The sequence below is a fragment of the Phoenix dactylifera genome, unplaced genomic scaffold (assembly GCF_009389715.1).
Source record: "Phoenix dactylifera cultivar Barhee BC4 unplaced genomic scaffold, palm_55x_up_171113_PBpolish2nd_filt_p 001710F, whole genome shotgun sequence".
In the NCBI taxonomy this organism is placed as follows: Eukaryota; Viridiplantae; Streptophyta; class Magnoliopsida; order Arecales; family Arecaceae; genus Phoenix; species Phoenix dactylifera.
Window position 1 is genome coordinate 1 of NW_024069009.1, and position 71,746 is coordinate 71,746.

A 71,746-nucleotide genomic window follows, 5' to 3' on the forward strand; every position below is an offset into this window, starting at 1 on the left:
CGACCATAGGGTCTTAAGCCCCCTGGATCTCAAAAAGGGCTACAAATTAACAGAGCCTCCCCAGATCCTCTCAACTCCGGCAAGAGTCGCCGGGTCCATGGGAAGCCCGGGCCCCTTTTACCAGTCAAAAATGACTCCGGAGGTCGACGAGGAAGGGAAGCGACCTACTCCACCATGCGAAGCATGACCCCGAGAATGCAAGAGGTACACCCAACTAGACGCCCTCCTTGTCAAATTTTATCTACATATTGCCAAGCGGGATCTCGTCCAATGTTGGAGTCTTATTTTGCCCCAAAGCCGGGCTTCTTCGCTGGGTCGGCTTAAGACCGACCTCCCAACCTCATTATGCCTGCTCTGTTCGTCAAGTCTCCGTAATCCGTACTAAGGCTTTATAAAGTAGGGCCCAACTCGGCTCTTCTAAGTAAACTCCGACGTCCAGCTGGAAAAGTGGTCCCGGCCACGAATGTACCAGCCAAGCACAGGTACCAAGGCGACCTTTGGGAATCCCAGCCTTGTTCACCGAAATCTCGGCAGGGTCCGAGGACGATAACTATGAAAACCTTCGGCAATAACTTGTTTATTAGCCCGCGCTCCCTATGAGAGGTTCGGAGTTGAGTTCGGAAACCCGACTAAACTCTCCGAATAGCGGCACGAATAGACCTATTCCGGTCCCACTTGAAGGGCTAAGGCCCGACCTCGGTGCCTTAAGATTTTCCTAAAGGCCAAACGTGGCAACTCCCACGACTCTAAGATCCGAGTTATAGGACTTAGAGAAATTTTCTAGAAACCTAAGCTCGGAGCTCCGTTTGGTCGAGACGACTGGAATCCGAGAAGGCTAAGATATAGCCAGGAAAAAGGGCAGCTTTGTTAAGCAGCCCAAAGATTAAAATACGAAGTTAGAGGTCGTCAAGGCGGTTAGCCAAGGTTCTAGCCTCATCCACGACAACAGAGGGAAAGATGAACACAGAATGACAAACATTTCTTCATTAACAAAGGGCCGGAAGGCCAATTACAAAATTGGAAGTCGGCCACTCAAGGGCCGACCCCGGATACAATGAAAAAGAAAAGAAAAATATGCTTAAGTCCTAAGCGGCGGGGGCCACATCCGGGGGGTCATCCGGCACATTGATGACCTCATGATCTTCCTCCGGAACAGGCTCGGGGCCGGGAGCAGGAGCTTCGGGCGCCGCCTCCGGGACAGCATCGATCTCGGCCGCCGGAGCCGCCTCCATGACACCGTCTGCCTCGGCCACCCCCGTCGAAGGCTCGGCGGGGTCCTGCTCGTATATTCCCGCCTCGGACGTCAGGATTGCAGGAAGGGCTTGCACGTCGGACCCCCAGCCCCGGTCCTCCCTCGGACGGACCGTCGAGAAGTCGTACTGAGGGCAGTACCGGCGCACCTGGTCCCGGAAGTTCTCGAAGCCTCGAAGGAAACCGTCGACCGTCTCCTCCTCCAACATGTCGCGGAACTCTTGCGACTCTTTGAAGAGTTCCACAGCATGCTCGGCTCGTTCGAGGGCCCTCCTCTCCCGGGCCTCAAGTTGCCCGAGTCGGAGGCGTAAGACCCCCTCCTCATACTCGAGGGCCGCGACCCTGGCCTGGACCTCCCCTAAGCGCGCCTCCGTGCCGCGCATGGTTGCCCTGGTCAGGGCATGAGCCGCCTTCTCCTCCTCGAGCGCCCCCACCATGGCAAGGCGCTCAGCCTCGGTGGCTGTCCACCGAGCCTCGGCCGCGGCCAACGCCGCCTCCAGCTCGGCGACTCTTTTCTTGGCCGGCTCCAGTTGCTGGCCGAGCTGTTGAACTTCTTCCCGATACCCATGGGCGATGAACGCCATGGTGTCGAGCTCGAGAATATGCTGAAAAGGAAGAAACGAGGGTATTGTGAGTTGAAAAGCACATATGTACGCTAAAAACTCGGGAAAATTAAGAAGAAAGCTTACCCGGGCAGTGTTGCAGTAAGCACTGCCGACGACCTCCTCCAGCGAAATACCCCGGAACACGGTCCGGTCCGCTGGAAGCACCGCACGCCGCAACATGGAGCGTGCGACCTCGGCATCTTGAAAGGCCGAGCGCCCCTCGGGAATAGGAGAGTCCGGCTCGGCCGACTCTTCTCGGAAAGCCCGAGAAGAGCTCGGCACGATCGAACCCGAGGTCCCGGAGCCGCTCGCCTCGGTGCCTCGGGTAAGCCCGGGTCCTGGCTGCTGCGGCCGGACCACGGACGGCTCCCCCCGCTGGGAAAGGGGGGTAGGGCAAGGAGGGGCCGACGGGCCCGCATCACCAACAACCCGCTCCCGCCTCGAGTCGGCTGCAGGGGCCCCCGCCTCGGGGCCACTCGTCCCGGCCGACGAAGAAGCGCCGTCCGTCCTCGCCCTCTTCCGAGGCTGGGGCACTGCGCCCCCGACCTCGGCCTCTCGCCTCCTCAGGCGAGAGAAAAGTGATGTGTTGCTGGTCGGCATGCGTGGAATATCTGAAATCAAAAATTTTGTTAAGAGTCAGACCAGTGACCGTAAAGACGGAGAACAAGAAATAAATAAATAGAATAATGCAACCGCCCTTACCCTCGGGGCGCGCCGAGCTCAGACCCACGCTCGCCAGGGCGTCCTCCCGCAGGAGCTCGGTCAGGTCGTTGCCCCTCCCGAGGGCTCGCAAAGAGTCCAGGGTCCTCAGCTCCCTCCCCGTGGGCTCGGAGAGTTTGTTGAGGGCCTTCAGCCGAGGGTGTCCCCACCTTGGCTCGAACCCCCAAGGCGCCGCAGACGCCAGAAAGAAAAACTTCCTCTTCCACTCGTGAATCGAGGAAGGGGCGCCCCGGAAGAGTGACATACCGCCCCGAAAGGCGAAATATAACCACCCTACGTCCGCCGGATTTTTCTTTAACAGAAAACACCGGCGAAAAAGGCCTACCGAAATCGGGATTCCGTGCCCGAGGCACAGGGATAAAAACCCAATTATGGTCCTCCATGAGTTCGGAGCCAACTGCGCCGGGACGAGTTGGTACTCGGCCAGCAAGTTGCTCACGAACTCATGGGCGGGAAAACGCAGGCCCGCCCAAAGTGTCTCGCGGTAAACCGCGATCCGACCTGGGGGCGGCTGCGTCACCCTGTCTTCCGGCCCTGCGGTTTCAAGGCGAAACCCGGGCTGGAAGAAGAAACGGGAGCGGATTAACTCCAGCTCCTCTTCCGACAGACTCGACCCAACCTCTTCGGGACCGGAACCCATTCTCACGGAAGAGTGGAGCAAAAGTTAAGAGTAGAAAATGGAGGTTGACGAGGAGGAGAAAAGAGGAAACCCTAGTGAAAACGGGAAGAAAACCTACTGGACATTGCCGGAAATCGCTCCGGGCACCACCAGCAAGACTCAACTGAGGGAGAAAGCAGGGGGGAAAGACGACGAAAATAAGAGGCAGCCAAACAAGACCTTTAGGGCAGACTCGTGGGGTTTATATAGACCCCCCTGACGGCCCAGATCGACGGGGTCGGTTCCCATCCCCTCGGGTTGCGCCACGTGTCGACCTCGGAAGCCGAGGCACCGTATTCACTCCGGTTTAATAAATCGGATACGAAATCGAAGCGTTGTCCCATCGGATCTCGGGGCCTCATCATGGGCCCACAGAATCAAATCGTCCTGAGGAACGAGCGGACGTAACCCCCGCTCCCCTCGTTTAATAAGATCTGGGACACGTGGAGCCCCGATGAGGCCTCCACTTCTTCGGAATTATGATCCAGTAACATGAAATCGAAAGCGTCCGACCTCGGGTCGCGCCGCGTGTCCGTTTCAAACCCCGTAACGGCACACTCATTAATGAGCCAGAAACATCGATTACGGAATCGAGACACCGCCTCGACGAGCTCGAGGTCCCCCATTATTAATCCGCCGTAAAATGATCCTGGCAATTCAAGAAGCATGATGATACGAGCTCCATCATTAGCTCACCGAATAAAGCAGCCTCGAGACGCCAAAGGGCGCATATCTCACCATAAAAGCTCCGGAAAGCACAAGGGGGCGGGCGAGCCCTTCCCCCCAACCTTAGTGACAGACTTTACTTCCCACGTCCGAGCTCCACAAGCCGCTCGAACTCGGAAGTCGGGGGGTAGTGTTGGGGGGAATAAAGTTTCCCCCCAAATGACATAAACACCCCTAAGAAGCCGTACAACCTCCGACCCCGGACAGCCGAAGTCAGCGTCCGACCTCGGAACGCTCGGCCACAAGACGACCGACCCCGAAACCTCCGACCTAAGAGAAACCCCGATGTCCGAGGACCGTACTCTAACACCCCTCCGGCATTTATTGCGCATGGCCGCTGTAATCTTCCGGCTTACTCCATAATAAATGCGGATCTCCGGCTTACTCCACCAATAATGCGGATCTCCGGCTTACTCCACCAATAATGCGGATCTCCGGCTTACTCCATAATAAATGCGCATGGCTCCTGACATCTACGGATCCCCGGCTCTCCACGGCAAATCGACCCAGCAGGGTCTAGTCGACTATGATAAGTCTCTGATCTCGGCCATACCGCCGACATCAGTGCAATGATTCGCCTGACCGAGCGCCGACCTGAACAACATGCCAAGCCGTACTACGGTCTCGCCCTGTTACATCACAGGTAAACCGACCCCCGCATATAAAAGGGAGCCTTGGCCTCCCAAGAGGGGATCGGAACATTCATACACCCAAAAATCACTGTTTATCTCCTTCTCCCCACTATTTGCCCCCTCCCTGACTTGAGCGTCGGAGGGCCGGCGCCGGAGAACCCGGCCACCGGTTCGTGTGCAGGCACCCGGACGGAGGACGCCGCCAGCCAACGGATCGCCGCCCCGCTGCGAGGACCTGCTGTTCCTTCTCTCCGACCGCCCCGGACGGAGGACGCCGCCCGCCGACAGACCGCCGCCCCGCCGTGAGAACAAACAGTCGTTTCCTCTCCTCGACCGAAGATTGCCCCCGGGTCCAATTTCCAGCAACACACTGTATTTCGGGGAGTCTAGTTTTCCTTCTCAAGAATGGCATGTGATACATGCCTGATCAATGCTGACAAGACAAATTGATCAAATAAAGCTTGCCATTTAATCACAGGCAGGATGTTAAAAACTTACAATATGGTTGATCCAAAAAGCGCACAAAAAATTTTCTGTGTCAAATTAACTTTTTCTATAGTCAGCAAAAATTCAGCCATGATTGCTGATTATATTCTAACAAATGCGATACCGGAGTAAATCTCATAATTGAGAAGCGCGGACGAGATTAACTGACGATATACATGGTTTGTTATCTTATCAACCAATGTATATCCCTAAACTACCAGGTGACATGCTTCGATCCTCATATATATATTGTGTTCCTAAGGGTCCTCCAGTTAAGTTCTCTTTTGATTCTCTCACATTACTTCTCTGTCTCTTAGGCCTCTTGTTCTCTAAAAATCATGTCTGATTTAGATACTGAAGAATTCTCCATTGGAGATACTCTGATGGATGGGCTTTCTTATTTTCGTTGTTTCATGTCAGAGTCAATATCGGAGCATCGTCCAAAGTTGTTCCTCCGTTGCTCGACGCTGACTCGTAAGTGCTCGACATCGAAATTACCGCTGATCGAGCACAATGACCATCGGAACATCGCAATGAAGGTGTGCAGCAGTCCTATCCGATCTCTCCAATCCAAATGGCAGATGAGCCGAAATCTCCAGTGACTCCTACATACTTGGCAATTGGGTCGGGCTGGTTCCTAGTGGTAGCAGTATGTAAAATAAATTATAGAAGAGAAGAGAGATGAAACTCAAATAATATCTTCTAACTAATCTTTTTAGCTGAGATTTTGAGTCATTATAAATGATATCAGAGTGAACTCGATGTATGACTCATATATGACTATATGACACTCCACCACAAGCCTTTTTAAGGCTAACGAGAGTCTAATTATGATATTTATGATTGGATTTGATCATATTTGGATCTATAACATTGTAAGAATACCAAGGCTTAAAAGAGAAAGTATTCAAGGACCCGAATGTATGTTAATTCCTATATTGGTTGTCCTCTAGCTAGGTAGATCTTGGATATTTATACAGGAACTAAAAGAATCCAAACAATATCTCCTATCTAGTCTTTTTGGACGAGATCCTAAATCATTACAACTACAGTAACGATGTAGGATCAATCAAGCATCTGGCTTCATTCCATTTCATTGCATGGCATCTGTCAATAAAACCCGCGTGCAAGGGCCATAGGTAAGCTCAGATCATTTGCAGGCGCAGGTGCGTTGGCCTTGTGTGCTAACTTAGGAGAAGGGCTGTCAATGGGCTTTAAGACCTGACCCGATAAAACTAAGACCAGGCTTGGCTGGAATTAAGGCCCGGCCAATATTTAGCCCAGGCTTCTCTTGGAAATGTAAATTAAGTGTGTCTGTTCTGAGCCTAGACCAGCCCAAACTCATATTCTTAATAGAATGGGCTCGGGTTTGATATACCTGGGCAAGATCCATTCCAGGTTGGGCATGGGCCTAATGTCTGAACCCAGGCTTGGTTCTAGCCTAGGCCTGACCTGGTCCAAAACACCCTATTTAAAAGTTGATCAACTCTTGGAGAATATTTTCCAACACCGACTACCAACAAATACAAGGAGTGCACATACAGCAAGAGAGATTTTGGAGGATATCACAAAAGAGAAAAATCTGATATCTCACCAAGAAATTTTGATGATATGCCAAATACCAAAGAGTGAAAAGGAAAATTGCATATAACTGAAGACCTACCCGGAAATCACTCGCCTACCTACTTCTGAAAGTTATTTCCTCTTTCAAAATAGAAATGGAGTCGCCACCTAAAAAAAACGGAAAATGAAAAGAATTATATAATGAAAGTGGCTATCTTTGTGGGAATCCCACCCCCAATTTCTTGATGTAGTGAAGAAAGCTCCCGAGACACCTCTAGACCTATCTCAGCACGTTGTTCACATTGCTTTGTCAAGGAGGCCAAGCCCTCCCTCTAATCTGGATCCAAAACGTGTGCTTATTGTCTTTCCCCGTCTTTTAGGGGCCGTCGAGAGTAGTGCCCTTTCCACGGTTACTACTTTACCTACCCCACTGACCGTCGGCTATTTTAAGTTATTGAAGGAAAGGATGATGCCAAAGCGCTGGCAAAAGATGCTGCCTTCCCCGAGATATAATCTCATTTGCCTTTGCTTTATCTGTCTTTGGTTTCATCGCTTGTTGTTTCGTCTGGTTCAATAATACCGCTTATCCAATTCCATGCAGGACCAGAAATTTGTTTTTCTGGAATTTCATTAATGGTATTCTTATGATGATTAATTCTTTCTTTATGCAAATTTAAAGGGAGAAATCTATTGTAGCTTGGAATCATGCATAATCTCGTCTATTATAGTATATAAGATATTGGATATCACAACTACCATATATTGCATGCATAATTTTGGTATGATATCATAACTGCTACATATTGCATGCATAATTTTGCTATGATATCTTAGATCAATCTCCAAACATTATGAGATCTGATTGTCATATTCGAAATTAAAATTTGTACCAAATCATAAGATTTTGCTATTATTATTATACTATATCTGATTCCTAGTATATTTTCCGTAATAATGAAATTTTATTATTGTATTCTACTATATTTGGAAGCTCAATTTTATTTTTTTTTTTTTGCTTAAAGAAAAGGGGAAAGGGGGGGGGGGGGGAAGGGACAAGCTCACCCCCGCATAGTAGCCTCCACTGGGCCCCCACCCTGCCTGGAGACCCGTGAGCTCGGCTTGGTTATCCCTCTGGGCTCCGGCACGAATACCACGTGTGAGTACGTCACACCTGGCACCACCGAGGCTACCAGCCGAGCGATACGCCCTTCCAGACCCGTGTCCAAGCAAAGAGCATCTGGCCTCCGCAATTTAATCGACACCCGTGCGTTTCGAACTCGGAACCACTTGGCTGGAAGTAGGGCCACGCTCTCACTAGGCTACCACCTCAGTGATTTGGAAGCTCAATTTGTATATAAAGCACATCAGTCACATGGACAAAGCAATTCAAATCTTTGTTTTCAATACAAATTTTTCAGAATCCATAGCCAACCGGATGGTACGGCTCCAAGTACATGAGAAGGATGCATCTGGTTTTGACCATAAGAATGCGTGCGAAGAGACCGTGTCAGTCCCTATCCAAAGCCGTGTTTGTACCGCGTCTACTGTTGCATGAAAACTACGGCAAATCTTTCCCTCAAAAATAAATAGATTAAGAAATAAATGAAATAAGAGAACAAGGAAACATACTGAAAAGTTTGGGGAAAAATGGGGTGACTCCACTAGTTCAGAGGAGTATGAAGTAAAGAAAATAAAAATGGCTAGTTACACCGACCATTTCGAATATGGTGGGAGTGAATTAGCTATTGAAACCGACCACTAGAATCGTGACGGATTGGGCTTTTGCCCAATTCTTTCCTCGAAAAAGAAGAGACTGTGACAATTCTTGAGTGTGAACAAGAAGATGGTAGAGTTTTTTTTTAAAAAAAAACAGAGATAATGTACTGGACTCACGTAATTTGCACAATTTATATAATTTTTCAAACTATTTTTCTTTTTGTATAATTACATGTAATTATATATACCATAATGCGGACTGATACATCACTTGAGGTAAGAATATCATGTCCTAGTATAAAATCAACGAAGAAATAATTTTAAACATATATGGAGTATAAATGAAAGAATTGGGGCCCCAACCATGTCACGGGATCAATGATCAATGTGGAAGAATCACTGCATGAAAATGAGCATGAATCTCAATATAATCTATAATAATGCGTTCTGAAATTAAATACATCTATTAAGCTTCCCTCCAGCCTCGAATGGTGGGTTCTGAAATTAAATAGTTGGACCAACCAACAAAGGATACCAGGGATTATAACAAATAAATGGGAAAAAGTAACTGGACTCCCAGGGCTGGGTGCAATGATTTATCTATCCTATATCTGTCAAAGTCCATTCATTTTGGCCAAAATGGATTGTTTTGGACTCAACTTCAAATCTCGGATACAATGCCCTTGAAAAATTTATCTCTATAAGCTTCACAAGTACGTCTTTTCTTTGCTATTCTTACTATATGAGGCATAATCTAAGATTATCAAATTTTACAAAAGAAAATTTTATAGATGTCTAGCACCAAAAATCATTTTTATTTCTCTTTGGATTCGTCCTAAAGTTACAAACATCAAATCGTAGGAGCAAGAGTTAGCCTCCTTAGAAGTCAAGTGGAGTGTCCAAATCGTCCAAATCGACAGTTGTCGCTTAGGAAGAAGGCGTCCAAAGCCCGTTTTATTATAATGTCGTGTGCGCGCGAGCCCACCAACCCAAACCCCTCCCACCCGATCCGGAATACGGGGAGAGGTTCTCCACCAACCCCTCTATTCGGAGCTTCTCTCTCTCTCTCTCTCTCTGCTCCACGAGCGGTGGAATCGAGCCCATCAGGCGGCGGAGTTTGGAGCTTTCGCGTCATCCTACGTTCCATCTGTTATCGAGGGCTTCCGTCTGGCCTCAGGTGGTTCGATTCCTTACAAACGGATTTCTTCCCGTGTTTTTTCGAACCTTTCAATCCAAAGAACAAAGAAGACATCTCTTCAAGTCCTGCTAAGGTTCTTCTTTGATCCCTTATAAACTTTTATAAACCTCTAATGATTCCATTCCATTCTGTTCTTGATTATAGAACCTTGAACTGAGTTGTGTTTGTGAGGTTTAGCATCAAATATTGATGAGAACCATTTAGGATGGAGGTGGGGGGATGGGGGGGAGGATAAAATTGGATAAATGTTGTGATAAAAATATGGGATGTCAGTCATTGAGAATGTTTGATTGAGAATGGATCCCTTGGTGTCGAGTTTATTCTTATCAAGTATGAGTCTTTTTGCGGTTGCAACCATATTTTATGCAGTTGAATTTGGAGCGATTCACCTAAATAATCATATTGTAGTTTGCTTGATATTTTGCTTGCGTATTGCTTTTGCTTTTCAATAATCACAGCTGATCCTTCCAATGGCAAGCTTCAAGTTTGAGGAGAAACAGCAATGATGACACTATATGTTGCATGAAATGGTTGTGAGATTCTTAAATTTATTAACATGTTTGAATCAAGTTGTTGCAGTTACATGGTGACATGTGGAATCTTCCTCAGTCTGTGTACTGTCAAGTCAATGGGACTTTCTTCTTGTCAAAAAATTTTGGCTTTGCTTTAATCCCTAAGATATGAAGAGGCGTCCAGATGATATTATTTATCTTGTTAAATAAGCTCAATTTATTTACAATATGTGCATTTCATGGATTTTCTTGGACTGGGACAACTGGTAATCAAGTCAATTGCTACACCGTGTTCTACTTCGTGTTTCTTATATATTTCGAGGTGGTTGAAGGAATTCTCAACAAGATGGGGATTTTGTGGTATGAGAGGCCTAAATTTAGTTAAAAGGGTCTGTAGTCACTGTAAACACCAAATGAATTAGCATTCATTGTCATTTAAAAGCAGCAACGGTGGACCCATGTACTTTTTCTTAATTGGGGGCAACACATGCTTAGGGTCAATTCAACATTTTGTTAGGAATCTTCTACGACATGATTTTTTACAGCAATGTAAGGCATGTATTTCAATTAGGCTATTTCATTTATTATTATTGCTCCTGAGGCTGATGTACTTTCCTACATCAAACCTTGCTTCCATGTTCCATACAGATGTTTCAGGGATGGGGTGGTGGTGGGATTGCTGCACCCTGATAAGCAAGTTTAAATTCTGTAATTCATAAGATAGATTTCTATGCTCTCCCACTGGTCCTCGAAGTATTCTTGCATGCTTTTCTCTTTTCTATGCTCATGTTAGCTGCGATTTAGGCATCGGTATGCTGGTGGTTAATGTCATGATGAGTGCCAGTTGTAAAATGTATCGCAACTTGGTGAATCATCAATATAAACCTATAAGGTTGATCCTTATAGGAGCAATAAAGCTTGTTCATTAAGGTTAGGTAGTTCTATGATACACCATTTAAGATACACGCCTACATTTAGATATGCACAAGAAAGAGAGCTTTGAGAATTGCAAGCACAAAAAAGACTTATTTTACAAATAAAAGGCAACTAGGAGAAATATGACAAATAATATAAAGAAATGAACTTTCCCTCTGAGAGACAAATCTTACAGAACTGTCAAATATTCTCTCTTAGGATGTTGTTTTAAGGAGATTTTTTGAAATTGTTGACATTGAATTTTAGGAGAAGCTGCAATGCTTCTATAATGAGATCTCCATGGAAATCGTGCATCTGATTTATATTAGGTAATGCTATAAAAGGACTGCTAAGGTTTTTGTAAATGTCTCCCATAAGCATGGTAGCATACTAACTGGATGAGCAAACACAAATTTAGACTGCAAAATGTTCGTAGTTCTCTAAAAAAAAATAGCAATTGTGTCTTTTATCAGAATTTATGACTGATTGGTAGTGCATTATAAAAGATGTTATAGGCAAGAAAAAATCTTCAGCTTTGAAAAATGTTAGTTATCAACAAATAATACAGAACAGAAGTATATTATGTAGTTTGATTTAACAACCTGATTGCAGAATCATTTGCTATGATCATACTTTTATTGCTACAAACAGTTCTCTCAGTCTTTTACCATAATCACATTTCCTTGTGATAACAAGATCATTTCACTTATGATCATTTTAATTACTTCTCTTGGTTTTGTCATTTAATGAAGTCTAACTTTTCGCAGATGTATTGGTAAATAATTTTTAACAATATGGCCCTGTTTGCTTCCCGGACAGACCTGAATAAAATTCAGTTTTATTAAGCAGAACAACTTTTGTGCAGCCGAATAAGCCCCAACAATAAGAGGAGTACTTTTGGTATTTCAAGAAGATTGAAAAACACATTTTTGGTACTTACTCATCTTTAACCAGATTACAACCATGTGCAATGTGTCAGGGCTAGTTACCTGGTTAACAAGGATACCTTTTTTGTTTTAATTAAGTTATTCAAATATTCCAATTAAAATTATTTGGAACCAAACAAAGCCTAAAGGACTAGTTACCTAAGAGATATCCCTGCTAACATGCCTGTGTTGTCTTTAATTAATTGACAAGCACTAGTACTACTATTGACCATCTTCTGTAGGAGTCAAGGACTTAACACTGTTTCTTCTTCTTTTTTTTTCCTTTTCTGTCAGAAATAACAACTTAGTTATCTTTGAAATCTTCGTATGAATTATTTTTTAGGCATTCAAATAGCCTATTTTTCATAACTGAACTCTTTATTTTGCCCTCTACTTTATTTTTGTAGTTTGCAAACTGTTAATCAGATTATGTGAAGTAATTTTCCTCTCAATTGTGAAAGGAAATGCCCTTTTACTATGATAATGAGGATTAGTCTATCATATTCTTTTAATGCAACAGAGTGCTACCATTACTCCAGCTCATTTAAAATTATTTTTTAAAAATCACTTGTATTTCATCTTCTTTTCTATGTCTTTACTGATGTTTTCTGAATTTGTATTGATCAATTGTTCTCTTAAATGTTTGTCCTTGTGCTGCATCTGTTAGCGCTTAACTGTTTTATCTGTTTTAACAGGTTTTAGCTGTTTTATCTCCTCTCAGAAATATGGAAGCAATGTATCATTTGATAGGAAATGTTGCTTCGATATAGGGTTCCCTAACATGAGTTAAACTGTGGATTCATTAAAATTCAAAAATACATAAGAAAAGGTGAGGGGGTAAAATATATCTATACACTGTCACTCCTCACATGATTTTATAATGCCACAGATGGCAGAAATCGCCAAGGATTTGACTGCTGGAACCATTGGAGGTGCAGCACAGCTGATTGTTGGGCATCCCTTTGATACCATCAAAGTTAAACTTCAGAGCCAGCCTGCCCCACTTCCTGGTCAACTCCCAAAGTATTCTGGTGCAATGGATGCAGTTAAGCAAACAATCGCCGGTGAAGGCCCAAGGGGTTTATACAAAGGGATGGGAGCTCCACTTGCCACTGTTGCAGCGTTCAATGCTCTTCTCTTTACAGTGAGGGGACAAATGGAGGCATTGTTAAGGTCAGAACCCGGTGCCCCACTCACAGTAAACCAGCAGGTTGTATGTGGTGCTGGTGCTGGAGTTGCAGTTTCATTCCTAGCATGCCCAACAGAACTGATCAAGTGCAGGTCAGTGATAGTGCGCTTAGTTACAATTTGAAAGCAGTTTATGGTGAAATGATTGAATTTTTATGATTAACGTGGAGGTAGAGGAACATTTTACTTAAATATTTTCTATCCATGGTTAGTTTACACAAAAAATATCAATGCCTTTTTGGCTGCAACCTAATTTTGATTGTCAGGCGCTAGAAAGCAACTCATCAAGTAGGGCAAGCTAGTGGATCATCATAAAAACATTCCAAGAGATAAAAGATAAGAAGACAAAAAGAAAGAATTGGCTAAAGCAACTTATCATAATGGCCATATTTCTGTTCTTCGCTCTTTAATAGTACTAGTTTGCTTATTTCTTGAGTGAATTGAAGTCCTTGTATCAACAAAATGAACTTTTCAGGCAATTTATTGTAACAAATGACACTAGATATTCTTACTTGTAACCTTATTAGCAGAGATGAACGATAAGAAAATAGTATTTAACTTGCTCAAATGCTGAAATAAATTCCTCTGGTTCTTTCTTAACTAAATATCCACTATTTTTTCTTGTAATGATTATGGCATACCAGACGAATACTCTTCTAGTTAGTCTTCTTCATGTATCTTCCTAACATAGGTTTCTAATGACCTTCCGGAGCTGGGTAGGGTCTTGGGGAGCAACTGAGCAAAGCATATAGACTAAACATATTAGGCATGCAAATGCTTTGCCTGCATATTTTAACACGTTCACTTAATGAGATTATTTTGATAGAAGACTTGTTGAGAGTTTGCATGTAATTCTTGAACAAGGACCATGACTTATATATGCTGATATGAAATCTTTCCTTTTGTCACAAATTGTAAAACAGGCTACAAGCCCAAAGTGCCTTAGCAGAGTCTGCTGCCTCTTCTGGTGCAGTAAAATATGGAGGTCCTATGCATGTGGCAAAGCATGTTCTCAAATCAGAAGGTGGCCTCAGAGGCCTTTACAAAGGTCTTGTTCCGACATTGGCACGCGAAGTCCCTGGAAATGCTGCAATGTTTGGGGTCTACGAAGCCTTCAAGCAGTACTTTGCTGGAGGAAAAGACACTTCAGGTCTTGGAAGAGGTTCGCTGATTGTTGCTGGAGGCTTGGCTGGAGCATCCTTCTGGCTGTCGGTCTATCCAACCGATGTTGTAAAAAGTGTGATTCAGGTCGATGACTATAAGAATCCCAAGTTCTCTGGCTCCATCGATGCATGTAGGAAGATATTGGCATCAGAAGGAATCAAGGGCCTCTACAAGGGTTTCGGACCAGCCATGGCTCGCAGTGTTCCGGCCAATGCAGCCTGCTTCTTGGCTTATGAGGTGACTAGGTCAAGTCTAGGATAACTTGAATGCCCTTCTTTGATTCATTTCCCCTCTAGTTGGGTTAAATTTTCGATTTACTTGGGCAAGGTGATTCCAGTGAATATTCTGGTTATTCTTGCTGAATGCATCTGCTCCATTTCTGACCACCAAGTATGAAATATTTGATGGTCAGAAACATTGATAGATCCTTAATATACTGTTTGTTTTGCAATTCTTTTATTGGAAGCTCGAAATGATTGTTCTCATTCTATTGTCCTTTCGCTCTTTTGTGAATTAGGGTATCATATTAACTCCACTCTGGAATTTTGGATGCTTAAAATGTTCCACTGAAATCTACCAACATGTTTAGAATCACTTGAGCCTTTCCCGAGTAATCTTTTTAAGGCCTTTTCGGCCTAAGGGATTGCAGGTCTGTATCCATATTTTGGCCGTGGAATCCTCTCTGGAGGAAGAAACGAAAACTAGAGGGATTTGGGAAGGCTGCGAGGTAGTGGTAGAAGCAAAGGGAGCTAGCTGATGAGTCAAAATTTGGCCTGACAGTTTCCAGCCTAGCTTCGAATCAAATGCTTTGCTGTTTGAGTTTCTGAGATGGGTTTCAATCCAAAAAACAGGATACCTCATTGCTACAACAGTACCTGGTGCTGGGCTAAAATTTTGAAGTAGAATCTGCAACGGTTATAACTGGATTAATTACCAATGCAGTGATTGCCTGAGCCACTCCTGCTTGATATCTGGTCAGTGACTGATTATTCTGCTTTTTTTTTTTTTTGGTTGGGGGGGGGGGGGGGGGGGGGGAGGATGAACTTCATCCGCGTAGCAGCCTCCATTGGACCTTCTTTCTATCAGAGAATGTTCGGTGCAGCTAGAAAATTTCTCATATCCTCCCCACCAGCACGGGCGAATCCGTGTGTGAGTACGTCCCCCAGCACCACCTCAGTATTAAAGGACTAGTAGCGCTTTCAACGGACAAACCAGATAGGAGATCTCCGCTTCTTTCAAAGCCGTGTTAAACCAAAATTTGAGCACTGCATATATGAGGCTCTAATCACTTTTTTTAAATTTTTTTTCTCCATTTTTTTCTCGGCACAACAGAGGCTCTCACCGCCGGTCAGCTCATCTGCCATTGCTGTAACTTCTCTCATGAAAAAAGTTCAAGTTCTGCTTGAAGGAGGAGACAAAGTGAGGTGCAAATCTAAATTGTAATTATCAAATCATATAAACAAGATAATATACGAAAGTTTCGACTTCATCAAATGAGTGCTGGGATTTTCACAACCATACTCCAACTGAATTTGCATTGGCTGACTGTTGTGAATGTTGTTATGTGTGTCAGAGTTGGTGATTTTTCTCTCCTAACCATCAGGAAAATTAAAAGCAGCTTAACTTTCACATTCATGTGCAAACTAAGCTTAACTTTCACGTTCACTTCGACTTTTTCGCTCTACTACCACAACCAAACACACCCTTGGATGAGGTGGAGATAGACAAGAGATAGCTGCATTATTGGTAAATGTATATGCACTTTTAGAAGGTGACAGGGCCCAGCTTGATGCCCAAAGTCCCCCAAAACAAAAGTCTAGACTATCAAGACTGGAGTGCAATCTCTACAAGATTATAACTTCAACCCCGCACCAAAATAATGATATGATGATGGCTGTCACCTACAGCCAGTAAAATAAAAATTGAAGAGCCTCACATGTCCAGAAAATTAGATAGATAACAAGAGGAAAATTGAAAGAAAACAAAAGTGGGACCCTTCCATCAAATCTTTCCCGCATCAATCAATTGATATCAGCAATCCACATTTTTTCAACGATGCTGCTTCGTCCATGATGACCTCCAACATGCAATCCTAATTCTCCAGATCCAGGCTTTTGCTAATCGCATTTGATGTTTCTGTAGATCCTTCTAACAAACATGTTGGAGCCAAGATACCCCACAGCACCTGAAAATGTCATCAGAGTTGCTTGTTAATAAAGCAGCATGAAAAGTAATTGGAAAGGTCAAATCTCACCACATATCCGAGTTATAAATCTCACCACATAGTATGCCTAAACCCAAACAGAACATCAGGGTGTAGCCAAAATAGAAACTGGTCTGGAAAAAGCCTGACATCTTGGTCTTAACATAATAGTAATACACGGAGTAGAGATATACATAAACAGCTGTGGAAGCAGCTGAGAAGAACGAAGTCCACTGCCAATGATAGTTCTCAGCATTCAGCAAGAAATATGTGCCCACTATTGTGACACATACGGTGACAATTATAAGGATCAGGAAAACCAGTAACATGAAACCATAGACATAGTACACCTGCCAACGAGGATCACCAAAAAGGAGGCTTAATCAGGCACCCTTGACAGATGCAGGTCAAGTAATGTAATCTAATATCATCATTTGATAGAAAGAGTAATATATTAAAAAAGCTGCCGTGCCATGAAAGCAAGTAAAAAAGAGAACAATTTTAGGAGTGTATTATCAGCAAATCCAGATAACTTCATATACGTAAATAAATTGAATAAAAAAATGAACGTACAGAAACCTTAGGACAAGGGTACAACTAAAATAACTTCAATTTCCTATCTGGTTTACCTTGTAATTCCAGAAGGATGTGAAGACAAAGTACATCTCGATGAATATGCTACCGAAAGGAAGCAGACCACCCATGAGTGAGACAACAGTGGGTGTGAGATACCATTTCTTTTCAGGGATGGGGCGAGGAATGGTCTTCACACGGCATGGATTGTTTGGAGAACCGCTCCAGTTTCTACCAACAACAGTGCCTAAAAGTGCCAGAGGAAATGAGATAAAAGCCCAAATTATGAACACCACCACCATCGTTCCAAAGGGAATAGCTGCTAGTGACCGGTAGAAGATAGCAATTGTGTTGAGTATGATGCCAATTCCAAAGCACATAAAAGGGAACAATGATGCTGTGAGAATCATTGACTTTATCCAGTTTTTACCTGTCAAAACATAAAAATATGAATTTAAGTGACAAGCAATAATGATTAAGAAGAGTCGACACTTAATTTCATGTCATCATTTGCACATCATTGTATAAGTCAAGTAAAAGAACAAGACAGACGTCAAGAAACTGCTGTGTGTTGCACTCAGAACTAGAGACAATGACAAATTTGCCAAGATCTATACCTCCACTCCGAGAGTAAAGTCCTCCACTCACATAGCCTGAAATGAATGAAGTAAGAGCATAGCAAACTATGAATGTCGTGACAATAGCTCCACGCCTGGTTCACATATACAAATGATCAGTAATTTGTGAAGCAACAATCATGAACCAAATAAAATGTATATTCAATACCAAAACAACCAAATAAAATGTATATTCAATACCAAAACAATTGCACTGCTGTTAGAAGAGAAATAGCAAAAGTAACTAAAGAATAGTACAAAATGTGAAGGTAAAAAGAAATTAATAAAGATCTTCCTGCAGGATGTTAGATATATGAGATGACTGAGCTAAGGGATCTGTCATACCACCTTGATTTTAAACAAAAAGCCATGTCTCGTCTATATGGAGTTGGCGTGGAGGATAAAGGTATGATCAATTAAAGTTCGAGAAAGTTTCAATGACCAGCAAGCAACAAACACGATCTGGACCATCTAAAGCGTACTAAGTTTCGGCCAACATATCTCTAGAAAAACTAGAGGCCTGCTATAAAACCTAGAAGGCAAGTCACAGGATAGAGATCTCCTTTCTCAATTATGAAATTTAAGCTTGTGTAGTCAGGGAGTATTTGTATATGCAGCCAAATGGACCACTTTTCAGAATAGTGGTTTTATCAGCTCCAAAATATCTCCATGTATCAGACAAATTATACATCAGCATTCAATGAAAGCGATACTTAACGCTATCATATGTAAGAATGGGTGTGCCCTATTGCGAGCTTTGCATCAATCAAAATATTATACATGGTATTCAAGGTTTTGGGGTGGTTTCCTATAAGGAACCAACCATTAACCATCTGTTGGTAATTTTTAACTCATTGCTAAACATGTGGAGATGAGATTTTTGAAATGCAAGAAAGAAAATGAAGTCAGTTGGCATTCCCTTTCTTCAGAGGCTATTGCATGCTTTTAGAATATAAAAAAATCATGTTTCCTCAATTAACTAATGAAACCCAATGTTCTTTTTACTCTGGCATCAAAAGCTAAATATATACCTACTAGCAATAGTTATAACATAATAAAATATCAGCATTATTAATAGTATTCATTTCCAGCATGCCCGAAACCCCCATCCAACCTTCCAATCAGCTTGGACCATCTCCATCTGCACAAGCTGAAATAAGACCCAACCACATATGGGACCCAAAATGCTAAGCCCACATGCTACTAAGTGGACCACCTTTCAACCTATATGATGACCTAGCTACATACAAGCAATGCAGTTCAATTGGGGGAGTACATCTGCACATGCAGCCACATACACAGCCATTTTAAAACACTAACAAAAACAATAATGAAGCAGACTAACAGCATGTTATGAAAAGATCAATAAAAGGTAAAAATACTAAAAAAATAATTGCCTCCTTCAAAGGCATGTAACGGTTGCCACTTAATTTTAAACAAGATATTTAAATGTCCGTTTATAACAGAAAAACAAACTCATCATTTGCTTATATGTTTAAAATAACACAAGATTCTTTTTATATGAGAAGATGTAGAATCATAAAAAATATTTGAGACTGTTATAACCTCATTGGTTACAACATAACAACTAATGAGCAAAAGAATGTTATATTTCCAGCAGCAATACTAGAACATACCCTATGTACAGCATTCCAACGATGGCCAACAAAATTACCAAGAGAACAAGCAATGCCAGCTGAGCACCAGTACCCACAACAGCTGAAAGAAGAACTAAATTGCGAGAGGGGCGGAAGACATCACCATGAACAAGCTTCCATCCAGATTCTTCACTCACATCTCTCTCCTGGTAAGGATGCAAGCAAATGAATTTACAGAAAATGGAAACTTCAATAAAGCCATCAAATAGATATATAGAAGAAGCACCAAGGGTACTAAAAGCAATTAAGTATCACCAGAGTCTCCAGATCATCATCGTCATGAGCATATTTTGCATAGTCTTTTCTAAGAGTTCGCATCAGAATCATTGATACAAGGCCGGTGAGGAAAATAACCATCATAAAAGAATTGAAAATGGAAAACCAGTGAATCTGCAAAATCAAAAACAAACATGAAATCCTAGTAAGTAGCAATCCTTTTACCGGTAGAGACCATGCTACAGTTGGATAACACAAAGCATCTCAAGCCAAGTTGAATATATGATATAAAAGAAATCAAAGAACAAATCAAAACCAAACAAGTTGCTAATTACTATCCGGAAAAAACAATGGATGGAGTTACTTGTCATACACAGTATGCAAGCAAGCCAGTTTAGCACAAAGCACATGATAAAGGCTGTTGTTGCCTGTTGGTCGCATAAAATAGGCCAAGAACTCAAGAGGAAACAATACCTGGTGCTCAAAGAAAGGATAGTCCAAGTAAACATCAAAACGGTGTGCAAATGCTACATTAGTCTGCATCCATTTGACTGAGTATGTCATGTCTAAAGTTTTCCCAACTTCCACAAGTTTAGGAGACTCTTGGGTAAGATTGACATGAATAATCTGCATCAAGAAGACAACATTACAAACATAAAAGCTTATGATAAAACAATATAATAGAAATCCATAAAGATTTGAAAGATTTCATACCCGCTCACCATTGTACTGTACAATAATATTCTTGTGAGTAAAAAGATAGAGCTTGTTTTCATTCTTTTTGTCAGTCTCCCCAACAAAGCCTGAATATATGGGATCATTGCTTAAGGCATGAGATCAAGAAATTTTACTTTAAAGAGGGGAAAAATGTGAGAGATATTTACCCCACAGAGGCAAATCATCTGAGCCATCATGTTGGTAGTGCAGACAGAACAGAAACAGGGTAAAGAGTCAGCATACAACCAAAAGGCTATGACGGACAACCATCAAGCATTGAAACGAAGACTCAGTTTAGTTACATATCAAAGAAAGAAAATGCATGTAAAAGTTAGAGATGTACCCATGAAGAATTCAAACCAATATGAGCTCTCTATTGCATCCTTGAACTGCTTTGCATTTGCAGCATCAAGTTCAAGTCTACAAATAGAGCCCTTGTCAACATTTCCTGGCAAAACAAAAAAAAATCTCAGACTAACATTAAAAAAGATTAAATTATGTTCTCCATTTCTTTAACGTGTCTCTAATATTCAAGTAAAAAAGGAATTTATAACAGCTAGAAGTGCATACGTTGAAACTTTATGTCAATCTGGCTGTCAATGAGTTCATTACCACCCAGAACCTCCCCAAGTCCTCCCCACTTATGGGCAGGGTTCCCTGATGGCTGGCAAAATGGAAGGCTGTAATAATTATATGTCTCTTGAGGATTATTATATGGCCCAACCTTGTTTACCCAGAGAGTTACAGGATCATCAGCTTGATACTGCATACAAAATCCATTTTTCAATTAAACCATGCAGGGAAAAAACGTAAGATGCCTATTCTATGAAAGAATATCAAGGAAAAATGAAAATAAAATCATATTTAAGTAATGGTAAAGCCCCACAGTATCATAATAATGGAGAAAAACACCTCAAGATAATAATCACACCACAAAACCTGCTGCAAGGACAATTTTGCCCATAATTTTGCCAAAATGCGTACTAATAGTATAATTAATTGGAAATTCAAGAATATCATTTAAAAATTAAAGTTAGAAGCTTAGCACTAGTGCAACTATAAGATTGCTCCATTGTGACTTGGAGGACAGGCTTGAACACCGAAACAGCCTTTCGGCATGCGGGGGGAAGGCTAGGTAATCTAACCCTCCCTAGACCCAGCAATGGCAGGAACATCGTGCATTTAGCTGCTTTTTTTATTTAAAAACTGAAATGGAGAAAAACTTTGGCAGAAGCCTATACAATTAAAGTTTTTTTTTTAAAAAAATACTGATAGTTCCCATCAAAGGAATCAAATTCATCTAGACGAGAGAGATGAAGCATAGAGGCATTCAGATGTATAATTCTGCTCTTTATAGAAGGACGATTTGAGGTCATTCATGAAGGTGAGGAAAGGTTTGCTGGAAATCAATGATCTACTAGAGAATACAACTGATATACACGAAAGTGATGTCTAATTGATGGTCATGAACCCATCTAAACTTATGGGGTACAGTAGGCTGCTATGTTGACATAAGAGCAACTCACTTATGTTCACTTTTTTCAACAAAAAAACTTAAAATATTTGTAACAAAAGCCAGCTACTAATATATATAAAGCTGTTACATGAACTAAAAATCACATTTTCCCCATGGAAACCTTTTCCAAAGCAAACAATACTGCATGATGATGATGAAGAAAGAAACTGCGAAGAATTAAAGCCATTATTGATGCCTGATAGGTCATAAGTATGCTAGCAATAAAATATCTATAAATTCAATGAAATCACAAGATCCTTCAAAAAATATCATTACTTTTACAATTCTAATACAAAAATGAAGTAAAAAGCCCCATGAACATAGTAAGACATGTAAAAGAAATGAAAAATTTTCCAAAGATTCTAAATATTTCAATAATCAAGTGATTCAATGATGACTATACACTTCCTTGATAAGCAAACCTCAACTACCAACCTTGAATCTTTCTCTCTCTTTCTTTTTAATTGTTGCGGCTCGAAGTCCATCTAAGCATTTGCTTTTAAAAGAGATCAGTTCCACTTCAAGCTGGAGCCACTTTAGCAATGGATTGGATATTTTTGACCTTGTGCAAGATTTCTTCCTTATGCCACAAAACAAAAAGGAACTTATGTGCCTTAAAACCTAGACAGTACACAAGGTGGGCAAGAAAACATGAGTTGGGGTATCATACAGTCTCCCCGGCCTGCTGTCCTTCTGTACCTCCTTCGCCTCTACTCATTCTCCTTCTCCTCCACCCTCATGTTCTCCTTCATCCTCTCTTTCACTTCCTCTTCCTCCCTCAGTTATTTCTCCTCCTCTCCTACTATTCCCTTTTTCCTAACTATCTATGAAGCATGCACCCAGATGTAGAGAAGGGTAGAACATGTCAGGAGAGGCTAATACAGCAGAATACCTTAAAAAAGACAAGATATAACCCTACCGGAATATGGCAAGAAATTAATATGTTTGTTGCTTTCATATATGTAGAAAAAGCAACCATGAAGCCTAATGCACTATCATGATAACATAGTCCATATCCATTCAATAACATCATCATCCTCAAGTTCTATGAGTTATTCATCATTCAAATCCATAGACCACAGTCCATGTTATAAACAACATCAACATCACAAATTCTCAAATTATCCATCCATCATAAATAGATTAACATTGATTATTAAGGAAAAGTCCTCCCTTTCATCCTAAATGATATTTGCAAGATATTCCAAGTATATATAAGAAACATTTGGAGCCTTTTCTTTGATCTTAAAAGTAGAATTCTTAAAATAAATATCTCACAAGTATCAATATCCATTACATGCAATTTGAAGTACTTGTGCATACTAGTCACCTATACTCTCTGCAAAACCATGGCTTTAGAACCTCAAACAAGGATGGAAATGAAGAGAAGAAATGTGGAATTCATTGTTAATTAACCGATTGATCTCAAATGCTGAGGCTGATAGGAAATAGGCCAAGAATATATATTAGGCTTAATGCACCCCCCCCCCCCCCCAACACACACACACACACACACACAAAAAAAAGAAGTGGCATGGACCACACAAGTGGAGGGATAACCAAATTAGCAGAGAAATGAGTCAAGATGATAGACAGGATCATAATAAAGATAATCAAGGATCAAGGATTTAAGTTTCGGTGCAATGGCAAGGCATCCCCCATCCTGAGTGTTGGGATAGGGCTGATTCCTAAGTGTTAGGATGAGACTGAAATGGTACAAGGATTGGGATGGGATAGTGCATCCATTATTTGGAGTGTTGGGACATTACGTGTTCCGTTCCACGAAAAAACTGAGATGAACCAGTCCTATGGATTTGAATCCTTGCCAGGGATGAACATAAATAAATAAACAGGAAGAGATTCGAACTAAATGACTTCCAACAACCTAAGCTTTGTTACCATGTCATCTAACTAATTAACATCAAAAACTTATGCTGATAAGGAATGGGTCGACAATGCATATCAGGTTCAACATCCATCACAAAAAAATCCTCTATTTCAAATAAGAGAAAAACAAAAGACACATAAACTCCTATAAGCAATGGACTCTAAATGAATCTCAATTTACCTACAATAATTCTTGGACTTTGATGAACAAATTCGAGCCAAAAAAAGGTCCAATCTTCTTAAGCAACTCAACATTAAAATCTCCAAATTTTTCTAAATAGATATGACTTTGAGTTCCTTATTTAGGTCATAAATTTACAAGTCCAAAAATTCGCATACCATCAACAAATCACCAAAAAAATCCGAAAATACAATAAAATATTGAAACATTTTGAATGGTCTGTCATAAACTCCAGTTTCAAAACTTTATATCGGTTATAGATGCAAACAAGTCAAATGAATTTCAGTTTCGGCGGTTTCAGTAGTTTCAAATATAGTTATGGTACTTAAAAAATGAAAACTAGATAAGGAAAAATAAACAATTTACTAAAATGGATGAGGCATTAGTTTGAAATATATAGCATTTATATTATTTAAGACTTTTAAATGTGCTACTCTGATACTTTTGTGCTAAAGCAACTATATATATATATATATATAGTCATGCATGTATAAGAAATATGCACACATTTATGTGCGGATAAGAAAATTAGTTTATAATCATGTTTCATATCATTTTAGAGTATGATTTGTCATCTTATTATTTGATGACAACTTAATATAAAAACTCAAATAACTATCAAATTATAGCTCTAAGATACCAAGCGGTCCAAGCCAAAACCGAAAAATTTTGGTTGCCATTTGGGAGTTTTGGCCTATCTTTAAGTCATGATGCAACTCCTACTTATGTTATCGTATGCATTCCCTACTTTGTCGCTCCTAATTTTACCACAGTTTCATCTCAACAATACTATTTCTGCAACATTCGCATTACTTGCTTTAGCACTTTGTTGCTAACCAATGCAACAAAGCATGTCTTAAGAACCTCTCAACAGTCCAAGTGAGGCTAACCATTTGTTGATTATGAGTATGCAATGGTCCAAAACTGCAATAGATGCTCCGCATAATAAAGTTGATGTTGTACATAGACCTATTCATCTAGAAGTAGCAATTTCAAATTTCCTTACATTGTCCACTACATGAAGCTTTCTCTGCACATATTGGCCTATGTTGAGAGAACTTCCATCACATAAGAAATTTTCAAAGTGGTGAATTTCATAATATCAACTTCACGTATCCATGGAAATAGATATTGTCGGAAACTAAGAATGCGAGGATGGTGACTCGTCATCATGTTTTGTAATCACAAAAAAAGGGATTTCATGATCTCCATCACAAAGTCCAAGAAATTATTACTAAAAACATGGGGGGAGCTATATCCTTGAACAGTGATCATCATAAGCAAAAAAATAATAATAATTTCTTGTATTAAAGATTATTGAGCTTTTGGCTTCTTTCTCCCACCAGCATTCTGAATTGTTGATATTCTCTTGGCATTAATAAATAAGTAAAGCTGCGTTAAGATACTTGAATTGTATGTTAGATAATTTACTGTCATCATTTCATTATTATTCTCTTGGAATATGTGGAAGAGTGAAATCATATGGACAAGAGTCGTGTAATTAGATCTTTGGGAAGGTTAGATTTACATATCACTTCCAGGTTTTTTTAGAATCATAAAGAAAGAATCTCACCGGGCGACTAAGGCCAGAGGAGAGGGAAAAGACAACCCTAATATTGGGAAAGTTGAAATTCTTAGCTATATCTTAGTATTCATGTTCCACCCTCTCTCTCCTTCTTTGTCCATGGACGTGCACATGCATTTGCATGCGCTTGGTTGCACAACTAAGATCGCACATTATCAAGGAGATGTTTTTATTTCAAACACAGCAGAATTCAATGAAATCAAACAATGAAGCAAGCATGAGGACAATGAGGCGAACCATATATTGCTATAAACATGAAGGGTGAGCAAGAGAAGATACAAACAATACAAAGTAGTCACTTCCTTCAAAGGAGGCCTATATTTTAACTAGATTTACAAACATACATGAGATTGCTCTCGGAAAATATTTCATTCCTATCTTACCAAACTCCCCACAAAACAAGTGTGGATATTCCAGGCTTTCCTTCTTTCCTTTTGTTATCTAACATATGCCATGCAGGTAATCAACCTACAACATCTATGCAAAAGGGGATTAAAACATGCATTTGAAAAAGGACTTCTGTTCAAAGGCATAATGAGAGCTTGCAAGACAATAACACATACAGGAAGATCTCTTTCCATGCATTCCAAATTATACATTTCCATTCACAAAATCTGTTCTCTTTGCAAATTGTTAACTATGAGAATTCACCATAATAATGATTCAGATAAAAGAAAATGGCACTTAAATATAGGGGTTCTGCATGAATTTAATCCAATAAATGCAAGGCCAATCTCATTGCAGAGCCCATAATAAGATTTCCCAGGACAGACCAGCAACCTCCTATTCCCTTACTCTGACAACCTCATTGATGTCAAGAAGAGAAGGAAGTCAGTTTACAACAAGGCCTCAGTACAAATCAAGGATGCCCCTCATCACGCACACCACTGTCTTCCCGAACAATAAGTTTGATTCCATCGACCTGAGTGCTTGCTGAATCCTTCTTCTATATCGATTCTTTCAAATTCTTCCTAAAGTCACTACCGTTGTTTCTTCAATTTGCTTCTTTCCACAACCTCCACGCAGATCCAACTTCTGCTAATTACTATCTCTACATTTCCCTGATTATTGAAATTTAAGTAGCTATGTCTGAACAATCAATTGCCGTACAAAAGAACTTGAACGGATACATATCAAGTGTTTCAAAGAAAAAAAAACATAGTACCAAACGGATCCCAAATTAGAACAGGAAAATGGAATCCATTTGTCCAACGAATAGTAGGAGCAAAAGGAGCGGACTTCTCACACATCAGAATCGAGAAAGAAGGCTCTTTTGAGATCCAACTATAAAATTCCCAAATTAACTCTCGGGAACCACGGACCAACCCCTCCAGGAAATAGAAAAAGTTGCCCCTCCGAAATCAGAGCACCACGGATCTAACTCAAACACAGAGATCCACGGCCCACAAGAAAAGGACAAGCTCTAGAGGAGATCTCCAAGAAAATCCAAACAATATTCTAAAACTAGCACATCCAATTCAGCAATCTACGGTCAAAGGATCCAGCAGAACCCTTGGAGCCGGGGAGGGCGGTACCTTGTGGTCTGACTCAGAGGCGGACGCCGCAGCAGCAGCGGCGAGAAGGACGGCGGCGACAAGAGCGAGGGATCGGGCTGTGGAGTTCATCGCCGCGGCCGGATCTCGGCGATCGAAGGACGAGGCGCTCCGGCGAAGCTTCTCCCCTTTGGTCTCTCTCGGGTCAAGAGGTAGAGCGTGAGAGGAAGCGAGGGGAAAAAGCAACGCAGCGGCCACGGTTAGGATTCTTGTAGAAAATATCGCCGCACCAACCGGGCGAGGGGATTCTCCGCGTGTTCGTGTATGGATGGGTTCCTGTGGAAGTGCGGGCGGGACTTGGCTCACGTGGCCTGAGATAAAGCATGGCGTACCGAATGTCGTACATATGCACGAGCACGACCGGCTACGGGTTCGTCGCTTCGTGCGGGTTCATTCAACTCGATCATCACCAACCAAATTGGTTTTTGGCCCGCAAAATGGTGGTACGAACGAAACGGAGCTAAAAATTTACAGAAGTGATTCAAATTTGAAGCGCGCGGCCGTTAATTAAATATGAAGATCGGATACCTTTTAGTTTACCAAAAAAAATAAATTATATTTTTTCTCCAAAAGAAAAAAATATATAATTGTTATTAAAACTGCTGGGTAGAAGTTTCTACATGAGATGTAGCAACAACATAAAATTTGAACGTTTTCACATCTTGGTGGATGCCAAATGGGAACGATGAGCAGCTGATTTGCATCTTTGTCTATTGTTCTGGTGCTCCCAAGTGGAAGAGTTAGAATACAAACGAGTATGTACAAATTCCAGTCATCATCTTGTGGTAGCTCGCTCTTCTCCATGTGTTGTGTTGAAGTATAAGGAGAAGTCTTCAGAAGACGTATATCTTCTATGAGATCTCAGATATGCCAAGGGACCTCTGCTCACCCTCCCCAGGATAAAGATGGGGGTGAGAGACTGAGAGGCACCGCCCCAAGGAGAGAGACCATGCTGGGCTCACTGTGTTTCGGATGGAAAGAACCAAAGCAGCAAATAGAAAATTCCTAGTAGGAAGGAAAAAGGGAGCAGGGCATGAAAATAGAAAACAGAAAGTTCCTAACAGAAGAAAATAAGGCAGTGCAGAGAAAGAGGAATGGAAAATTTCTAATGGAAAGGAAACAAGCTAGAGAATATAAGATTTTTGGTAGAAAGGAAATAGAACAGAGTGTCGAAATTTCCTAAGAGAGGCTTGGAGCAGGTCCCAATTTTGAATCAAGATGGAAACCAAAGATCTTCAAGAACCATGATATAGCGCATTTGATCGGGATAGGAATAAATGAGCTCTATGAAACAATCTCCTATCTTGTCAATATTTTCTAAAATAAAACTATCTCGATTTCACTTATGAAATTCATGGAGAATCGAGCAGGTCCCAATTCCGAATCGAGTGTGATCAATCAAGATGTGAACCAAAGATCTTCAAGAGCCATGATATAATGCATTTGATCAAGATAGGAATAAATGAGCTTTAAGAAACAATCTCCTATATTGCTAGAATTTTCTGAAATGTAATTATCTCGGTTTCATATATGAAATTTATATAAAATCTTCGAAGATAAAACTTTTCCTCCATAAGAAAAAAAAAACTTACTATTTTGAGGTCTGATGCTAGGCCGCTGCTCAATACCTTAGTAGATTGACTCTATTATATAAGTTGATTCTTAACTTTTATTACATATCATAAGTAAGTAGTTGGATATTAAAATGAGCAATCTCAAAAGATCAACAAAAATAAAAGAATCAAAACGACCATACTGACCAACAAACCCAGAGAATCAAATCAACCCCAAAGAAGCATAATGATCAAAGCCATCTCAATATGCAATATCAATCAACAAATTTTTTCCCCAAGGTCAATAAAGTTGGTTGAGAGTTCTTTTCTATACCTTAAAAAAGGTAACCCTTTTAAACTTGATACTAAATTTGTTGCATAACATTAAAGATGCGATGAGGTGGTTCCCCCACTAGCTCTCTGTCCAATACTTTATGTGATTATTATTGCACATCAACAATCATTACTCACATAAAAACCATCATGGTCTAAATCGAAAAAAATAATACTCATCATTATTCACATAATAACAAGAAATACTAAGAAAACTCTAAAGCAAGTCAAACCTTCTCTTTAGGGCGTAATTATAATTCAAAAGCCATAGTTATATGGTTGAGATAGCTGAGATAAAATATATTTCTTGTATTTATTATGTAAGAGGAAGATATTAACACTAGTAACTCCTCTTAGTTGCTTGTTGTTGGTTGTTATTTATCTTTTACATGAAAAGTTATTTTAGGATAATTGCCCTTCTAGATAACCTCCATTTGTCCAAATAAATTTCATTAGAAAACTAATTCTGACGACAAACTACCTTGTACATGTAGGATATTTTGCACCTACCCACTCTTCGATAGAGGGTTGCTGCTCAACATGGTGTTCAGTCTACCTACTAGATTCCACAACTATAAGAGGTCTTCATAATCGCCAGTTGATGCTTTAGCTAATTATAAGACACATGATGATTGCATAGGAGATGATTTTCTATGGATTCTACCTCTTTGGGACAAGGATATACTCAATCAAAAGGTTCCTAGAAGAAAAAAATTTAAAAAAAGTTAGATTATATGGCTGCGGAAACTAAAATCTAAACTAAAAATTAAAGAAAGAGTACTTGCAAGAATACCAAAAATACTAATCCATCGACTTTTGTGAGGAACGGGAGGTATTCAAACACCTCGCTTTCCCCTAGAGTGTCTAAAGGGAAAAAAAAAAGTTAGGCTAATTTAGGACAAAGCTATATGAATTATACAGAAATAAAAATCTGTGCCATGGAAGATAAAGAAAAAAAAAGAGATTAAGAAGAACTTTCTTAAGATGCGCTAAGCCCCACGCTGGATCTCTTGGGAATCCATTAAGTCGATCTCTACTCAGATCAATTTAGATCGAACAATGAGAAGCCCAAATTGATAATTCGAGCCATTGGATATAATCCATTGACTTATCTATCAAAACTCATCTCATTTGGAGATTAGCATTGCATCAAGTGATCAAGAAAAAAGATAGTTTAAATAATATGAAATAATATATATATATATATATTGATTACTTGATGTATAGAGTAAAAGTCTCCAAAGTCTTATGATTTTTTGTGTATAAGTAGTTTACAACATAGTGATCACATACAATGACTCGAATCATTGATGTAGGATTTTCATTATTCAATTTTAAGCTGACTGAATGAGTAGAGATCCACTCAAGTGTAGCCAAGTCACTCCCTTTCTCTCTTTTATATATATATATATATGTACATATGTATGCATGTAGATAGATTCTCTATCCTTTCTCATTCAATCCTACCCCTACCTCAATATATCATGAAATCAGAAATATTGAAGCACATGCAATAAAAGAGAAAAGCGATACACATAGTCATAGTTGATGGTATTAAAAAGTCGTACAGTATTATGCATGTGCTGATTTCATGTTGATAGTATAATTTACATAGAAAAAAAATCCAAAGCACCTAATAGAGTTAAAAGAAAAAGTACTGACACCTTATTTGCAAATCATTTCACTTTAACTATAACCTAGTTGTTATTAGAGTTGGCTTATGTTTACCAATGCAATAGTAAAAATATCTCTACCAATAGATTTAAGTTTCAACTATGGATTGGGTGAATATTGAATCAATTATAGATCAAGTCCAAGTGTACAACCCAATTGATCTCTTTTTGTAAGTAGAGCAACAATATAAAATTTATATAGTTGCACAGAATTAAGTGCCCCAATGTACAAGTTGATATAAATTGTATAGCAAGAAATATGCAATATTAATGTTGTAGAATGTTGCAAACATAGAGTAAAACTAATATTTATAATAATAAATGAAATTGCAAATATGTCAAAGTAGACAAAAATGATATATTAATATGGCTAACAAAAGTTACATGTGCTAAAATTCACTCACCACATCTCATACAACTTACGAACTGAACTTTGGGTCAATCTATAATTACTAATTTAAGAGTAACTAACTTGTTTAGACTCATCTAAATATGCATCCTAAAGCTGGCTATGAGGGAGTCCACACTTGGTGGTGCGCATGTATTATTGAAAGACTATGTTTAGTCCTTTATCCAAGTAGAGTAAAATAATTTATTATAAAAATAATAAGTAGACAAAAATTATTATGAACCATTAGTATAACACCAAACATAGACATAAATTAAAATTCTAAATGTTTCTAAGAAAGCTAATAATATAATGAGTAAAAAGAGACAACTAGGCTAAAGCCTAAAGGCTGGTGCTCGAAAGTTGCATGGAATTAAATGGAACATAAATTGCCAGACTTGATCAAATCTAACTTTGGTCAATTTTGAATCTAATCTAATCTCTAGACATGACTAATTAGGTTGCTTTTAGGTCACTTTCAGCTAGGATATGAAATGAATAAAAGTTTATTAACTAATCTATATTTGAATTATTTCTCATGATGTAGTTAGTATTTTTTTTTAGATCGATCAATCTATCACTTGTCATATTATTTTCCAAGGAAGTGGGAGTTTGGTAATTATAAGAACTACAAACAATTATTTTATTAGAATTAATAAATTTACTACTAAAAGTATATTCATAAGAATAAGGATTAATGAAGACAAGTGCAACAAAATGATGTATTTGAGTATTGACCTGAGAGTCTAGATTCGTTTTTGTAAAATGATGTATTTAATCCATAATAGATAGGATCAGATTACTTAATAAAATTGTTAAATTGAAATTTAAATTTTTGATCTATTTAATAAATAAATCGTATTTTGATTGATAAATTTTTAATTTATTCAGTATTCCATTCGATCCGTATTTTGTCTGTCCCGACCCATTGCCACCGCTATTTGCGTTGAATTTAAGATCCAAAAATCCAATAACACATTTCTCTTTATCCTACGGTCCAGAGCGCGATCCAGCCACCAACCCGGCGGTAAGTGCTCTCGATTCTCGCCATTTCTTACCTTCTCTCTTCTCTCTCCAATCGTCGAGAAAAATAGGACCTTCGCTCAACTTTTTCTTATCGAAATCACGGAAGAATTGTTCATTTTGGGATTTTTGTCGGCGAAAAAATAATTTTTTTTTTTACAAACTTACTCTTTTAGGTTATGAGACACCAATTTTTGGTACAAATCATCTACTTTTGTTAAGAGACATTTCTTCCACATTTAAATTCACCAAGAAACCGTGAACAATCGGAAAACATGGAAGATAATCTATCTGGTGACTTTTTTTGGGCCAAAAATTGATATTTGAACTAATTTACGCACTGCCCTTTGGTTTGACGCAGATGATGGCTGCTTTATCCACGTTACTTGTAAAAAGGTGCCATTTTTGTTCGATTCTGTTTAGTTATTTAGCTTTTAGGGTAGAAATTGTGCTTCTTGATCTCATGGTTTGGTTTGAACTCATCAGGGGCATTGCAAGGAAACTGGTGCCCATCGTATATACCTTACATGTCATACCAAGAAGGAATTTTTGCAATGCTGTTGCTGGAGGAGGAGCTCATTCTAATCAGAGGGTGGAAAAACCTCAAGTAAGAAACCTCAGCAGTTGCCTTGTGCCACTAGTAATATTTTCTGTATTTATCTTTCTCCCGTTCTCTTCCGATCATCAAATACAATAAGTGCTATGATCTAAATATGCTTCGACTTGCCAGGTCATATTAGATGCCAATAGATTATGTTTTGGTTATGTGGGGATTGTTGAGCACATGATTTAGGATGGTTTAAGATGGTGCTTGGTTTATGCTGTTGTTTATTTGCAGCTTTTCTGATTCTGGGGTTAAATTGAAACTTTTATTGGAAATTGGGAAAAGGATTTTTTTTTTTAAAAAAATATTTTTTACCTGATCTGATGTCCATGCTTTGCCACTATGTATTTTTGGTGGTAGCAATGTAAATTGAAGGAGAGCATGGATTAGATAGTTGGATGTCAGTAATTCTTGTCAAGAAATGGTTCAAGCGAATATATGATACAATTCAGTAGAGATACAGTTGCAAGAAATTTGGATTCCATGACTCTTACAAAAATTACATATGTAAGGTGCTGACAAATAAGAAATGACTACACGAATATATTATTGAGTCAGAGAGGATAAATTGAAGATGCTTTATCTGCCAGAGGATGAGCCAGTATAACATAGGATGGATGTGAAGTAGTTTAATCGGTAATAGACCTGTAAGAGATGTCATGGTGCCTTGTGGTTAAGGTTATAGAGCTGCTAGCTGCATCTTCATGATGCTTCCATCAATTTTTAATGAACTTTGTTTTTCACTTTTAAACTTACTGCAATATTTTTATCAGAAGTATCTTATTTATTCTAGCATGCTTTAAATACAGTATACAATATCACTGTGAAAGCTAGCCTTATGATGCAGGATCTCTCTCTCCCTCCCTCCCCCCCTCCTCTCTCCCGTCCCCCCTATTTCCTTAGATATTTATCATATATTCATTTATATAAGTTGAAGGTCGTCCAGAACTAATTTTGTGACTATATAGGACTGTGAAGAGAAGGTTGAAGTGACAACTAAGTCTGGCCAACATGACATCGCCATTGTTGGTGGAGGCATGGTGGGCTTGGCCCTTGCATGTGCATTATGTAGGTATTACTGTTACTATACATGGTGGTTTTTTTTTCTTTTAACTACTGTATTCAACCTATTGATATTGTCAGTGTTCCAACATATGGGATCACCTTTAATTTAATGCATGCTATTTATCGAAAGTGTCAATGGTTGCATCAAAATTTTGATACCTGCTATCTGCATTAAAAAAAAAATGGTGAAACTCATTCTAATTCATGTCTGGTATTCTTTTTCCACATGCTTCAGAAGTTGGAGATCAATGTGATTACTTATCACAGAAATATGCCATGATTTGATATTTGAAATTTGTTTGCCATCTAAAAAAATATTTTTTGATTTATATTTGCGAATATGAGACAAGGAACACAGTCATATTACTAAAGTTAAGTAACTAACAGAGTGCTCTAACAGATGTGAGGAGAAGAATACAGGTGTAACTTATGACACCTGGAAGGTAACCTATTCACACATCAAAAATTCATATGCCCAAAGTGCTTAGATAATGGTTGAGATGTCTCATTGTTGGCGATAATGCAAAAAAAGAAAGCCCAAGCCGATAGCATTTAACAATTATCTCCCACTGAACCTTTTCTTCAGCAATTATAACCAATTTTTATTATCGTATACAAAGCAATAATTGTGTTTATGACTTAATTGATTGCGATATATTTAGCTTCAAAATTATTCATTCCCTATTTTGATATTTTTAGGTGTTGTCATTAATTTAAATCAATCCATATGTTGAGGAAACCACCTGCAGTATTAGATGCACTTCTCTGGTTTTTGCCCAATAAGGAAATGTGATGCCGCCATTTGTCCATGCTACACTCAATGGAGGAAGACTGAAGTATTTTACCCTGCAAGATAGGCCCAAATTTCATGAAAAATTATATCATTGCACCTTAAGAATGGATTATATTGATGTCAACTGAAAGTGTCAACATTTGACATATATGAAGTGCCTTACAGAGACAGATTTTAATGCAAGTTATGTGCACTTTAGCTCTCAACTATTTCAAATCTTAAACCATATCAGGTTAACATCCCATGCACTTTCAGTGAAGATCATGCATTCTTTCTATTTTTTCACTCATTTAATATGCTATAATATGCTAGTTTTCTGATAATAAGTCACACTGTTATATCAACGTGTAAGTCAATTAAATCTAATAGTTGATGTATTGTGATATATCTGTAGAATTATTTGAGAAATATTTGTATTATATGGAGATTCTCTTATTTGGTTTCTCAAAAAGTTTGAAGTGTCCAGCACTGGGTCACCTTGGATAGTTGGTTATTTGCAGCACATCGATTTCAATGTAAAGAAGGTAGGTGAGCTCTATCTTTATCAAAACTTCGAATGACCCATCACAATGGCCATTTATCTCAACTCTCAGGATTCACAATGGAGCAGGTTAGCAAAAGTTGTAATGACTTGAAAGAGCATCTTGACATTCATAAGACGGGATATATTTCATTGCCGCTCAAATAATCCACAAATCATGATAATTCCCATTTTTTTATTTATTTGGATAGTTTAGATCTGATCACTGTTTCTAATTTCTTTGATGTTTACCACTAGATGAATGTGGTTATCTGAGCTTCCACATTCTCAAGCATTGGAAAAACTTTATGATTTCTTATCCAAAGTTTTTCATTTTATATCATTAATGTTTAAACTATCATATCTTTCTTTGCATCTCACAGCAAGTATCCCATTGACAAAACATTTAAGTGTCGCGATTATTGATAGCAATCCTGCCCTAGGATTGAGAACTTGGCTCAAGAAAGATGATATACCTGATTCAAGGGTCAGTACAGTTACTCCTGCAACCATATCCTTTTTTGAAGGTATTGATATCCCTGACTTTTTACAATTTACACTCTATCATGTAATGTTGTATTATGTGTTAAATTTGTTAGTCATATATGATTTTGTTTGAAATTTTGATTGATGCAATATGCAGTTAGATGACTTGATGTATTTGTCACGGATTTGGTTTGTAAGATGGTCTTTGAGGAAGAATTATGTTTATTTTCTTAAGTAATGTTAATCACATCTTTACAACAGCACAATAAATCCAGTTACTGTGATAATAGGTCTCTTATTGTATGGAGATTCACATTCCAAAATTTTCTTGTCATATATTATGTTTTTCATATTATTTTATTGATTTTATTTTTTGCTATTAGTTTTAGACTTTATTAGTATCTACAGAAATATCTATCCATGTTCTGACCTCATGAGAAACTTGCCTCTTTTTTTTTTGAGAAATATGAAAGCTATGCTCCTAGCCAGTTTGGACCTTGGACTGGTTGGTTGGTAAATTCGCATCATGTTAATTTGCACCTTGTACTCCTGCTTTTTTTCTTTAACATGAGTGTGTGCTTTAAGGATTCTTTTTCTCTAGATGCAAGCTGCTCGAAAGTTCAGCTTTATTTTTATTTTCTTTCATTACTAATTATCTTTTCATGCATTGTTATAAGCCATCCATCCTGAACTGTTTTTTTCCTCATTCGAAGGTCTCTTGCTTTTATCTTGAGCTATGGGTCTGACAGATAGCTCTTTTGAAACTGAAATTAGTTTTCAATGAAACTGATATTATATGGTGGATGTATCATAACTTTAGAAATGATAGAATTAATTACAGATTTCAGGAGAGCAGTGGCTGAAAATCAGTAGATGGTGTGGTTCTGTTGCATAGGCCAAACGTGACCCTGCTTAAGGTCTCGGTACAAAAGCATGTTGAAGGATAAATCACAGGTTGGAATACCAAAAATGACTCTGATGATAGGCGGTGATAAGGGTGTTTACTTTGGATAAAAAACATTTTGTATAATCAGATCCATAATGTTGAACCCCAACTGAGTGGGGAAAGCTTGTTAATTTCTGTATGTCTCAAAGAATCTGTATGACAAATCATTAATTGAATAGAGTATCAGCTAAAAAACAATTTTGTTGTCTATTGTTTCTGTGTTCCATTTAAATTTCTGAAATTGATCATGTTAGTCAGAGGTTTAAGGTTGAAAGTTGATAGTAAACAACCCTCAAAGCTATAGAGGCTTTAAAAATCTATCATGAATAATAAATCCATTTTATGGCTGTCCTGCAGTAACCAAATTAATATGATTCCTCAAAGGGCACCAGCAACGAGAGAAGGAAAAGAAAAGAGAATAGATGTGAAGGTCCATATGTATATGTGAGGAAAGATAAGGTGAAGAAGGGAGAGAACGAGAGAGAAGAACAGCATGGGCATGGTTGCAGCAGCATGCCATGAGTCAGCTTCTCTTTATATAAAGAATCAGACTGACCACAATAGCTGGATGAACAAAAAAAGCCCCTGTTAGTCATAGTCAGTCACTGCATCTTTTGGACTTGCAAGTATCAATTTTATAACATGTAGTCAAGGTCCAGGTTAGCTAATTTATGATACATAAGACCATTAATCACTAGCACTTCCTCTTCAGCAAGTGCATGAACATCGAAACACTCAGTTTGGAAGTGAGAATTGTTTTCAGCAAACGGATTTTGCTTGTGACCTAGTGATTAGCTAATCAATGGTCATAATAACTCGAGGTTGCCTAGTTTTTGCTTTCAAAACTGCCTGCTTGCTTGATTGAGTTGAGAAATGCTGGTTCTCGTTCAGTCCAATTTCCTTGTCTTCAAAATATCTTCCTTTAGGTACTTTCACTTCTTCTATATTCTTTTCTTCCTACATATTGTCTGTTGTATTACACTTGTTTTCATATTTGCTGCAGTAGAGTTCTTGTCTTCCTGATGTGTTCCAGGCAAGGCTTTATTGAAAAGTTTGACAAATCTACTAGTGAACTTTTGTGGCTTGTTTGGACTTATCTATTCTATTCATGAGTTCTTTTATGTGCCAATCTATCATTTAGGTTAATGGATGAGTGAACATGATTGTATGACGAGACTTAGTTTTCTAAGGCTTATAATGGCAACTGAATTCATTTTTTTGTCTGTATTTTGCATTGCGAAAGTTATTATTGTGGATTTTAAGCACCTTGTTTCCAACTTTTATATTTGCTGTAGCATTTACTATTGATAAATTATCTCCCCTCTTTAATAGATTAGTACCATATTCTTATATCTGCATAGTGTTTGCTTAATACAACAACCCTTCTTCGATGAAAGTACTATAACGCATTTAATTGAATGTTTTCTAACATTGTCATTTATTTTGTAGAGATTGGTGCTTGGGAGTATGTTAAGCAACAAAGACATGCTTTTTTTGATCAAATGCAGGTGCTTGTTCCTTTCGTACTTTCTTCAGTGTCGTTTACCATGGTTGAACTAATTTATTCAGTAGAAATATTGTTATATTGTCGAGTACAACTTTCCTGGGCAGGGCTAAGTTGATGTGGATACCATGAAGTATCACTTCTGATTTGATATGTGAATTTATCTATATGAGAGTATTCTAGAAAAGTGAAACAGTAAAATGACGATCAAATAATTTTAATTCAACTTTTGGTAACTGAGAAGTTTGTCATATAGTGTGATATGTTACTTATTAATAAAATTGAGAAGATTTATGCTAGCCAATTCTTTTTTCTATTTTTTTGTGCTAAAGCTACACTTTTATTAGAGCATCAGAAACAATGATTTTGGGAATTCAAAATAGGCACTTGGATTTTGGGAGTAACATTATGATGTTCTAGAAGTATGATTTATACAAATTGTATTTGCCAGCAATGATTATATGGCTTATCAAACGCATTAAAATCTACAAATGATTTATAACACTCATGCTGGGATGGTTAACAACCATACATACAAATATTGTTTTCTTTCTGAATTTTTTACTTGAATCATTTATAAGCTCTTCAGTACCATGTTTGGGTTCTAAGTCCTCTTTTACCAATGAAGTGTGTTTGTGTTATGTTTCATGAAATTAACTTTTGAAGTGTCAATGTTATTGAATTGATTAAAACCATTTCAAGGTATAGCTATTTCTTTCTTATTTTTCTGGTAAATATCTATGAGATTGTCGGTTTAGGCTGTGTTTAAATAATTACTAGATACTTGCATGGTGATGGGGTGCCTTTTTAGAAATAGCTTGTGTTAAACACGCACCAACCCAGTTGTTGAAAAATCTTTGTTTGGGCTTTTTTTTCTGTGTAATTTGTATTCAATTTATAGTGCCTATCTAAAAACGAATGTCACAATAGTATTTACACCATATATTGTATATTTGTTTATATCAATCATCATTCATCAACCTACATTTTGTACTTAGAATGCTTATTAGAATCATAAAATTTTGAAGTATCATGTTTTCCATTATTATCAGGTGATTGTGTTTATGCATAGTGCATGACTGTGAAGCAACATCTTGATTTGTAGGTGTCTCATCTTTACCTTGTTGTGAGGTGCATTATTGCTATTGCAAATGAATATCACCATGAACTGAAAATGCCTCATATCCAACCATAATTATTGAAGTAAAAGATTAAAGCCTTTCCTGTTGAAATAGTTCTTAGTTCTTACCCTACTATAAGGATTTTTTTGGCTCATTTTTGTTTCGTTTTATATGCTCTCTCGACTACAATACCAAACAGTAAGGTGATGGCTTAAAAAGAAAAACTGACATGGTGTGTAGAATTCACATGGTATATTGACATTGTCTTGATTAATCTTTTCCTCATAAGGTATCTAAATTTGGATGTTATTTAAGATGCTAGCCCGCTGACATAACTCATTGGTACTTGATATTCTGTAAGTTTAACCATGTGCTTAGACACACTTTTTATAGGTATGGGATTACACAGGGTTGGGCTACACAAGGTATAATGCCAGAGATGTGGGCAAAGAATGTCTTGGGTATGTTGACATATCTGTAGATTTCAATAATTATCATTGAAGCTGTTCTGACTGATAATTTTTAAGACTTTCTGTGATTTAGATGCGTGGTGGAGAACAAAGTGCTCGGCAATTCTCTTTTGTTGTGCTTACAGGTAATCATTCCATCAAATATATTTTTGTGCGATAATATAACCTATTTATTTAAATCTGTGCTGGATTGTTGTTTTTAATGTCGCATTTAATGAGCTACAAATGACTTCTGCTTCCTTTCTGTAGCTGCTTTCTGCTGGTCCTTTACATTAAAACTAACAGGCATTTTTTTTTCTGATGGTCATTAAGGAGCTAATTTGCGAAAATGTTCCATTCCCTTTTGTGATTGTCCAATATAATTTTAGTCACCATCATAGTCTACTTGCCTCAATATGGTTCATGTAACAAATAGAAAATATATTCCATATATACATGTAAACCTTTCATCCTTGTTCTCTCTATGGATGATAACTAGAGAGTTGCCTATCAGGAGAAGCATTTGGTCATAGGGCTTTCTAATTAGCTAATGAAAGAATTTGGGATTAGGCACCGATAACATTTTAGCATGGTTGTGAAGGGGGAAATGAGAATCTATCTTAATATGCTTGGTCTACTCATGGAACATGTGATCTTTGGCACAAGGTATGACACTATGGTTGGTTGCTGTAAAGGGGTGTTGGTGAGGAGAGAAAAGTATGTGCTAACAAGGCACCAAGCCAAATAAGCTATGCTAGTGATGGCTTTGGAAAGTCAGTAGGCTTCAAAACATGGACGAATGAGAATGTCATGTTTTTCTGGTGTTCTAAAAGATAAGAAAATTGTTGAGCAAGTTTGGAAAAGTGATTGCTAGATGATTCATTAAATCATAGCTGTTGCCCAAGGTGACAACCCAAGAGGGGGGGGGGGGTGAATTGGGTTTTCTAAAAATTATGTTCCCTAATTTTTACTTTGAATAGAATGCAGCGGAATGATAAGATGTTATTTACTTAAGCTCTAGGCAATTACAAGTAAAGCAGTGGAAAATTAAGCTAGAGCAATTATACTATGGCTTTAGGGTGCAATTGATTTAAAATTAACTTATAGTTGTATGATCAATTTTAATCTATGTGTATGGTAAGAATGGAGTGGAAGCTAAGCAAATTCTAAACAATCACTTGTAACTCTATAGAAAACAAAGCTAGAGATATTACACAATCAAGCATGAATGTAAGGCATGAAATACAAGAGATAAGGCATCACAAACACAAAGATGTATAGTGGTTCGGTGCACCCCAGCACCTACATCCACTCCCCAAGATCTCTTGGGAATTTCACTATAATCCCTCAGATTACAGTCGGTTGTTTTACAAGCTCACAACCCAACTTGTTGTTTTGCGAGATCACAACGAACTCGGTCGGTTTTCACAGGCTCACCGACTAGAACCAACCGATTGTTTTCACGGGCTCACAATCCAACCCAGTTGGTTTTTCCAAAGGCTCACCAACCACAAGCTTACAACGATTGTTTTCCGGGTTTACAATCAACCCAGTTGGTTTTCCCAAAGGCTCACCAACCACAACCTTACAACCAAGGTCTGCTGAACCGACCTGTACCGGTCGGTTCAGCCCGTACCGGACCGGTGCCGACTGGCACCGGTCCGGTACAGGGGTATAAAACGGTTCCGACCCAAACAGGGTCGGAATCGATTGGTTCTGTACCTGGACCGGTGCGAACCGGCCCGGTTCGCGCCGGTACAAGCCGGTACCGGTGCGAACCGGCCCGGTACAAGCCGGTACCGGTGCGAACCGGCCCGGTTCGCACCGGTCCAAGCCACACTTTCCCCGCGCGGGGGTGCGCAGGGAAGAGCGCCCGCGCGCGGGGAAGAGCGCCCACGCAGCTGGAGCCCGCGTGGGCCTCTTAAATGCCACATTTGTTTTTTTTTTTGAAAAACGCGCGCGGATGCGCGAGCGGAGAACGCGCGCCCGCGCGCGATTCCCCGCGTAGGAATCGCGCCCGCGCGTGATTCCCTGCGGGGCACCGGGCCCACGTGGGCTGCCAGCCCGCGTGGGGGCATTAAATGCCACAGAGTGGCATTAAATGCCACTCTGTGGCATTTGACGCGTCCGCGCGCGTCCGCGGACGCGCGCGGACGCATTTTTTTTTAAATTGGGAAACGCGCGCGAGCGGAGCGCGCGCCCGCGCGCGTTTCCCCGCATAGGAAACGCGCCCGCGCGCGATTCCCAGCAGGGAATCGCGCCCGAGCGCGGTTCCCCGCGCGGGGCACCGTGCCCACGCGGGCTGGCTGGCAGCCCGCGTGGGGGCATTAAATGCCACAGAGTGGCATTAAATGCCACTCTGTGGCATTTGAAGCGTACGCGCGGACGCGCGCGGACGCGTTTTGTTGTTTTTTTTTAATTTCCGCTCGCGCGTCTGCGCGCGCGGCTCCGGTTCGGTACCGGTTCCAAGCCGGTACCGAACCGGAACCGTACCGATGCCGGTGCTCACCGGTACGCCGGTACAATCGGTTCTGCGAACCTTGCTTACAACGTTGGTTTTTCCTTTGGCTCACCAACAAACCTTAACCCCTTGATTCAATCCCTTGATTGAATCAAGTTACAAGATATTAGAACAAGAATTTAAAACAAATACAAGCTTCTTAAACAAGCAAATATAGCAATGTAAACAAGTAGAGTAAAGAGAAGAAGCCCTCAAACAAATTTGTAGATGAAGGAACTCGGCTTCTTCTTTACTTGACCCTCTTCTGATTTAGCACGAGGTAGAAGATCACTGAGGCAGCACACAGTTGAAGAGGAAGCTTTGGGATTCACTTGGATGCTCTTCTTCTCTCTCTTTTACTTTGAATGGCCCTTTTGTGCTTTTGGAAGATTTTCCTTGTAATCTCTTTGAAATCTCTTCCCTAAATGTTCTCTCCCACTTCCATCCTTTCTTTCCTAGCTCTCCTCTTGATTTTATAGCTTTAGAGGGAGTGGAAACAAAAATCTAGCCGTTAGAGACAAAAATAGAGCCGTTGGAATCAAGAAAAAACTAGCCGTTATGCCTCCCAGCGTGCTGGAGTCGACTCGGCTGAAGTAGGAGTCGACTCGGCTGAAACAGGAGTCACTTGTGAATAGTAGTCTGTCGGCACTGTAGCTAGGAGTCGACTCCGCACTGTAGCGCTGAAGTTGGAGTCGACTCGAGCACTGTAGTGCTGAAAATCAACTCTCTGTCTTTTTGTCTGCTCTCAGTTGGAGTCGACTCGCAGAGTCCCGGAGTCGACTCGAGCACTGTTCCTTGAAACTCCAGAGTGCCAGAGTCGACTCTGAACTTCCAGGAGTCGACTCGAGGACTATTCTTTTGAATCTTTCTTTGAATTTGCTCCTCCAATTTGAATCCTTTGAACTTGAAACTTGGGCCAATGAAGTGTAGCTTTCTTCCAACTCTTCTTGAGAGCTTTTGAGGCCTTCTTGTATTTATCCAACTTGCTATGTTCCTTGCAATACAAATTATCTTTCTTCTTGCAACACACACATTAGTATTTATACTTCAAGGTTTTGTGATCATCAAAATCAATCTTTAAATCAATCTTTGGGTCATCAATAGCCTACACAATATTTGAGCAAAGCCAAGGGGAATAAAGTGGTGGTGGTGGGGGACTTCTATGAGATTCTTCATGGCACCACAATACAACCAAAAATCCAGAAAATAGCGTCATGTGGAATTGTGCAAAGTGAAACATATTTAAACAACCACATAGAAAGGGTGTACGGTATACAAGAGTACTTGCAGATTGTTAATTTTGTCATAATGTACAAAGTCTTACCTTCAGGTGGATGTAATTTAATCTGATTCTTAATTTGGAGGTTTCTTTTTACAACTAATTAATTTTTTATTAATTAGATAAACTAACATAATTCTATTAACATATAGGAGCCAAGTAGATTCATAAGAAATTAACGTGATCTGGGAATGGAAATTTGTTAAGTACATAAAGAACTTAAACTTTTTGTCCAGCCAAATATTCCGATCATTATCAGTACATTTTTAGTTGTTCTTATGAAAAACAGAAAACGTCCGGTAGTCCAATAGAACAACACAAATTCGATATTCCACCAGGAAGTGGATAAACAAATGTGATCCCTTTCTTTATGTGAGAGTTCAGAAATATAAAAACTTTGCTGACAGTTCAAAATAATCTAGTCTTTCATGCAAAAAGAAAATTTCAGTTTTTTTGTTAAAATATGTTAATGGTTCAAAGTAAATGAAACATATTGCATCTATTAACTATGGGTGTCCATTTTTGCAAGCTTATTCATTTTCACTGGCATCATTGTTTCCTGGAATTTATCTCAATAGCATACAACATGTAAATGATGACAATAAATAATAATGATACCTTGTCTGATAAATGACTGCCTATCTGTTAGAAGTACAGATTATTATTGATTCTATTCACCTCTCTTAAGGCTTCCAAAATTATATCATAGCAGGAAAAAGACTTCGAGAAGACAGTCTACCCTGCCAGATTAACATCTATGAGTTTCCAGTCAAAATATCCGTCTGCTGGAACAGCTACTTATCAAGCAGGCAATAAGAGCACTTCATCAGGAACAACTCTGTCTGATGATACTTCTGAACAAATCCATCATGATCATTTGGTGAAGTTGGACCTGAGTAATGGAAAGAGCCTCCACGCAAAATTGGTGGTAATTGTTAACTCCAGTCATTGATCCTTTCCAGTCAATGTCCGTGGAGATGTTAAACTTTTGACAATAAACTCTTGGCTGATAATCAAATGTTACATAGAAATGTACCTTTAGGGTGGCAATGGAGTTCTTGTTTGTTCCTTTTCTCAATGAAACCATGGAGCCAATCTTATCTATTAGGTTCATTACAGGTTGGAGCTGATGGTGCCAAGTCACACGTTAGGGAGATAGCTGGATTGAAGACTACTTGCTGGAATTATTCACAAAGTGCAGTTATATGTACAGTTGAGCATACTGTGGAAAATCATTGTGCGTGGCAGAGATTTCTGCCTTCTGGTCCAATTGCACTCTTACCTATAGGTGACAAGTTTAGCAATATTGTGTGGACAATGGGTCCAGAGGAATCTTTGCACCATAAATCAATGAGCGAGGATGATTTTGTAAAGGCAGTGAACCATGCTCTGCATTATGGTTACGGCCCTTATCCCCAGTCAAGTATTCTTGATCGTTACATGGAGAGATTTTCTTGGGTTACTGGTCATGGGACTCCATCAACAACAGAATACTTTGAGGTGCCACCCAAAGTTACAAATGTGGTCTCAGAAAGAATGGCTTTTCCTCTATCACTAATGCATGCTCATGATTATGCATCAGAACAAGTGGTGCTTATTGGTGATGCAGCACATACAGTCCATCCTTTAGCTGGTCAGGGTGTCAATTTAGGGTTTGGAGATGCATCTGCTTTAGCAAAGGTTATTGCTGAAGGTCTAAAAGTGGGCACTGACCTCGGACAGGTATTAACCCAATTTTTAGTAATTTTAATTTTGACTTGAAGTTTAATTAATTCTTATTCTAGGCTAGGATATTATAGACTAGATCAAATGTTGCAGTACTATGCTGTAATATGGCCTTCATTTGAAATTATTTCTACTAAATTCTGTTAATATAATTGCTGCAATGGAGTACTACAAGATTAAGTTCATTCATGAGATTTATATTGTATATTTTATTGCATGTTATCTTGAAACTTCAATTTTAGTGGCTTCTACGATGCCTACACTTATAAGGTAAGACAGGACACTACATGATACTCCAAAAATGGAGTATCCTGTTTAAGTTAGCAAGAAGTGTGGGCATTTGTTTTTTTTTTTTCTGGATGTCCTATTAAAAAATGCCTTACTACAATTGGTGACACTTCAGAACTATACTACCAATATTAGTTTAAACTGCTCACACTCTTCTAGTGTGCCATACCCATTTTTGCCTTTTTGTTTAATGTTGTTACAACATATGTAAATTTTCTTTAATTAAAAATATTAGTGTTAAGTTTCACTTTCCATCAACAATAAGATATTTATTTTTCCTACGACCGTAAATTGTATTCCTCAGGAGTGTCCCTTCATCAATAGTTTTGGTGGTTAAAGTGTTGAAAACTTTGGGGTACCTGGACACTTGGTCCTGTGCCATGAACTGGTAATTCTTTTGCATAAGGAAGCTTAATGACTGTTTATGTTGCAGTTTTGTCTCTCTTGTGCAAATAAAAAATTCTGTAATATTATTTTTTCATTATAGTCATTCTTTTAGACCATTATACATTGTCGCTAGTTTGCTTCTTTCATATGGTGGACTCTGAATTTGGTCTTCTATAGATTTGTTTAAAGTTAAATCTTATAATGTAGGGTATGATGCTTATTCCTGAATGAAATCTGTTCCGCGTATAAGATTTTCATCTTTCTGAGTTCTAGGCACAAACCTATGCATTTATAGCCCCCACATGGTCATGCAGAGAATCATATGACTAGTTGGCATTAGAGGTATCGACACTCATAGCTTCATGTTAATTCATTCTCTAGCAATTTAGATTAAATCTCACTACCTCCTAGATATGCAGTCAATTAGTAGCGGTACTGGATTAGCAAACTCTAGCATTAATTGGTTTTCATAACCAGAACCATCAAGCCCTTGTCTTAACCACTTGTGGTTGGCTTTCTGAATCCTTATTTACCAATTATTCCTATTTAGGGCAACCTCTAGTGTTACAGGAGATTCCTCAAGTGTTCATCAGGTCTGTATTTGGATCAATTTTGCAGTTCGACATGCTTCTTATGACTGACTGTAATAATACATCAAATCTGTACCTTTTAAACCAGGCTTGGGACTGGTGTCAGCAGTGTCAAATGTCAGCTACATGCTTTTTTGTGAACTCTGCTAGCATGGAGAAATGAAAACTCGCCTAATGTTTTATAAGTTCAAATGCAGTATTGGATTATAATACTTGCCATTCTTATAAAGTTTCAAATTTCAGAAGATTATTTGCCCTGAGTTCATGCAAGTGATGAGTAATACAGGTAAAAGATGTGGTGGTGGTTTGTCTAACACAGGATTATCTCATAATTGCTGCTTTAGTAAAAAAGCTGATATACCACCCTCCATCTTAGGCTTGCAAAACTCCCATTTATCACCCTGTAAAACCTGATTTTATTGTGTCTTGTGTACTTAGATACGTCAGGGACATTCTATTTTTGTTCTTTTAGTAATGGATTTAACAAGTGCATTTGCTCTGCATCTTTACGCAGCTCTCCTTACTGAAGCAATATGAGAAGGAACGGAAGGCTGCTAATGTCACTATGATGGCAATACTCGACGGTTTTCAGAAGGCTTATTCTGTCGATCTCGGGCCCATCAATCTCTTGAGGGCTGCGGCATTCCATGGTGCTCAATATATCGGACCACTCAAAAAGAATATAATGTCATATGCTATGGGCGAGCAAAAGTGGCCACTTTTTTCTTGAAAGAAGAAGGAGAAAAGATTCAATCTTGTATCGATATTCTTACCAACTGGATGTTGAAGTTTAAGTAAAATATTTTTCTTTGCTAATTGTTTAACATCAAAACTTCGAAGGAACTTGTAATTGTGTCGGAACTAATGAAGTTGATATTGGGCACTATATAAAAGTACCAGTACCAGTAGAGCTGACGAGAATTTGCCCGATTTCTTTACAGGGATGATCCCCTTATGCACATCAAAGGGTCTGCAAAGAAATGATAAGCATGATTTGCCTGCCGGTCCGAAAGGGATGGTACGAGATAATACTATATCGTACCAGTTTAGTAATGGTATACGACACAAAAGATGTAACGGCACTCAATGCGCTAAAAAAGTTTCATACTGTATCAAGTAGTGAATCTTGACCGCGAGACTTATTAATTTGGATTAGATAATGGGAAAGACTTAGCAACGGGAATCTCGGATTCGGCGTCGATCGGATTTGAGAAGCTTCGAAACCAACTGCAAGCAATTAGGTGAATTAGGCAGTCAGAAAAGCATCCAAGTTCAGTTGCAGATGGTTTTGGTCGGGATGTTCGGGTTTGTCAGAAACTGGACCTAATTGGATTACATGGTCCCAGACGTACATAATTAGCCCACCGGTGCGACTACGTGGTCAATTAGTTGCAGTCAACTGTGATTAGGCTCACAGAGATCTATCCATCTGAGCCATCCATCAACCCCAAGCACCTACTCCAAATGGACAGTCGGTTGCAGCAGCAGCAGGCTTTAGGAGTAGCCACGTAAACGCAGCAAGAGAAACGTGTCGCCAAGAGCTCTCCTTCTCACCTGCTCACTTGCACCTCTAAATTGAGCACATTAGTTTCAGCATCACCTCACCTCAGTGCAGAGAGAGAGAGATGGCACAGAGCAAGGATGATATCAAGCATGGGACGGCCCAGGCAAAGCTATCAGAAGATGAGATGCTGAGGGTGAGGTACAAGCATGGCACCCCCCTGGAAGGTGGCAAGATCGCCGATTCCGAGCCTGTCGATCTCTTCGCCGATGCCCGGAGGATCGCGAGGGAGAAGGATGACGCTTCTGGCGGTGGAGGAGGAGAGAACAAGAGTAGCACAGCCAGGACTTCAGGCTCTTGAAGTAATAGTAGTGCATCAGTGGTGGTTTGTTCTTTGTTGCATGCGTGCTTGGTGTTCTGTCATCAGCCAGTGTCTCTTTTGAATAAGATGGTCTCTGGAGGATAGGAATATAAGGGTTTCCGTGTCGAATGCTTCTTGGCCACTTAATAAGATGATGGTTGTGAGTGATGCTCGGCTTTTTCTTTGCCATGGTGACTAATGATTTGTTAGTTGAACACTGAAGAAAGAATGGGAAGCAGTGTAAGGACTGTGTGAATCCTACGTGGCTTATAGACTATGATATTTGCAGGAATATCGTAGTAGTCCAAATATTTAGTTATTTCTCATGCCAGAAGTGAAAAAATTTGTTCAATGATTAAAGTGAAAAAATGATAAGAGTAAAACAATCAAAAAGACAAGAATTGGAGCAAAGATAAAAAAGGAAAAGCAAATAAGAGGCTATGAAATCTATTTTAGTATAAATATTGTTATAGTTCTATTGTTGGTTTGTGATAGATTACAAGAGAATTCAGATGAGATTTTCTTACTTATTATATAAAAAGGTGATAAAGCTAGTTTTCTCCAGCAGGAGCTATTGCATTTAGAATTTTTTTCTTGGAGGTTGTAAGAGATTTCGTGTATGAGTAATTTCTCCTTGTATAAATAATTTCTTTTATCAAATAATTCCAGAAAACAATTATTTATATGTGGTCTCCACAAGAGTGACAAGTATCATGTATATATTACATCTTGATTTATCGATCATTTAATGTAGTTGGTTGACGTCTACTTTTACTTTTAGTATGGCTAAAAATAATTTCAAATTTGAGTCTAGCTAGAGTTAAATGTATCATTGGGTTGTTCTTAGTTCGTTCTTGAGCAATATGAATTCTAATCAATTTCTAAGGGTTTGCACTACTTTTTGTCATTAGAAGGAACCAATCTGCCTCCAAGCATTTCCACCAGTTTTTGTTACCATAGGGAGCTAAAGTTCATGTTTTTTGGGATGTTTTTAGTTTGACAAAAACGTTAGGAATGCCACTTCATAGGTTTTTGTATCTGTTCTTGATCTCTCTCTAGTGCATGATGCCAATGGATGGATTCAAGTCCCTGTTAGCTACTTTGGATAAAATTCTGCTTAACTTTTGGTAGAATGGATTCTCCAATATCCTATTGTACTAGATCCAATGGATGCCTGAATAGTTCTGATTTCCTCCCCCTAAAGAGCCAAATATTTATTCTCAGAGAATTTTTGCTATTTTGTGAGCAAGCTAGTCTTGGGTTAGTGTGGTTTTGCTACTGATTATTCATCTCCCTCTTCTTTTTTGATCAATTTAGTTTTCTAGTAAGCTTATTCATAATGCACCTAATTTTCTTCTCTCTCCTTTGACCTCAAGGGACCCACCTATACCACAAAATCATCATGCCACCATTAATTTGTTTAAAGATCCTTTTAAAGTAGGAAATTTTTAAGTCTCCCTTTAATAAAATTTAGATCTTTGTCTCAACCTTAATTTTTAGCACCTTGGCCTAGCCTGCTAAGAACTCTTTTCTCCTCTTTATCTTACCAATTTCACTAATATCAATTTATTAATTGACTTGTTATGCCTCTCTCTCTCTCTCTCTCTCTCTGTCTCCTAAAAACCAAACCTACATTGATGTAATAGAGCTTCTTTTATACTCGAGTGATGTTAGAAGTCCCCCGTTTTAATGTTGGAACATATTCATGCATCAAATTTAGCTTGTTGTTCGCGACAAAATAGCTCTAAATTGTTTAACTTCCTTTTTCTTCCTTGTGCGAAGCGGTCATTCACTTTTGGCAGTGGTAACAGCATAGAAGCTGACAGAAGCCTTCCTTGGTCTTCAGTGGCGAAGACTTTTAAGTTACCACAACATTTCTGTTCAGCATTGCCTATTTTGCTATTAGAATGAGATTCTAAAGACCAGAAACTAGCTGTAGTCAGACAAGCAGCACTATGACCAAGTATTCCAAGAGATATTGACCAAATAGGCATTAAGTGTTCATATGACCAAAATGAGTGTGGAAGAGCTTCAGTAGACCAATTCCAGAGTCAGAAGCCAGAGGTATGGAGAGGACTAAGAAGTCTTTAGTTGATTCAGACAGGTGAATTGATCTATCAATTCATTTCATGAGCATAGGATGGCATTTGCCACTGTATTCTGAAATAGAGGCTACTGTGCTTGATAACAAGTACTCAAGCATTGTTCCTCTAAGTTCAGGGTCTAGCTGCACCACTTTTGGCAGCCATGTTCCCAAGATGGAGAGAAGTTTTTGGAAAAGAATTTCATGTTAATTTAATAAAAAGGAAATTCCTGTTAAAAATAACAAAAATAGATTCTTTTTTCGAAGGAAGGAAACAAAATAGGTTTTTATTGAAAAAATTACTTCAAGGCTTGCATCTTGGAAGGATAAGCTTTTTAGTTTCGACGGTAGAATCACCTTGATTAAGTCAGTGTTGACAGCTCTTCCATCATACTCTATGTCAGTCTTCAAATTTCCTCGCAGGGTGGTGATTAAAATTGACCAGCTAAGAAGGACTCTTGTGGAAAGGCATTGATTATATATCCAGCTTAAACTGCCTTGTGCATTGGATTGTGTGTGCAGGGACAAGAAAGGAAGAGGGTTCGGCATTAAGAACATTAGTAATCTTAACTCATCCCTATTGGCTAAATGGGCATGGAAGCTTATTTAAAAATGCTTACTATACAAAATAGATTCAACAAATGGCCATAGGCCATATGCTGCAAATCACATTTTCTTTTTACTGCATATGGATTCGATACAAAGACGGCAACCCTTGAAGGTACGCCTACATGTATAAAGAGTAATGAAACTTTAATCATTATATTAAACATGCTTAACAAATTTCAGTTTTTCTTGTTGCAACTTAAGGCGAATTAGATAATTGAGATCATAGTACCAAGAATCCTTTCTTAGCAATTGTTAGATCAAAATAACGATTAGTATATTAAGGCTAAGTCATCAACAATTGGGTTTTGATTATAGTTACCGAAGCACTGGTTTTAAGATTTTATGATCCAGAGTTTAAATCTTGAGCCTTGCTCGAAAAGAAAATTTAATGATCTCATTCCGTCTATTTTTGGCGCAGACCTGGTCTCCCAATTATTGGGAGACCTACTCTCCTTATTATTGGGTAACCAAAATAACTACCGAGCTTTACTATTTGCGAAGCCTAACTGCATAGGACTGCATCCAACTGAAGCCCCTCTTCTTCAGTGACCAGAGGAGTTTACATGAAGATGACAGAAAGCTCAACCTGTAATCTTTGTACAGATATTTTTACTGTCCAAGCTCCAATATCACCACAAGTTAGAATGATGAATAACACATTCTTAAATAGCATTGTTGTATAAGAAACCTCGTTCTTCAGGACCGATAACAGGATGTGGTTTAGGTCTTCTACCACCTCCACTGTCACTGTTATTGTACAAGAAAGTCATGCAAGATATGTTTATGTGCATCATATGACCGAGGACAGAAAAGTGGAAAAAAGTGGTCATGAACAAGGACAGCTGAGAAGTATAGGATTCCTCCAAGCATGAGAGGTTAGCTTATGTGAAATAGCTCTCCGAGGATTATGTAGTATTATAACATCCACCAACTAATGGACATGTGAAATTGATGCAAGGCAATTATAAAGTCGGCAACTATGAACCATGGAAATGGCCATTGTCGGGAATTCCAACCTTAAATTCTCTCAACTGTCTTCTCCTCAAAATAATTCACTCAACTTTGTCAAACTTTGAATCTGAAGGGGGCATACTTTAGTTTGGCGGCAACTCTTATAGAAGCCATAATCCCAATAGGATCGACCCTCTACGACTTTGTGAAATTATGATGCCAATATCCAAGGCCTATTATTGTTGTGGATCTTGCAATATTACTGATAGACTTCTCTTTGTTCCAATAAATGATCGATGAAGGGTTCGTTTGTGAGAACCCGTGCATGCGTGTGTTTAATCCCACATCGGTTATTCGCTGGATAAATCTTGAGTACTTATACAGGATCAAGGAACTCAAATAATATCTTCTGGTTAGTCATTTTGGGTAAGATCTTGGGTTGTTACAAATGGTATCAGAATGAACCCGGCTCATAACTTATGTAGACTAGGGGACACTGCAGCACAGATCCATTGGAGCTAATCACAGGCCGATCGCAGTGCTTGCGATTAGATTTGTATGAATTTGAACCCTTAGCCTAATGAGGACGCCAGGGCTTAAATGGAGGGAGTATGTGAAGATCCGTGCGGTCGTGTATTTGGTCTAACATCAGTTATTCGCTGGGTAGATCTTGGATACCTATATAGAATGAAGAAACCCAAATAATAGTTTTCAACTAGCTATTTTAGGTAAGGTCCTAGGTTGTTACAAATGATATTAGAGTGGACATGCCCATAACCTATGTGGATTAGGGAACACTGCAATACGGATCCATTAGGGCTGACCACGGGCCAATTGTGGTGTTTATGATTAGATTTGAATGGATTTGAACCCTTAGCCTCACAAGAACGTCAGAGCTTGAACGGAGGGAGTATGTGAGGACTCGTGCAGGCGTGCATTTAGTCTCACATCGGTTATTTGTTAGATAGATCTTGGATAATTATACAGAATCAAGGAACTCAAATAATATCTTCCGGTTAGCCATTTTAGGTAAGGTTCTGAGTTATTACATCATTGTTACCATAATATTGAATAGACAATCACTGGAAAAGCTATCACCTGTTCATTCGCTCGCTGCCATTAGTCCTCAGAAAGCTTGCCAACCTGCATTCTTTAATAGAATACTTCATGCAACATCTCAGGAGAAATATATATTTGATCCTTCTTGTGAGCCGACAAAGCAACAGTAGCCTAAGAAGTCTCTGGTAACATTTATCATTTCAATGTGACCTGTTATGCCATTGGATGCAGCGGAGTGGCTAATAGGATGACAACCACAAGCATATTGAAGCATCTAAGTTGACAGATCAAAAGATTGGAAGTCCATCCCTACATGAACATGGATTGAGTCAACAGGCGGACAGCATATGAACGGATGAATGCAACAATGGTGATTTGAAGATTGATGGATGATGTTGCTAAAATTGGGATTGCAGTGATTTGGGGTTGTCCTTGATTCGAATGAAGGTTTGGACCAATCAGAAGTTCTTTTGTACTAATGTTGTAAGAGTAACAAATCTAACTTTATCAATGATGTTTCCCTCTTCACTTATTAATTATTTTGAGCTGGTTCTCCCTCTCCATTTTTTTTTAAAAAAACCTTCATAAATGTTGCAAGGCTAAAACATTTAGCACTAAAATTATGCCACCGGTGTATACTCATTACAGAGGATTGCGTCACCTCCCATTCAATTCCGTCCTTTTCAGTTCAGATGCTTGATATCATTTCTCATTTACTGATCCCTTCTGGTGCACAACTATTCTGTTGGATGGTGTATCTGAAAGATATATGATATGATACAAGCTGAACTTTCTAATTACAATGTGATATATCTCTCCTTGCACTATAACTATATTTCGGCTTATTTATGATCATCTGCATTGTGAATCATTAATCAGATAGAAACGTTCGACGATTTTGCAAGTTCCTATCTCTATCAATCAATAGTAAGTAGGTATTGTGTCAACCACTGGAGAACAAATTAACATAGGTTCTTTCCATTTGCTTTGATACCGAAAGGTCTATTCAAGCTTTCTGGTGGGAAGAGGCCTACATGCAATTCATTTATCTAATTACTCAGGGTGATATCCTAAGCCTAGCTTTTCTCTTTCTTTCTTTCTTTTTGTTCTTTTGTTCATGAACTTCACATCTCCAATATTATTGTCATGTACATTTGCCAGGGACCTGAAGGAAACAAAATGATGATCTTCCAATAAGCACATATATGAAACAATTTAGTTGATCTTTGTTAGTGTCTGGGAACTCCAGTCATCCACTTCATTGGCCTCTGTATCCAAGTTTCATTGGAATTCAAAGGGCTCATGGGTTTGAGCTCGTTATTTTTCTTAATTTTCTTTCTTTATCGAGAAAAATTCATCATTACCTACCGTTTGAATAAATTTCTATAAGGCTCTGATAAGGCTCTGATAAAGTATTATCCCCAAAGACAGAATTTGTAACTCAAGATTTAATCACTTCTTTACTTCATTTAGTTTGTAGGGTGATATTTTCACAGTCTACAAATGGACATTCTGCAATCCAATCTTTGGAGTTATTTTTCAAAGTATTTGATATAAGTAATTTCTCTCTCTCTCTCTCTCTCTCCACACACAAAAAAGGGGAAACTTATATCATTTAAAAACAAGATCACTAAAGCATCCAAAATTATTAAAACAGAAGAAGAGTTCTCAAACAGTGGGACGAATCGATAAAAAGAGTTCAACTTGATTAGGATAAAACCAACTTAAATTTGTGGTGCACCTACCTTTTTCAGTTAAAAAATAAATAAAAGTAAGGCAACTTCTCAAAGGTTCACATGCTGTATGGGAGTTAAGAGGAAGAAGTTGACATCCGTCCAATATTATTTTATTGATGACTTGCTTAATTTGTTGGTCAAACTGGTAGTTACAAGAACATGGCTAACGCCACCGGCGTTTGGTCTCAACCTCCTCGAATAAATAAAAGGCCCGGCCTTCAATTGGCTCAATGCCTTCATTTGATGGTGATAGTCTCCAATCTGATTTAACAAACCCAACTATCTCAGGCAAGGTTTGCGGGGAGTGTGGAGGGATTGCCAAGGGTATAAAGGATATTCAAAAACTTGATAATCCAATCCAATTATTTTTCAGGAATTGGATAGATTTAAATTAAGTTTTTCATCTCTTTATCGGGTCAAAGTTGGATTTTATATATAAAGGCCAATATTTTGTTGGATTGAACTTGGATGTACCTATATTCGAACTTGGAAACTCGATAACCTAATATGTACATATGGACTTTACATAAAGAATGTAAATATAGGAATATAAATAGAATTGGCTCTTTGTATTAATTCCTTCTCTTTATATTTGAATTTGCAACTTTTTTCTAATGTATGTTCAAAGTCCCAACCAATACTTAGTTTTTAACATTTCGATTAAACTAAAATTAAGTCCGTTTCAAAAATGTTTGATCATTTACTTTCCACATTGTGCTCCTTTTCCATCGCAATATGCTCCTTTTTATTGTACGTAAAGAAATATTGTGATAAGAGGCTTTTCAATGTTGGAATTGTTAATCCTTGGCTATACGAGACCCTTTTAAATCTCTTTTCTACATATTTGCATATATATATATATATATATATATATATATATATATATATATATATATATATATATATATATATATATATTACCTTCATTATGCTAGAGATTTTTTTTTTGGTACATATTATTTTAGATATTTTCCAACAGAACCCATATTAGCTATCCACAGCAACGATGAAATATTTATTATATTTCTTCATATATCTTTCTTCATAGCCCTTTGTAGCTTCTTACTTGTAATCTACTTGTGCACTTCAAGATTGTTGTCATTAGATTCATGCTTCTTACAATCACCATAGCTAGGATAAAGATATAAATTCAAGCTCAAATTTGACAACAATAGCATTTAGATAGCTCATTTTTTAAAAGCTTTAAAAAATCAGATAGGCAGAAGTATGGATAAAATTACAGAAAAATTCTATTATGTTTAGTGAAAGATAACTTAGAATTCTATTGAAGAATTTCTAAATTAAAAGAAACAATTAATAAGAAAAAATGTAAGAATAAAAATCCTTATATGCAATTAATCTATAAAATGAAAGATTATTTGAAAACCTAAAAAATGATGAAAGATATTTCATCTCAAAACTTCTTGGGAGAAGACCTAAGATCTTATGATTGTGCATAGAGGATGGGATGCTGGTTCAAGAATTTCCTTTCACAAAAATTTTCTTGTCATGCATTAGCTGAAAAGAGACCATTCTAGTAGTCCAGCTCCAAAAACTTTAATTTGTGTGAAATTTCAAAAGTGAGAGAGAAGAATTTTAGACCACAAGCCGAGATTCACGTTGGGTGAAATAAAAAAGCCAGTGGCAGCTGACCTTGGCGATGTCATCCGGTACCAACCACCAACTACCAGCTCTCATGTCCCCATTCCATATACTTCCAATGCAACAACGGCAGAAATATCAGACCAACTTGGCAGAGAAATGGGACTAGGGGTAGAGTTGGAGACCCCCCACCACCGCATGAATAAGTGGTAGTGATAGGCCAAAAGAGGCTGCCTTCATTTATTTTTCAAGTCTACAAAACTAACATCTTCACCTACTTTTAATCACATTAAAGCCGAAGTATGCACATCTGGTGGTTGGAAGAGTTTAATTAGCACTCGCATGTGATAACATCAATCCACTAAACCATGTTTCTTTTATTTATGAAGATAGTGTAACATTTCATGCAACAAATTAAGCTGTTTTTGAGGAAGTTGCATGTCATACAACAGACCAAGTTGTTAGAAGTTTCTTCCAAAAATCTTGATGATATAACCCAATGTTTTTTTTCCTCTTTTTTTCTCTTTTCCTTTTTTTGTGTGTGTATTTGTGTGTGTTAGAGCTTCTAGCTATCAAGTTGCAGAGGACTCAATATAGGCCTTTTGCTGGGTCGGACCTACCGGGGGACTCTAATGGTAATGACAGCGGCCAGCACACCAGCATTCTCACATCCAGTGAGCCGACCAGGAAAAGTTGAACACGACCTTTACCATGTTCGAGATTAGAGCTCAGGTTTCCTGATAACTTTTGCGAGGTGCTAATGGGTGCCTCAGTCCTTCGTTTGGCTGGAGCTTTTAAGTGGCTTGAGTGACCATATGACTCCACAAAATTTCTGAAAACATGCTGAGAAGCTAAATTAACGTGCAAATTAATTAACAACCAATATCTAGGCAGAATGTGGTTATACTTCATTAGAGTATTTGTCATATTCTGTGCTTCTGTAGCATTGCTCTAAATGAAAGGAGGAAAACAAAAGGAAGAACATTTGCTCACCACAACAATGTTTTTGTTTCATTTCTCCATTTAAACTTAGAAAAGCTGACGCATTTATCTTACCTGAGAGAGTGATTAGTGAAAATTAAAATAGACAATACTGTAAATTTTAGGAATTATGCACTTGACATTTGATAGAAAATGACTGATCAACTAATTAATAACACTTTTTCACACAACATGAAAAGTGCACTGCCGATCCGATCCATGCATTTCTGGTTGCTTCTCTGAAGACTTGTCAAAAAGGTAGCAGTGAATGTCACTAATTACGTGGCGTCCTGTCAACCAGGTCATCGCCAAGAACCCAAAAAAAACGACGTGCTGTAGTGGCAAATTGATCTACGATAACATGCTTCACGCATCTATATTAGTAGCAGAAATTTGAGTAACCATGTTCACATGCGTTCACTCTTTCAAAGAAGAATACATTTGCGTAAGAATATGTCCTTGACCTTCGAATATCAAACATCAAATTGTATACTCATTTCCTATGCACACAGGACAAAAGAAAGAGAAAACGATTATAAAGGTGTTTTATATCATATGTTCACATACCAATTTGCTCAATTAATTGGAACATGGCTTTCCTCAATTTATATATGTAGCTAGACTCCTTCAACTCCTTTAGGAAAACTTTGTAAATTTCATTTTGATTGCATGAGATCAGCAGTAAGGTACATATCTGTCTATTTGCTGAGTGGCCTTATAGGTTTCATGGAAGCCCTTCTCTCCTACCTGAATTTACCTTGAGTAGTAGATATTTGAAACACATTTAATTTCTAAGAGATGGATATATTTGAAACAACATAATACATATATCTATCCTCATTCTTATAGACCAACTTGAAATCCACTACAGTTTTTTATCCCAGGGGAACTAAGTTCAATTCATGTTGCTAATTCTTGCTAGAATGATCCCAAGTGGTCCTAAAATCTCCATGAAGCTATTAACATATCACCAACCTGCCAACATCCATACTCCACAGCACGACAAACTCTGACCGTCTCCCAACCCCCTCCTCCTTTTATCTCCTACGCTCTTTTTTTCTTTATTTGAGATTCGGTTACCTACCCAAAACACCTCACATGCTCTCCCCCACACCACCCTACGTGACAAAAGAAAAGACTCTGATCAGATGCTCAAAACAGTACCATACCATCCTCTTCCCTTCACACCAACCCTTATCACTTTTGCCTCCTTTTGGATCACATCCACTATTGAATTTTTTTTTTAAAAAAAGAAAAAGATACCTAAAATATGGAATCCGAGAACATTGTCACTCTTCTCTATTGGTAAAAGTTTGAATACAAACTATTTTATGTGTTGCCCCTCTTCCAAAGGTCTGTAGTATCTAAGAACATGTTGGCCAGAATTTGTTTGGCAGCTACAAGATTCACTTCTTTGGAACCCCAAATGGTAACACAAGCAAATGGTTTGTGCGTGAGGTGGCGCTGAAGTTGGTGTTGCTGCCTCCGCTGCTGTGGGTGGCATCAAGACCTCGGATGAAGTCGATGGCTTCGAACAAGGGTTGTAAGGAAGGCTGATGGAGAGATCAAGGTTGAGGTCCAGGCATCGGTACTCTTCGTCTCTGTCGATGATGATGCCTCCGCTGTGCCCATCCTCGGTGGTTGAGTCGGTCAGCTTTGAGGCTGCCTCGGCCGTCATGGTGACCAATTGTGGCTGGCTGGAGGTGTTGCATTGGTTACCCCCGCTTAGAGGACGGTGGGTCTGTGGGTCGAGACCGCGGCTGATGAGCTTGCGCTTGATGTGGGTATTCCAGTAGTTCTTGATCTCGTTATCTGTCCGACCAGGCAACCGACCGGCTATTATAGACCATCTGCAATGTTAAAATGATGGCTAATCACCAACTACAACAATATCAACCCCAACGAAGCAGCAAAGGAAAGTTTATGATCATGTAAAAATTAGAATATGGATTATAAAGAGGAAGAGGTGCGCGTAAAAAGAGGAGGAGGAGGAGGTGTGTACTTGTTTCCAAGCATGCCATGGAGTTTGATGATGACCTCGTCCTCCTCCTCGGTAAAGTTGCCTCGCTTGAGGTCCGGCCGGAGATAGTTTATCCATCGAAGGCGGCAGCTCTTGCCGCATCGAAGCAAGCCTATATACAGGCAAAAGCATCAAAAAAGAAATTATAAAACATTAGTATCATAGAGTTATTATTGAAATGTAGTCTCCTCATATGGACTTCTTTCAATGGCTCTCGATGGTGGGATTGAAGAGTATTTACGTATTACATACCTGCGGCTTTCGGGAGGGTTCGCCAGCAGCCTTCGCCATGGGCCTTGATGTAGGCGATGAGGCGCTGGTCCTCTTCCTTAGTCCATGCACCCTTGTTGGTGTGAGCCTTCTCGCAGCAAGGAGACCTGCCCATAGCGAAGAGAGAGATGAAGGGGGTGGTGTTTAGTTTAGTTTAGCTCTGTTGGTGAAGTTGGGATTGGAAGAGGAGTGGAAGGTGGGGAGAGGGGTGGGGGATAAGGAGTAGTATTTATGAGAGGAAGGGAGGTTGTAAGGAGCAGCACCCCCTCCAATTGACTCGATCCGTTTGGGCCATTTGACCGGGTTTGTGCGAGAATTTCGAGTGGTTTACATGGCCGCACAGAACCAGAGTTTGGTAGGTAGCTCTACTTTTACGTGAGGTGTTTCCCCACACACTGTTTCAATCTCTCACATCTCCACCGACAGTTTTGCACCTCACTGTCTCCCCACCTTTAGGATTCTAGAAGTCCTAGCTTTTGTTTGTGTGCAAGTGAGAGATGTCCTAGATACTAACCAAGCTTGAGGGGGGGGGAGGACCTAATCTGGTTGGTGACCAATCTTTCCACACTCCCGTCTTTTTTCCTTTGTCATGGAATAATTTGGTCTTAGTTTAACTATAGATATATTCTTTTAACAAAAAAAAATCTATTCAAACCAGAAAGAATGAAAGAAAAAACTCTGTATCTATGTGTGTATATATATAATATATGCTTAGTTACTGTATATGATTCTTCCTGACCATGGGAACAGCCCAAGGATTGGTGAGGGAAGGAATATAGATTCCTTTGAAATCCAAAACACATGCCTGGTAGGACAAAAGTTCAGCCTCCTGTACTTTCGTCACATGCATGCTTTGTTGATAATTGTGGAATTCATAAGCCCATGATGTTGGATCCACTCAGCACCACGTCATAAAGCTGAAAAATATTCTCTGCATTGAATGTTATGTTGTTACTGTTATCTGTGCTTTGGTTGGACTACGCTTGCATGACCCATTGGGTCTTTATTCTACCATGCTATGCATGACCCATTGGACATGCACATATCTGGACGAATATTGTCAAGAATTGATACGAGCAGGTCAGTTGTTTAAAGACCACCTGAAAAGATTTAAATTTTGGTTACTGATGGCTGATGTAATATGTGTCGATTATGACAGTTAGCATGCTGAAGTTTTGTTTTGACAGAAGTTATAGCTAATTCTTTGTCGTAAAGAAAAGGAGACAAGAAAGAGAAAAAAAAATCATTGCACTCTAACACTCTAATCACTTCGAAACAAGCTTTATTTACTCAAGCTTTCCTTCCCAGGGACTAACACCCGCCAAGACTTCAGCACACTCATAGGTTTCCTCGGTGCCTCCATGATTCTCCCCTTCGGACTCCTGAAGACCCTCCTATTGTATCCCAGCCCTTTCAGGAAAAAAAATAATCGTGCATGTTGTTTAGTTAGTTTATTTCCTTCTTAGGATTTCAAAAAAAGAAACAGAAATTAAACAAAAAGAATACCAAATGGGCCCTGAGATTTTTGTTCATTTCATTTTTCATTCCATTGTTGGATTGGATGATCCGAGGTGGAAAGCATATCACACAAATTAACCATGCTTTCCAATTGATTTGCATGCCCAACATTTGTATTTACAAACTATTAATTGGTATATAATTATACTTATGTATTACAGCTCAGAATCATGCACAATTTTGCCTATTATAGTATATACGATATTGGATATCATAACGGTCATATATTGCATGCACAATCTTGGTATATCAACTCAGATCAATCTCCAAAAATCATGGGATCTTATTGTCATATTCAAATTTAGTATTTGTCTCAAATTATAGAATTTTGTTATTGTATTATACTATATCTGGTTCCTAATATGTTTTCCATAGTCATGAGATTTTATTGTTGTATTTTACTATATCTGAGGGTCAACTTGTATATAAAGCACGTCAGTGCTATTAACAGCACAAGCAATTCAAATCATATTTCCAATACAAATTTTTCATGGTATTAGAATAGGTTTTTTTTTATCAGTCAACCTCTCTTTCTTGTTCTCTTATCATCTTTCGGTATTTATTTTTTGTGGCCCTCTATTCTCCATTTGATAATCATGGTCTATTCTACTATTATTTTCAATCCTAGTGCTGATATAACGTCACCATTCTTTCTCCACCACTTAGATAACTCAGACATGGTCCTGGTCTTTCAAGTTCTCACCGGTGACAATTATCCTCTATGAAGGCGTGCTATGATAATTGCTCTCTTAGCCAAAAATAAAATTAATTTTTATTAATGACTCGCTTAAGAAGCTGAACAAAAAGTTCAGCAATACTTGATGCATGGCAATATTGCAATACCATGGTGCTTTTCTGGATTTGGAACGCAGTCTGAAAAGATCTTGTGAGTAGCATAGACTATTTTAAAACTACAAAGAGGCATAGAATGATCTGAAAGAGCACTTTTCTCAAAGTAAGGCTGCCCAAATTTATCATATCAAGTGAAATATCTCAATGCATATTCAAGATCAATTTTATGTTGGCTCTTATTTTACCACTCAAAGCATATTGGGATGAAATCAATGATCTATGTCCACTTCCTACTTGCATCTACGGTGCAATGAAAGAGTTGAATTGAATCTCTCAAAATGAAAAGGCTTTCAATTTCTTATGGGGCTCAATGACTTCTTTTCAACCGTTCAAAGCCAAATACTCACAATGGAGCCACTACCTATATAAGTAAAAAATTTTTTTCTGATTTTGCAAAATGAGAAACAGAAAGCATTGCAAGTCAAACTAATGCAATCTCTTGAAGGCATTGCCACAGCTACTTCAAGTTTTGACAAGCATGATTCTAGTCACTCCAGTAACCAATGAGGAGGTCGTGGTGGTCATGGCAATCAAGGACGACCACACTATAATTACTGCAATAATCTTGGTCACACACATGATACTTGTTATAAATTATATGGTTACCCGAACCACCATGGAGGAACCAAAGCCACTACCCTGCTGTAAATCATGTTGCCAATAGTAAAAATTCTCTTGGCCCATCTATTATGCTCCAGCTTATGCCAGAGTAGTATATCCAATTGCTATCCAAATTAAACATCAACAAAACCACCACTTTCATCAACATAACAGGTATTCCTTCCAACTCACAACCTATGTCATAAATAATTGACACAGACGCTTCTGACCACATGGTCTCCTGCTCTAATCCTTTTTTATTACTTAAACCTTTACCAACTCGTTAATCCATTAAACTACCTACTGAAGATACAGTTTAAATAATCCAAATTAAAATGTCCCCTTCTCGTGAGTTAAAAAATAAAAATATTTTTTACGTACCCACTTTTAGTTTAAATTTACTATTTATTAGCAAGTTTACTAAAACACCTTATTGTGTTGCTATCTTATTTTCTGACTTCTGTATTTTTTAGGACCTATCAATAAGGAAGTTGATTGGTTTGGATAAAGAAAAGGATGGTCTTTACTACTACAAGGTCTAGTTTCTCCTACTTCTACAACTTATTGTACCTAGTTGAATCTTTGGCATAATCGTTTGGGTCATCCGCCGACTCTAATATTAAAAGGTTTAGCCTGAGATATTTCTATCCCTCTTTCTACTTTTTAAAATAAAATAGATTATTGTACTCTTTGTCCTCTAGCCAAACAAACTAGAATTTCTTTTCTTACAAATACTTCTAATGCTTCTTCCATTTTTGAACTTATTCATATTGATATTTGAAGAGCTTATTCTATTCCATCTCATACTGTGACACATTATTTTGTAATAATTATTAATGATTTTTTGCGCTGCACATGAATTTTTCTCATGACATTCAAATATGAAATATTTTATTTGCTTAAGAAATTTATTGCTTTTGTAAACAACCAATTTTCCCGTAAAATTAAAATAGTTAGAAGTGATAATAGGATGGAATTCATGGATCATCAATTGCAAACTTATCTTAATTCTTTAAGAATTATTCATCAAACATTGTGTTGGCACGCCACAGCAAAATAGTATAGTTGAGTGCAAATATAGACAACTCCTTAAAGTAGCTTGAGCATTACGTTTTCAAGCCAACCTACCAATCCAATTTTGGGGTGAGTATGTTTTAACTGCAGCTTATCTTATTAACCAACTTTTTTCTCCTATTTTAGGTGGTAAATCTCCTCATAAAATACTTTTTGATAAAAAAACTCTCTTACCACTATTTACGTATCTTCAAATGTCTTTGTTTTGCTCATATTCAAGTCAAAAATAAATTTGGACCTCGTGCATATACGTGCATTTTTGTAGAATATCCTTGTAACAACTCAGAACCTCACCCAAAATGGCTAGCCGGAAGGTATTATTTGTATTCCTTGATCCTGTATAAGTATCCAAGATCTATCCAGCGAATAACCGATGTGGGACTAAACACATGTCCGCACGGGTCCTCACATACTCCCTCCGTTCAAGCCCTGACGTCCTCGTCAAGCTAAGGGTTCAAATCTATTCAAATCTAATCACAAACATCACGATTGGCCCGTGGTCAACCCCAATGGATCCGTACTGTACGTAGTGTCCCCTAGTCCACATAGGTTATGGACCGGGTCCGCTCTGATACCATTTGTAATAACCCAGGACCTCACCTAAAATGGCTAGCCGGAAGTTATTATTTGGGTTCCTTGATCCTGTATAAGTACCTAAGATCTACCCAGCGAATAACCGATGTGGGACTAAACACACGCTCGCACGGGTCCTCACAATCCCTATGGCCAAAAAGGCTACCGCTTGTATGACCTACTTGAGAAAAAATATTCACTAGTAGGGATGTTATTTTCTATGAACCAATTTTTTCATTTGCCAACACATCTAATATTTTCTTTTCTTCCTAATCACCAATTCTTCCTCACATTACTGGTAATGGTGGCTAACCAATCCTATCTACTCATTCCATTGATCTTCCATCTTCACCTACTCGGACTTCTTCCACTTCTATTCAAGATTCCATCGAACCAGTTGATCCTTCTAAAATATCCATCGATCCACTTCTAAAATGCTCCACAAGGATCTGATGTCCTCTCCAATGGCTTCAAGATTTTCAGTGCCCAAGTTTCATTCTTTTCTTATCCATACCAAAACAACCTCATGACAAATACTAAGTATCCACTCTAGCTCTCACCGTACTTTTCTAGCTTCTATTTTCTATTCTTAGGAATCCAAGTCTTTTTCCTTAGCAATGAAACATGCGTACTGGCGTGATGCTATGGCCGATAAAATTAAGGCCTTATAGTTTAAAGACACTTGAATCGTGATGCCACTTCCAGGCTAACATGCTATTGGATGCAAATGGGTATATAAGATCAAATACAAGTCCGATGTAGCATTGAATGGTATAAAGCAAGATTTGTTGCTAAAGGCTACACTCAAGCTGAAGATCAAAATTACCATAAAATATTTGCTCCTTCTTTTCTTTCCATTTCATCTTCTTTCCTTTCTTTCTTTCCTTTTTTTGCCTCTTCTCTTTTTTGCTTTCTTTTTATTCCTCTTTCTTTCACTTTTTTCCTTCCTTTTGTTCTTCTTTCCTTCATTTCTTTCTTTTCTCTTTCTATTATTAATTCTTTTCTTTTTTTCTTTTTTTCTCCTTTTTTTTTCTTACCTTCCTCTTCTTTCTTTACTTTCTTTTGTTTTTTTATTTTTCTGCTCCCTTTTATTTTTCTTTTCTTCTGTTTTCTTTATTTTCTTTTTTGCTTTCCTTTTCTTCTATTTTCCTTTCTTTTTTTCTTTCCTTTTCTTCTACTTTCCTTTCTTTCTTTCCTGTTTTGTCTATTTCATTTTTTCAGTTTTTATTCCTCTTTCCTTCATTTTTGTTTCTTTCCTTTTATTCTTTTGTCCTTCATTTATTACTTTCCTTTTATGCTTCTTTTCGACATTTCTTTTTTCCTTTTATGCTTATTTCCATTATTTCTTTCTTCCCTTTTTAGTCTTCTTTCCTTCATTTATTTCATTCCTTTCTTTTCTTTCTTTCGTTTTTTTATTTTTCTTTTCACTTTTCTCTTTCCTTTTCTTCTTCTTTCTTTATTTTCTTTTTTTCTTTCCTTTTCTTCTTCTTTTCTTTCTTCTTTTCTTTCCTTTTTTTTCTTCTTTCCTTCCATTTTGCTTTTCTTTTCTTCTTCTTTCCATTTCTCTCTTTCCTTTTTGGCTTTTTTCATTTTTTCTTTCTTTTTATTCCTCTTGCCTTCATTTGTTTCTTTCCTTTTATTCTTATGTCCTTTATTTCTTTCTTTCATTTATAATTCTTTTCTTTATTTATTACTTTCCTTTTATGCTTCTTTTCAACATTTCTTTTTTTCCCTTTGATGCTTATTTCCATTATTTCTTTCTTTCCTTTTTAGTCTTCTTTCCTTCATTTATTTCATTCCTTATTTTTCTTTCTTTTCCTTTCTTTATTCCCTTTTTTTCTTCCTTTCTTTCTTTCTTTTTTTTATCGTTCCTTCAATTATTTCTTTGTTTTCTTTTATTCTTCTTTCTTTAATTTTTTTTCTCATTTCCTTCCTTTCTTCCTTTTCTTTTCCTTCTCTTTCCTTTTTTTTTCCTTTCCTTTTATTATTCTTTCCATCTTTTCTTTCTTTTTTCTTCTTCCTTTTTCTTAATTTATTTCTTTTTCTTCTTTTTTTTCCATTTCTTTCTTTCCTTCTCTTTTTTCATTGTTGTCTTTCCTTTTGTTCTTCTTTTCTTCATTTCTTTTTTTTCTTTTCTTCTCTTTCCATTTTCCTTCATTTTTTTCTTTCCTTTTATTCTTCTTTCCTTCATTTTTTTCTTTTCTTTTTATATTTTTTAATTCTTTTCTTTTTTTTTCTCCTCTTTTTTTTTCTTTCCTTCCTCTTCTTTCTTTTCTTTCTTTCTTTTATTTTTCTTCTCCCTTTCTTTCTTTTCTCTTTCCTTTTCTTCTTCTTTCTTTATTTTCTTTTTTCTTTCCTTTTTTTCTTCTTTCCTTGTCTTCTTTCCTTACATTTCTTCTTCTTTCCTCTTTTGCCTCTTTCAATTTTTCTTTCTTTTTATTCCTCTTTCCTTCATTTTTTTCTTTTATTCTTCTTTCCTTCATTTCTTTCTTTTCTTTATAATTCTTTCCTTTATTTGTTACTTTCCTTTTATGCTTCTTTTCGACAATTCATTTTTTCCATTTATGCTTATTTCTATTATTTCATTCTTTTCTTGTTAGTCTTTTTCCTTCATTTCTTTCTTTTCTCTTTCTATTTTTAATTCTTTTTTTTCTCCTTTTTTTTTTCCTTCCTCTTCTTTCTTTTTTTATTTTTCTTCTCCCTCTCTCTCTTTTCTCTTTCCTTTTCTTCTTCTTTCTTTATTTTCTTTTTTCTTTTCTTTTTTTCTTCTTTCCTTTCTTTTTTTCTTTCCTTGCCTTCTTTCCTTCCATTTCTTCTTCTTCTTTCCTGTTTTGCCTCATTCATTTTTTCTTTCTTTTTATTCCTCTTTCCTTCATTTTTTTTCTTTTATTCTTCTTTCCTTCATTTCTTTCTTTTATTTATAATTCTTTCCTTTATTTATTACTTTCCTTTTGTTTTTCTTTTCGACAATTCATTTTTTCCATTTATGCTTATTTCTATTATTTCTTTCTTTTCTTATTAGTCTTCCTTCCTTCATTTATTTCTTTCCTTTTTTTCATTCTTTTCCTTTTCTCTATTCCCTTTTTACCTTCTTTCCTTTGTTTCCTTCTTTTTTTATTTTTCCTTCATTTATTTCTTTGTTTTCTTTTATTTTTCTTTTTTTAATTTTTTTTCTCATTTCCTTCCTTTCTTCCTTTTCTTTTCCTTTTCTTTCATTTTTTTTCTTTTCTTTTATTATGCTTTACATCTTTTCTTTCTTTCCTTTTTTCTTCTTTCCTTTTCTTAATTTATTTCTTTTTCTTCTTCTTTTTTTCATTTCTTCTTTCCTTCTCTCTTTTCTTTCATTTCTTTCTTTCCTTTTGTTCTTCTTTTCTTCATTTCTTTTTTTATTTTTCTTCTTCTTTATTTTTCTTTTTTTATTTCCTTGTGTTGTTTTTTTCTTCCTTTCTTCCTTTCTTTTTTTATTCTTTCCTTTATTTTTGTTCTTTTCTTTTCTTTTCTTCTTCTTCCCTTTTATTTCTTTATTTCATTTTCTTCTTCTTACCTACATTATTTTCTTTCCTTATCTTCTCGTTCCTTTTATTTTCTTTATTCTTTGTTCTTATTCTTTTCTTACTTTATTTCTTTCCTTTTCCTCTTGTTTCTTTGCTTTCTTTTTTTCTTCTTTTTCTCATCTTTTGTTCCTTTCGTTCTTTTTATTCTTCTTTCTTTCATTTCTTTCCTTTTTTTCCTTCTTCCCTTTTTTTTCTTTGTTTCCTTTTTTCTACTTTATTTTCTTTCTTTCTCTTCTTTTAATTTTCTTTCTTTCCTTCTATTCTTCTTTCTTTAAATTTTTTTTTCTTTCCTTATTTCTTCTTCCCTTTCCTTTATATGTCCATTTTCTCTTTCCTTCCTTCCTTTCTTCATGTCTTTTTATTCTTTTTATTTATTTTTTTTACCTTTTTTTTCTCTTTTTCCTTTTCCTTTCTTTATTCCCTTTTCTTCTTCTTTCCTTCCTTTTTTTCTTTTCTTTTTTGTTCGTTCCTTTATTTCTTTGTTTCCTTTTCTTCTTCTTCCTTTTCATTTATTTATTGCTTATTCTTCTCTTTCCTTCATTTTTTATTTCCTTTTCTTTTTTGCTTTATTTCCTTTTTCTTCTTCTTTCTTTCCTTTCTTTTTTTGCTTTTTGCTTTTTTTCCTTTATTTCTTCCTTTCCTTTGATTGTTCTCTTTTCTTCTTCTTTCATTCATTTCTTTATTTCCTTGTTTTCCTTCTTTTCTTTATTTTTTTCTTCATTGTCCTTTTCTTTTCTTCCTTTCTTTTCTTTTTCTTCTTCTTTCCTCACATAGATTGGTATTTTATATAGAGTAAAATATCGTAATATTATTTAAAAGATTTTATTACCAAATAGTAATTATACACAGTATCCCTATATGTTACACTCTTTCAAATATTTTTATAATAGTATAAACAGCTTACAATATGACATCTTTATCTAACTCTTAATTTCAAATTTACAATTCACCATCCTCCATTTACTTTCTTATGTTCAATAGTATTTATCTATACTTGCCCCCCTACAATTCTTATAAGATCTTAATAATATTTAGACATAAAAGAATATTTGTAATTTATTTTTTTATTTGAAGAAAGCATATTATTGACTATGCACCACTTCATTCTCAAGAGAGAAGTCCATTTTTGAACAGCCTTGGGAGAGGATAGACCTAAAAATAACCCTAATAATATTTGTATATAACTTATTTCATAAAACAAGACTCAAAATTCAGGTTTAATAAAAAAATATTATGTAGGAATGTCATCCTTGAAAAATGCTTCATTTATACACATAGACCTACATCAATTTTTTTCATACAGAAAATAGAGTAAGGATAAATTTAGAGAGAGTTGTTTAATTATATCGATAATGGATCTAAAATGGTAGTTTAATTTTGCCACTAAAAAGAACTCACTGATGGACTTACTTTAAATTGATCATTTGATTTATTAAAAATAAGAAACAATTATAGAGATTTTGCTATATATGTCAAGGAGTTCACAAAAATTGAAATCTTCATAATGAAACCAAAGTTTCGGTCATACAAAGTTTGCTTAATACTTTAAATTATTAAAGATTGCAACTATCAATATAATAATTCTTGGAATAACAAATAATATATTTTAAACTACTTAATATAATTCTTGGTGAACAAATGTTCGTGATTAGAAAAATGTTTGCATACTATAGGTCGAGCAAGACTTCACAAATTATATTTTTATGCAAAAATATTTTGAACATCTATAAACTTCAAATGGATATTCTGAAGCTTTATTGGTTATGTAAACGTACATAAAATATTTTTAGACATCCATAAATCTCAAAACAATCCTCAAAAATAAAAAATTAAAAAAGTCAAAGAATGTTATATTGAAACCAAATTGCTATGTACTTATGTAATGAGTATCAGTATGGTACAATTTGGTACCATTCCTTATAGTACAATATCCAATATTAAAGCTTTAGACCTTGGGTCTAATATTATAATATTATATAGATGTGAATTGATAATTTATCTAGTATATAACCTATAGTTTTTCCTTTAACACTCATTTCTTATAAAAATTATTAATTATAACCAAGGCTAAGTTTTTAATGAATAGTTTTGAGAGTACAAAAAAAAATTGAGCTTTTAAAATAAAAATATAGCTTTTCTCTTAAAATAAAATAATAATATATCTAATTGAGATATATAACTAATACTAGCCTAGTTAGAACCTAAATCAAAACCTAAATTGTACCAGATCTATTTGATTGGTGTCTTAAAAGAGAATATGTTGTTGACCTGCCACTTTTCAGGGGCAATGCGAATGGAAGTTGTGGAGTTATATTCTAGGTTGACAATTTATCCTGTCATGAGAGGTCTACAAAACTTTCACCTGGTCGAGGTTTTATTAACAGTGAGCCATCCTAACATTCTTGTTAAATTACAAACAACTTTATTTATTTGTCTTCCACTAAACTATAGTCTCCACAAAGAACTGTCTTCTCGTCATTAAACTGAGTTAGGTATATCTATTAATGGAGAATATAGGTCCAACTTCTAAAGCTAGACCCCCACTTGCAAAAGATTGGACCCTGCTATTCCTTAGGAAAAATACAAGTGGGTTACCTGCAGAAAGATGGCAGGTATGTGTCCGTAGATATACAAGGCGTGAGGGCAACTTTTGTCAAACAAAGAGGATATCCCACTTTTATGTTGGAGATATCAAAGGAGAAGACAAAGAGTATTCATAATACAGAATATTTCAGAGTTGCTACAGCAGAGCTCTCTAACAAAAATTGGGAGGGGTTCTTTCAAAAACAGAGTCTGTTGTTTATACAGCAGTAGTGACTGATGGACTACTCATATCTTTCATAGAGAACTGAACAGCCTTTCATAAAGAACTGAACAAACTCAACACTTAAATGACACTGTCTAAGAAACAACCGGAGATGAGACACATACAGAGATATTTTTTGATACATCAGAATATTCATTACAACAAAGGAGTGCATTACATTTCAACACTCCCCCTTAATGCACTTTCTTTACAACTCCAATCAGCTCTCTAAGATAAAAGAACTTCTCTTGGGTGAGGGGCTTGGTAAATATGTCTGCTAGTTGATCTCCAGTTCTACAATATGTTCCAGTTGAATTTCTTGTTTTTCTATTACTTCTCTGATAAAGTGATACTTTATGGCAATATGCTTGGTACGATCATGACTGACTGGATTGTTTGCAATGGCAATAGCTGATTTATAATCACAGTTCAAGGTTGTTCCTTCTTCTTATTTTTCTCTAATATCTTCAAGGATCTTTCGCTGCTATATTGCTTGTGTTGTTGCTTTTGCTACAGCAACATGCTCTGCTTCAGTTGAAGATTGAGCCACAATTTTTTGTTTCTTAGAGACCCATGAGCATGCACTTGTACCAAGAATAAAAACAAAACCAGAGGTAATCTTCACATCATCAAGACCCAGCCCAATCATTATCTATATACCCAAATAGCTTTGAGGTGTTTGTAGTCTTGTACGATATTCCATACTTAAGTGTGCCCTGCAAGTATCTCAAGACTCCTTTTGCTGCTTCAAAGTGATGAATTGGACTTTGCATATATCTTGAAAGCAAACTTCTAGCAAACATAATGTCAGGTCTAGTGGTGGTAAGATACAAGAGACTCCCAATCAAACTCCTATATGCAGAAGCATCAACCTTCTTGGTACCATCTTCTTTTCTGAACTTCTCATTTGCAACTAAAGGAGTGTGTACATACTTGCAACCAGCCATGTTGAACTTCTTTAAAATACTTTCTACATATTTCTTTTGGAAAATGAAAATTCCATCTTTCCTTTGGCATACTTCAATTCCCAAAAAATAATGTAGTAACCCCAAATCAAACATCTCAGAGGTTTGCATCATATCTTTCTTGAAGTCTTGAATAGCCTTCTCATCATTGCCCATAATAATTAAGTCGTCAACATAGACTAAAACAATGAGAATATAATTTTCTTCTTTCATAACATATAATGTGGGCTCACTCTTGCTCCTCTTAAACCCTTTCAAGATAAAATATTTATCAATTTCATTGTACCAGGCATGGAGAGCTTGTTTCAGCCCATATAGGGTCTTTTCCAATTTATAAACTTTATTTTCTCAACATATACTTCCTCTTCCAATACTCCATTTAAGAAGGTTGATTTAATATCTAACTGATAGATCTTCCATTTCTTTTGAGCAGCTAAA

General features: G+C 37.8%; 5 protein-coding genes across 6 annotated transcripts; 3 read left to right on the top strand and 2 right to left on the bottom strand.

Moving 5' to 3' along the window:
- Positions 1–9,349: 9,349 nt before the first annotated feature.
- LOC103702640 (mitochondrial carnitine/acylcarnitine carrier-like protein) lies at positions 9,350–14,745 on the top strand. The gene is made up of 3 exons (XM_008785148.3): positions 9,350–9,628; positions 12,798–13,189; positions 14,020–14,745. The coding sequence occupies exons 2-3, from the start codon at positions 12,798–12,800 to the stop codon at positions 14,519–14,521; spliced, it is 894 nt and encodes a 297-aa protein (XP_008783370.1). The 5' UTR covers positions 9,350–9,628; the 3' UTR covers positions 14,522–14,745.
- Positions 14,746–15,970: 1,225 nt separating this feature from the next.
- Positions 15,971–27,215, bottom strand: LOC103702641 (transmembrane 9 superfamily member 1-like). The gene is made up of 12 exons (XM_008785149.2): positions 26,949–27,215; positions 20,815–21,007; positions 20,588–20,692; positions 20,412–20,429; positions 20,242–20,330; positions 20,002–20,154; positions 19,567–19,701; positions 19,291–19,457; positions 17,654–17,748; positions 17,093–17,466; positions 16,540–16,813; positions 15,971–16,445 (listed from the first exon to the last, which is right to left on the bottom strand). The coding sequence occupies exons 1-12, from the start codon at positions 27,036–27,038 to the stop codon at positions 16,378–16,380; spliced, it is 1,761 nt and encodes a 586-aa protein (XP_008783371.1). The 5' UTR covers positions 27,039–27,215; the 3' UTR covers positions 15,971–16,377.
- A 4,603-nt stretch (positions 27,216–31,818) lies between these two features.
- LOC120109002 (ubiquinone biosynthesis monooxygenase COQ6, mitochondrial-like) lies at positions 31,819–47,114 on the top strand. 2 transcript variants are annotated; one of them, XM_039122737.1, is made up of 11 exons: positions 31,819–31,940; positions 32,298–32,332; positions 32,423–32,543; positions 33,509–33,608; positions 35,302–35,445; positions 37,800–37,858; positions 39,369–39,436; positions 39,519–39,570; positions 43,916–44,131; positions 44,323–44,925; positions 46,708–47,114. In XM_039122737.1, the coding sequence occupies exons 2-11, from the start codon at positions 32,298–32,300 to the stop codon at positions 46,921–46,923; spliced, it is 1,614 nt and encodes a 537-aa protein (XP_038978665.1). In that variant the 5' UTR covers positions 31,819–31,940; the 3' UTR covers positions 46,924–47,114. The 2 variants fall into 2 exon arrangements, with proteins under 2 accessions (XP_038978665.1, XP_038978666.1); XM_039122738.1 differs by lacking the exon at positions 31,819–31,940 and having other exon boundaries at positions 32,292–32,332; positions 33,509–33,612.
- Positions 47,115–47,204: 90 nt separating this feature from the next.
- Positions 47,205–48,382, top strand: LOC103702643. Its single transcript, XM_008785153.3, has one exon. It carries the CDS (start codon positions 47,819–47,821, stop codon positions 48,053–48,055), a length of 237 nt encoding a protein of 78 aa, XP_008783375.1. The 5' UTR covers positions 47,205–47,818; the 3' UTR covers positions 48,056–48,382.
- A 9,963-nt stretch (positions 48,383–58,345) lies between these two features.
- On the bottom strand, positions 58,346–59,635 carry LOC103702644 (myb-related protein 308-like). Its single transcript, XM_008785154.4, has 3 exons — positions 59,349–59,635; positions 59,079–59,208; positions 58,346–58,926 (listed from the first exon to the last, which is right to left on the bottom strand). Exons 1-3 carry the CDS (start codon positions 59,479–59,481, stop codon positions 58,401–58,403), a joined length of 789 nt encoding a protein of 262 aa, XP_008783376.1. The 5' UTR covers positions 59,482–59,635; the 3' UTR covers positions 58,346–58,400.
- Positions 59,636–71,746: the final 12,111 nt, after the last annotated feature.

Bases quoted from the DNA above. Each gene is read 5' to 3' on its own strand.
- LOC103702640 (XM_008785148.3), top strand. From the start codon at position 12,798: ATGGCAGAAATCGCCAAGGATTTGACTGCTGGAACCATTGGAGGTGCA. The intron at 13,190-14,019 runs GTCAGTGATAGT...ATTGTAAAACAG, and splicing joins ACAGAACTGATCAAGTGCAG to GCTACAAGCCCAAAGTGCCT.
- LOC103702641 (XM_008785149.2), bottom strand. From the start codon at position 27,038: ATGAACTCCACAGCCCGATCCCTCGCTCTTGTCGCCGCCGTCCTTCTC. The intron at 20,693-20,814 runs GTATGCACTTCT...TTGTTTTGCCAG, and splicing joins GATTGACATAAAGTTTCAAC to GAAATGTTGACAAGGGCTCT. The intron at 16,814-17,092 runs GTAAACCAGATA...CCTCGTTGGCAG, and splicing joins CATCCTTCTGGAATTACAAG to GTGTACTATGTCTATGGTTT.
- LOC120109002 (XM_039122737.1), top strand. From the start codon at position 32,298: ATGATGGCTGCTTTATCCACGTTACTTGTAAAAAG. The intron at 33,609-35,301 runs GTAGGTATTACT...TGCATCTCACAG, and splicing joins GGCCCTTGCATGTGCATTAT to CAAGTATCCCATTGACAAAA. The intron at 44,132-44,322 runs GTAATTGTTAAC...GGTTCATTACAG, and splicing joins GCCTCCACGCAAAATTGGTG to GTTGGAGCTGATGGTGCCAA.
- LOC103702643 (XM_008785153.3), top strand. From the start codon at position 47,819: ATGGCACAGAGCAAGGATGATATCAAGCATGGGACGGCCCAGGCAAAG.
- LOC103702644 (XM_008785154.4), bottom strand. From the start codon at position 59,481: ATGGGCAGGTCTCCTTGCTGCGAGAAGGCTCACACCAACAAGGGTGCA. The intron at 59,209-59,348 runs GTATGTAATACG...GCCTGTATATAG, and splicing joins AACCCTCCCGAAAGCCGCAG to GCTTGCTTCGATGCGGCAAG. The intron at 58,927-59,078 runs GTACACACCTCC...TTAACATTGCAG, and splicing joins CATGGCATGCTTGGAAACAA to ATGGTCTATAATAGCCGGTC.